This window comes from Triticum urartu, chromosome 4A (genome assembly GCF_056163025.1).
Source record: "Triticum urartu cultivar PI428250 chromosome 4A, HENAU_Tu73, whole genome shotgun sequence".
Lineage (NCBI taxonomy): Eukaryota > Viridiplantae > Streptophyta > Magnoliopsida > Poales > Poaceae > Triticum > Triticum urartu.
The window spans coordinates 73,444,230-73,515,467 of NC_141876.1; the positions used below are offsets into that span (position 1 = coordinate 73,444,230).

The 71,238-nt window shown below is 44.2% G+C and overlaps 6 protein-coding genes and 2 pseudogenes across 6 annotated transcripts in view; 3 read left to right on the forward strand and 5 right to left on the reverse strand.

The window, feature by feature from the left end:
• Positions 1–6,573: 6,573 nt before the first annotated feature.
• LOC125553576 (uncharacterized) lies at positions 6,574–7,137 on the forward strand. Its single transcript, XM_048717344.2, has one exon. The coding sequence runs from the start codon at positions 6,613–6,615 to the stop codon at positions 7,066–7,068; it is 456 nt and encodes a 151-aa protein (XP_048573301.1). The 5' UTR covers positions 6,574–6,612; the 3' UTR covers positions 7,069–7,137.
• Positions 7,138–33,946: 26,809 nt separating this feature from the next.
• Positions 33,947–42,169, reverse strand: LOC125550738 (serine carboxypeptidase-like 19). Its single transcript, XM_048713814.2, has 13 exons — positions 41,788–42,169; positions 41,499–41,644; positions 41,192–41,391; positions 37,604–37,706; positions 37,483–37,520; positions 37,153–37,257; positions 36,950–37,033; positions 36,607–36,759; positions 35,609–35,680; positions 35,393–35,514; positions 35,059–35,172; positions 34,897–34,942; positions 33,947–34,185 (listed from the first exon to the last, which is right to left on the reverse strand). Exons 1-13 carry the CDS (start codon positions 41,973–41,975, stop codon positions 34,102–34,104), a joined length of 1,455 nt encoding a protein of 484 aa, XP_048569771.1. The 5' UTR covers positions 41,976–42,169; the 3' UTR covers positions 33,947–34,101.
• Positions 42,170–42,607: 438 nt separating this feature from the next.
• Positions 42,608–44,530, forward strand: LOC147974841 (uncharacterized). Its single transcript, XM_087520167.1, has 2 exons — positions 42,608–42,940; positions 43,520–44,530. The coding sequence occupies exons 1-2, from the start codon at positions 42,608–42,610 to the stop codon at positions 44,528–44,530; spliced, it is 1,344 nt and encodes a 447-aa protein (XP_087376293.1).
• Positions 44,531–45,389: 859 nt separating this feature from the next.
• Positions 45,390–46,983, reverse strand: LOC125554616 (chaperone protein ClpB1-like; annotated as a pseudogene).
• A 5,773-nt stretch (positions 46,984–52,756) lies between these two features.
• LOC125550736 (C2 and GRAM domain-containing protein At5g50170) lies at positions 52,757–57,669 on the forward strand. The gene is made up of 5 exons (XM_048713811.2): positions 52,757–53,553; positions 55,961–56,157; positions 56,564–56,645; positions 56,727–57,332; positions 57,412–57,669. The coding sequence occupies exons 1-2, from the start codon at positions 53,166–53,168 to the stop codon at positions 56,113–56,115; spliced, it is 543 nt and encodes a 180-aa protein (XP_048569768.2). The 5' UTR covers positions 52,757–53,165; the 3' UTR covers positions 56,116–56,157; positions 56,564–56,645; positions 56,727–57,332; positions 57,412–57,669.
• An 8,026-nt stretch (positions 57,670–65,695) lies between these two features.
• On the reverse strand, positions 65,696–68,299 carry LOC147974842 (chaperone protein ClpB1-like; annotated as a pseudogene).
• A 1,463-nt stretch (positions 68,300–69,762) lies between these two features.
• Positions 69,763–71,238, reverse strand: part of LOC125554617 (chaperone protein ClpB1-like) — a 2,143-nt gene continuing 667 nt past the window's right edge. The window contains exons 2-4 of the mRNA XM_087520168.1: positions 70,998–71,160; positions 70,566–70,898; positions 69,763–70,474 (exon numbers count right to left, since the gene is read on the reverse strand). Coding sequence (XP_087376294.1) covers positions 69,763–70,474; positions 70,566–70,621 — 768 coding nt within the window. The 5' untranslated portion in view covers positions 70,622–70,898; positions 70,998–71,160. The remainder of the gene's footprint in view (positions 70,475–70,565; positions 70,899–70,997; positions 71,161–71,238) is intronic.
• LOC125554615 (chaperone protein ClpB1-like) overlaps positions 70,860–71,238 on the reverse strand; it is a 1,403-nt gene continuing 1,024 nt past the window's right edge. Inside the window, exons 2-3 of the mRNA XM_087520170.1 lie at positions 71,006–71,160; positions 70,860–70,910 (exon numbers count right to left, since the gene is read on the reverse strand). Coding sequence (XP_087376296.1) covers positions 70,860–70,910; positions 71,006–71,160 — 206 coding nt within the window. The remainder of the gene's footprint in view (positions 70,911–71,005; positions 71,161–71,238) is intronic.

The window sequence follows — 71,238 nt, forward strand, 5'->3', positions numbered from 1 at the left end:
GATTCCTTATGATTGTTTTGAGATATAAAGATGATGATATTAGAGTCATGCTAGTGAGTAGTTATGGATTGGTAGAAATACTTGTGTTAAAGTTTGTGATTCTCGTAGCATGCACGTATGGTGAACCGTTATGTGAGGAAGTCGGATCATGATTTATTTATTTATTGTCTTCCTTATGAGTGGCGGTCAGGGACGAGCGATGGTCTTTTCCTACCAATATACCCCCCTAGGAGCATGCATGTAGTACTTTGTTTCGATAGCAAATAGAGTTTTGCAATATGTATGTGAGTTCTTTATGACTAATGTTGAGTCCATGGATTATACGCACTCTCACCCTTCCACCATTGCTAGCCTCTCTAGTACCATGCAACTTTTGCCGGTGCATTACACCCACCATATATCTTCCTCAAAACAGCCACCATACCTACCTATTATGGCATTTCCATAGCCATTCCGAAATATATTGCCATGCAACTTCCACCGTTCCTTTTATTATGACACGCTTCATCATTGTCATATTGCTTTGCATGATCATGTAGTTCACATCGTGTTTGTGGAAAAGCCACCATTCATATTTTTATACATGTCACTCTTGAGTCATTGCACATCCCGGTACATTGCCGGAGGCATTCATATAGAGTCATATATTTGTTCTAGTATCGAGTTGTAATTCTTGAGTTGTAAAGTAAATAAAAGTGTGATGATCATCATTATTAGAGCATTGTCCCATGTGAGGAAAGGATGATGGAGAGACTATGATTCCCCCACAAGTCGGGATGAGACTCCGGACGAAAAAAAAGAAGAAAAAAAGAAGAAAAAAAAGAGTGAAAAAAGAGGCCAAGGGGCACAAAAATGAGAGAAAAGAGAGAAGGGGAAATGCTACTATCCTTTTCACATAGCCATTCCGAGATATATTTTCATGCAACTTCCGCCGTTCCGTTTATTATGACACATACCATCATTGTCATATTGCTTTGCATGATCATGTAGTTGGCATAGTATTTGTGGCTTGGCCACCGTTCATATTTTTTATACATGTCACTCTTGATCATTGCACATCCCGGTACACCGCAGGAGGCATTCATATAGAGTCATATCTTGTTCTAGCACCGAGTTGTAATTATTGAGTTGCAAAGTAAATAAAAGTGTGATGATCATCATTATTAGAGCATTGTCCCATGTGAGGAAAGGATGATGGAGGCCATGATTCCCTCACAACTTAGGATGAGACTCCGGACTTAAAAAAATAGGCCAAAGAGCCCAAACAAAAAATGAGAAAATAAAAAAATGAGAGAAAAAGAGAGAAGGGACAATGCTACTATCCTTTTCCACACTTGTGCTTCAAAGTAGCACCATGATCTTCATGATAGAGAGTCTCCTATGTTGTCACTTTCGTATACTAGTGGGAATTTTTCATTATAGAACTTGGCTTGTATATTCCAATGATGGGCTTCCTCAAATTGCCCTAGGTCTTCGTGAGCAAGCGGGTTGGATGCACACTCACTTAGTTTCTTTTGAGATTTCATACACTTATAGCTCTAGTGCATCCATTGCATGGCAATCCCTACTCACTCACATTGATATCTATTGATGGGCATCTCCATAGCCAGTTGATATGCCTAGTTGATGTGAGACTATCTCCTTCTTTTTGTCTTCTCCACAACCACCATATTCTATTCCACCTATAGTGCTATATCCATGGCTCACGCTCATGTATTGTGTGAAAGTTGAAATTTTTTGAGAACATCAAAAGTATGAAACAATTGCTTGTCTTGTCATCGGGGTTGTGCATGATTTAATACTTTGTGTGATGAAGATGGAGCATATATAGTCAGACTATATGATTTTGTAGGGATAACTTTCTTTGGCCATGTTATTTGAGAAGACATGATTACTTTATTAGTATGCTTGAAGTATTATTGTTTTTATGTCAATATTAAACTTTTGTTTTGAATCTTGTGGATCTAAATATTCATGTCAAAATAAAGAAAATTACATGGATAAATATGTTAGGTAGCATTCTACATCAAAAAAATTGTTTTTATCATTTACCTACCCGAGGACGAGCAGGAATTAAGCTTGGGGATGCTTGATACGTCTCCAACATATCTATAATTGTTTATTGTTACATGCTATTATATTATCTATTTTGGATATTTTATATGCATTAATATGCTATGTTATATTATTTTTGGGATTAACTTATTAACCCAGAGCCTAGTGCTAGTTTCTGTTTTTTCCTTGTTTTTGAGTTTTATAGAAAAGGAATATCAAACGGAGTCCAAACGAAATAAAACTTTACCATGATTTTTCTTTGACCAGAAGACACACGTAGGACTTGGATACCATGGCAGAAGAGTCCCGAGGCGACGGCGAGGGTGCAGGGCACGCCCCAGGGGGGCGCCCCCTGCCTTGTGGGTCCCTCAGAGCTCTCCTAACCCTAATATTCGGCCTATAAATTCCCAAACCACCAGAGGCATCCACGAAAATACTTTTCCGCCGCTGTAACCTTCTGTTCTCGTGAGATCCCATCTTGGGGCCTTTTCCGGCGATCTGCCGGAGGGGGATTCGATCACGGAGGGCATCTACATCAACCCTATTGCGCTTCCGGTGAAGCATGACTAGTTTACCTCAGACCTACAGGTCCATAGCTAGTAGCTGATATGTCTCTAACGTATCTATAATTATTTATTGTTCCATGCTATTATATTATCTGTTTTGAATGTTTTATATGCATTAATATGTTATTTTATATTATTTTTGGGACTAACTTATTAACCTAGAGCCCAGTGCCAGTTTCTATTTTTCCCTTGTTTTTGAGCTTCGCAGAAAAGGAATATCAAACAGAGTCCAAATGGAATAAAACTTTTGCAAAAATTTTTCTTGGACCAGAAGACACCCAGAGGACTTGGAGTGCAAGTCAGAAGATCCATGAGGCAGTGGCAAGGGTGGAGGGTGCGTCCTAGGGGGGCACCCGCTACCTTGTGGGCCCCTCAGTGACTCCATGACCTAGATCTTCGTCCTATATATTTACATATATTCCAAAACCATCAGAAGCATCCACAAAAACACTTCTCCACCGCCACAACCTTCTATTCCCGTGAGATCCCATCTTGGGGCCTTTTCCGGCATCTTGCCGGAGGGGGATTCGATCACGGAGGGCATCTACATCAACTCTATTGCCCTTTCGATGAAGTGTGAGTAGTTTACCACAGACCTACGAGTCCATAGCTAGTAGCTAGATGGCTTCTTCTCTCTCTTTGATTCTCAATACCATGTTCTCCTTGATGTTCTTGGAGATCTATCTGATGTAATCTTCTTTTGCGGTGTGTTTGTCGAGATCCGATGAATTGTGGATTTATGATTAGCTTATCTATGAATATTATTTGAATCTTCTCTGAATTCTTATATGCATGATTTGATATATTTGTATTTCTCTTCGAATTATCAGTTTGGTTTGGCCAACTAGATTGGTTTTTCTTGCAATGGGAGAGGTGCTTAGCTTTGGGTTCAATCTTGCATGATTTCACCCAGTGACAAAGTAGGGGTACCGAGACATGTATTGAATTGTTGCCATTGAGGATAAAAATGTGGGGTTTTCATCATATTGCTTGAATTTATTCCTCTACATCATGGCATCTTACTTAAGGCGTTACTCTGTTCTTTATGAACTTAATACTCTAGATGCAGGCAGGAGTCGGTCGATGTGTGTAGTAATAGTAGTAGATGCAGGAAGGGGTCGGTCTACTTGACACGGACATGATGCCTATATTGCATAATCATTGCCTTGGATATCGTCATAACTTTGCACTTTTCTATCAATTGCTCGATAGTAATTTGTTCACCCACCGTATTATTTGCCTTCAAGAAAGAAGCCTCTAGTGAAACCTATGGCCCCCGGGTCTATTTTCCATCATATTAGTTTTCAATTTACTATTTTTGCAGTCTTTTATTTTCAGATATGTAAACCAAAAATCCAAAAATATTTTATCTTTTGTTTAGTTTTATTTATTTCTATTAGATCTCACCTTTGCAAGTGACCATGAAGGGATTGATAACCCCTTTATCATGTTGGGTGCAAGTGTTTGATTGTTTGTGTAGATGCATCTATTGGGGACTTGCGCGTTTCTCCTACTAGATTGATACCTTGGTTCTTAACTGAGGGAAATACTTATCTCTACTGTGTTGCATCACCATTTCCTCTTCAATGGAAAAAACCAATGCAAGCTCAAGAAGTAGCAGTAGCTAGATGGCTTCTTCTCCCTCTATTATCTTCAATACCATGTTCTCCTCGATGTTCTTGGAGTTCTATCCGATGTAATATTCTTTTGTGGTGTGTTTGTCGAGATCCGATGAATTGTGGATTTATGATCAGATTATCTATGAATATTATTTGAATTTTCTCTGAATTCTTATATGCATGATTTGATATCTTTGTATTTCTCTTCGAATTATCGGTTTGGTTTGGCCAACTAGATTGGTATTTCTTGCAATGGGAGAGGTGCTTAGTTTTGGGTTCAATCTTGCGGTGTCCTCACCCAGTGACATAGTAGGGGTAGCGAGGCACCTATTGTATTGTTTCCATCAAGGATAAAAAGATGGGATTTTCATCATATTGCTTGATTTTATCCCTCTACATCATGTCATCTTACTTAAGGCGTTACTCCGTTCTTTATAAACTTAATACTCTAGATGCATGTTGGATAGCGGTCGATGTGTGGAGTAATAGTAGTAGATGCAGAATCGCTTCGGTCTACTTGACACGGACGTGATGCCTATATGCATAATCATTGCCTTGGATATCGTCATAACTTTGCGCTTTTCTATCAATTGCTCGACAGTAATTTGTTCACCCACCATATTACTTGCCTTCAAGAGAGAAGCCTCTACTGAAACCTATGGCCCCCGAATCTATTTTCCATCATATATATTCAGATCTATAAACCAAAAAACCCAAAATACCTTGCTGCAATTTATTTGTTTTTATTTTGTTTTACGTTTTACTAATCTTTTATCTATCTCTATCAGATCTCACCATTGCAATTGACGGTGAAGGGATTGACAACCCGTTTATCGCGTTGGGTGCAAGTGTTTGATTGTTTGTGCAGGTACATAGATTGGAGACTTGTTTGAACCTCCTACTGGATTGATACCATGGTTCTCTAACTGAGGGAAATAATTATCTCTACTTTATTACATCACCCTTTCCTCCTCAAGGAAAAAACCAACGCAAGCTCAAGATGTAGCATGTAGCGGGCCCTATGAGGGAGGGAGCCCCTCCTCCAAGTCGGCCTCCTCCCCTCCACCTATATATACATATGTATGGAGGGCAGCCCCTCCAAAGACAACTTTGTGGTTATGGCTAAGCAACCACAATGACCATCATGTTGCATGCTATGCTCAATGGATATCGGGTTCACATCCTGGTGGATCGTGAAGCTCCAGCAATTTCATCAGTGAAGACATGGTTTCTAGAGTTCAGTTTCCAACCATTCATGTTGCCACATCTAGTGTGACAATTGATGATGGGTGGACACATGGAAGCTCCAGACTTGTACCAGTTGTGATGAGGTATTGTCAGGGCCACACATTTACTACTGATCTACGCGTGTTGTGACTAGGGTGCTATGACCTCATCTTGGGCTTGGAATGCTTGGTGGGGATTGACTGGCTGAAGGAAGTTACGGATTCAAGAAAATTGGATTTTATTGAAAAGTCCAAAATAACATAAAACAACAACTGACTCTAGACGCCGAGTTAACAGGTTAGTCTAGAAAACTGATAAAATGGGTGCCAAAAAAATACAATTATGACATAAATATAGCATGAAACAAGAAAAATTATAGATACGTTTGAGACGTATCAGAGGCGCATGAGGATGTTGATTAGTAAGTATTCCAACCCTGGTTTGGACATGCATTTTGTAGTAGTGACAAAATGGTGATATGCATACTTTAGGAGTTTTTTATGTTTTAGCTTTCAAGGTTTTTTTTTTAGAATCAGCTTTCAAGGGTTAGCAAGGACAAAATCATTGAGATATTTTAAGCCTTTTGTTTTTAGCTTTTCTAAGTAAATTGTTTGTGTTTGTAGGTATGACAATGCCATCAAAACATGTTATTTCCCTTAAAACACGCAGATAATTAAGGATGATTAATTAGCATATCAATGTTGTTCAAATATGGAGTTCCAATATACTTAGGCATAAATTAATGCTAGTTAATGGTTCCAACTTATTCTAAGTTTTACGGAATTTGTGTTTTCTTGATTTTCTTTCCAATTTATTGGCAGGAAATGAATTTTATGCAATTTTTATACTTTTTAATGGTTTCAAATTGTTGTTCTTCTACTTGATTCGGATAATAACTCAACATTATTTTGGATTCCAATTACAGAAACATATACTTTAGATTATAATTATACATTCGAGATAAACACTACGCATGATGGGATATCTCTCTATGTCTGGTCCATATTTATTGCATTAACATTACACTCCACATTGTAGTCCAGTACTCTACAGGTAGACCTATATATGAGGCTATAGACTGCCTTTAGTCACAATCATCTTCCACATACTTCGAAAAGGATATTAACATATCATAAGTACCAACCATGGCCAAGAACCATAGACTCCTCATCCTCCTTGTGGCTGCCTCTGTTGTGGCCTCTTCAGTCACCGCCACCTCGAGCGCCTCCCCCTCTTCAAGAGCATACGAGCTGCTGGAGAAGTACGGCTTCCCGCGGGGAATCCTCCCGGAGGGTGTTCAAGACTATGCCCTACACCCAGACGGATCCTTTGAGGTCTCCCTCCCCGGCGGCTGTGAGATCAACGTCGGGGGATTCACTCTCCGGTATGAAGGAAATGTGCATGGCAACATCCAGTCCATGTTGATTAACGCGCTAACAGGGGTGAGCGTCAAGGTTGCATTCCAATGGGTTAGCATCAATGCAGTTGAACGGCATGGTGACCAGCTCATCTTCAATGCAGCTGTGATATCAAAATCGTTTCCTGTTAACAACTTCTCCAGGAGCCCGCGCTGCAACCGAATCCCCGCAATTCCAAAGTAGATTAATGGGTTAGCAACAAAACAATTGCTTCTTGATTTTGTTAGATCAACATGCTCAATTGTTACTTGATTCTTGTGGGTTTGTCTATTGTGACTTTTTATGTGTATTTTGCTTCAAAATTGTTATCAATAAAATCACAAATCTTACAGAAGGAGTCCCTTTCTATGAAATCTAGGCATAGTTTATGTTACTCCTGAAAAGGGGTAGCAAATCATGTTCCGGCCCTTCACAAAGAAATCACTGAACCATGGAAATGTATACAACATTTCCCTAAAGGCATTTTCAAGATGGACCCTTAAAACGGACACACTACCCGTCCACGGACCACATCCGAAAGCGTCTGTGGACAGGATACAGGAGCCAACCATCCAACCCTACACCTCAGATGCCCGTCTTTATTAACATAAAAAAGTTAGCATTAACAATTCCGCTAAACAACCTAGCCTAGCCTTCCGCCAAATAGTTGATCATGCACAACAACCTTCTGACAAATAGTTGTTCATGCACAAGGCCTTCCGCCACTTCTCATGCACCTTACGTCATGATCATGCTCATGCTCATGCATGCGCATGCACAATCACATGGATTCTCATGCACAACCTTCCGCCATGTCTTTTAATCCTGCAAAATCACCTTCGCCAAACAAAGCAACATGAAACAACAGCCTTCTGCCAAATCCTGTAAAAAAATGAAACAACATGCAGGAAAAATCATGACTTTTGATTGGTCAAACGGATGTCCGAACACTTGCAAACGTCATGCAGGTTTGCTTCTGGTTTGCGGAATTTTAGACAAGGGGACACGTCCGTGTACATATACACATCCGCGTTGGATGAAAAATGCGTCCACATAGTTCGGTCCGGACTAGGGGCGGGGGCAGGCCCAGGACAAAAATGACCCGGTGTCCACATGTACATCATTTATGCAAAGAAACAGACAAATGCTATACCAAGAAATGACACACTTAGCAAATTAAAATGTCTCGCGATAAAAATGCTTACCAAAATAAAACCTTCCAGTGGAAATACTAGTCAATTTCATAAAGTTTTAAAAAAATAATGCGTAAATACTCCAAACTAGGAAGAGAAAGATGATAAACAAACCTGAAAAATCACTTCCAAAGTTGGAAGATCACAATAATTCAATTCTCAAACAAATGTGTATCACCATAAAATACTAAAAAAATCAAATAAACGTGAATAAGTCTCAAATTTTGTAAAAACACAATAATCCAATATGCAATTGTGATGTCTTTAAGATTTGAAACCCCGGCCATATTTTTTGTCTCTTGGGAAGCAAATTCTCGAGAAAAAGTGACACACACTTGAAAGAGCTTGAGGGTTTGTCTTGCCGTACTTTTTTCACTCTGGGATCTAGGTGAGTGGGTGATACGTCTCAAACGTATCTTTATCTTTTTGGTTATTTCATATTATTATAATATAATCTTTGAATACTTTTTACAGCAATTTTTTTCTGGACTACCTTATTAATTCATTGTCCAATGTCAGTTGTTATTTTCTGCATGTTTTTTACTTTTTAGAAAATCCATATCTACGGAGGTCAAAAAACCCCGGGGATTTAATATGTTTTTTTCTAAGACACCATGATTCTAGAAAGTGCCGGGACCTACTAGGGGGCACGAGGCCTAGTGGCGCGAACGGGGGCCCACCTGTGTGGGCCCCTCTCGTCACAGCCTTATGCACATTCTTTCGCCTATAAATCTCGTAAATTGAGAAACCCTCGGTACTATTTTCTCTGATTTTTTGCGCCTCCGCAAGTTCATGTTCCGAGGAGACCCAATCTGGAGCCCTGTTTCGGCTGCCAGAGGGGGGAATCCAAAATCGGAGCCATCTTCATCAACATTCCTGCCACCATGGACACGTGTGAGTAGTTTCCTTAGGACCTTAGGGTCCATAGCGGTAGTTAGATGGCATCGTCTCTCCTCTGTGATTCAATACAAAGTTTATGTGAGCTGCCTCACATGATCGGGATCCACATGATGTAATCAAAGGTTGAGTTTGTTGGGATGAGATGAATTGTCACTTTATGATCAAAGTATTCATTGAATTATATTCAATCTCTTGAAGTTTCTTTGTTTTATAATTAAACAGCTATGTATGCTTTCCGATCAATTTGTTGTCTCTGGCCAAGATTGATAGGTAGTTCTTCAGATGACATGGTGCACAGTAGTGGGTTCAATCTTGCAGTAAGTTTGATCCCAATGACAATAATGGATTGAACATGTATTGTATTGTTGCCACTAAGTATAAAACAATGATTTATTTATCACACTTAGACGATAATTTTATTGTCTACATTATGTCATCATGCTTATTGCAATGCTTTGTTTGTTACAAACTTAATACTTTGAGATGCATGCTGGATAGCGGTCTTGTGCTGGAGTATAATTGTAGATGCAGTTGGATAATGGTCTACATATCACGGACGTAATGCTTATACAAGATTATGAAGGAAATATGCCCTAGAGGCAATAATAAAGTTATTATTTATTTCCTTATTTCATGATAAATGTTTATTATTCATGCTAGAATTGTATTAACCGGAAACATAATACATGTGTGAATACATAGACAAACAGAGTGTCACTAGTATGCCTCTACTTGACTAGCTCGTTAATCAAAGATGGTTATGTTTCCTAACCATAGACAAATAGTTGTTATTTGATTAACGGGATCACATCATTAGGAGAATGATGTGATTGACTTGACCTATTCCGTTAACTTAGCACTCGATCGTTTAGTATGTTGCTATTGCTTTCTTCATGACTTATACATGTTCCTATGACTATGAGATTATGCAACTCCCGTTTGCCGAATGAACACTTTGTGTGCTACCAAACGTCACAAGTAACTGGGTGATTATAAAGGAGCTCTACAGATGTCTCCAAAGGTACATGTTGGGTTGGCGTATTTCGAGATTATGATTTGTCACTCCGATTGTCGGAGAGGTATCTCTGGGCTCTCTCGGTAATGCACATCACATAAGCCTTGCAAGCATCGCAACTAATGAATTAGTTACGAGATGATGTATTACGGAACGAGTAAAGAGACTTGCCGGTAACGAGATTGAACTAGGTATTGAGATACCGACGATCGAATCTCGGGCAAGTAACATACCGATGACAAAGGGAACAACGTATGTTGTTATGCGGTCTGACCGATAAAGATCTTCGTAGAATATGTAGGAGCCAATATGAGCATCCAGGTTCCGCTATTGGTTATTGACCGGAGACGTGTCTCGGTCATGTCTACATTGTTCTCGAACCCGTAGGGTCCGCACGCTTAAGGTTTCGATGACAGTTATATTATGAGTTTATGAGTTTTGATGTACCGAAGGAGTTCGGAGTCCCAGATGAGATCAGGGACATGACGAGGAGTCTCGAAATGGTCGAGACGTAAAGATCGATATATTGGACGACTATATTCAGACATTGGAAAGGTTCCGAATGGTTCGGGTATTTTTCGAAGTACCGGGGAGTTACGGGAATATGGGGGAAGAAGTATATGGGCCTTTTGGGCTTTAGGGGAGAGGAAGAGGCAGGCCGCGCGCCCCCCATTGACTAGTCTGAATTGGACTAGGGGGAGGGGTTGCGCCCCCTCCTTCCTTCTCTTCCCTCTTCCCCTTCCTTGTCTCCTACTCCTACTACTTGGAAGGACTCCTAGTTGGACTAGGAAAGGGGGAATCCTACTCCCAGTGGGAGTAGGACTCCCCTAGGGCGCGCCATAGAGAGGGCCGGCCCTCCCCTCCTCCACTCCTTTATATACGGGGGCAGGGGGCACCCCATAGACACAACAATTGATCATTGATCTCTTAGCCGTGTGCGGTGCCCCCTTCCACCATAATCCTCGATAATATTGTAGCGGTGCTTAGGCGAAGCCCTGCGACGGTAGAATATCAAGATCGTCACCACGCCGTCGTGCTGACGGAACTCTTCCCCGACACTTTGCTGGATCAGAGTCTGGGGATCGTCATCGAGCTGAACATGTGCTAGAACTCGGAGGTGTTGTAGTTTCGGTGCTTGATCGGTCGGGCCGTGAAGACGTACGACTACATCAACCGCGTTGTGCTAACGCTTCCACTTACGGTCTACGAGGGTACGTAGACAACACTCTCCCCTCTCGTTGCTATGCATCACCATGATCTTGCCTGTGCGTAGGAAATTTTTGAAATTACTACGTTCCCCAACAGTGGCATCCGAGCCTAGGTTTTATGTGTTGATGTTATATGCACGAGTAGAACACAAGTGAGTTGTGGGCGATATAAGTCATACTGCTTACCAGCATGTCATACTTTGGTTCGGCGGTATTGTTGGACGAAGCGGCCCGGACCGACATTACGCGTACGCTTACGCGAGACTGGTTCTACCGACGTGCTTTGCACACAGGTGGCTGGCGGGTGTCAGTTTCTCCAACTTTAGTTGAACCGAGTGTGGCTACGCCCGGTCCTTGCGAAGGTTAAAACAGCACCAACTTGACAAACTATCGGTGTGGTTTTTATGCGTAGGTAAGAACGATTCTTGCTAAGCCCGTAGCAGCCACGTAAAATTTGCAACAACAAAGTAGAGGACGTCTAACTTGTTTTTGCAGGGCATGTTGTGATGTGATATGGTCAAGACGTGATGAGTTATAAGTTTTTGTATAAGATGATCATGTTTTGTTGAAATTGTCGGCAACTGGCAAAAGCCTTATGGTCATCTCTTTATTGCATAAGATGCAAGCGCCAAATAATTGCTTTACTTTATCGCTATGCGATAGCAATAGTTGCAAGAGCAATAGTTGGCGAGACGTCCACGTGACGACACATTGATATAGATCAAGATGATGAAGATCATGGTGTCATGCCGGTGACGATAGAGATCATGACAATACTTTGGAGATGGAGATCAAAGGCGCAAGATGATGATGGCCATATCATGTCACATATTTTGATTGCATATGATGTTTATCTTTTTATACATCTTATTTTTCTTAGTTTGACGGTAGCATTTTAAGATGATCTCTCACTAATTATCAAGAAGTGTTCTCCCTGAGTATGCACCGTTGCGAAAGTTCTTCGTGCTGAGACACCACGTGATGATCGGGTGTGATAGGCTCTACGTTCAAATACAACGGGTGCAAAACAGTTGCACACGCGGAATACTCAGATTATACTTGACGAGCCAAGCATATATAGATATGGCCTCGGAACACGGAGACCGAAAGGTCGAGCATGAATCATATAGTAGATATGATCAACATAGTGATGTTCACCATTGAAACTACTCCATCTCACGTGATGATCGGACATGGTTTAGTTGATTTGGATCACGTGTTCACTTAGAAGATTAGAGGGATGTCTTTCTAAGTGGGAGTTCTTAAGTAATATGATTAATTGAACTTTAATTTATCATGAACTTAGTCCTGGTAGTATTAGCATATCTATGTTGTAGATCAATAGCTCGCGTTTAGCTCCCCTGTTTTATTTTAATATGTTCCTAGAGAAAATTGTGTTGAAAGATATTAGTAGCAATGATGCGGATTGGATCTCTGATCTGAGGTTTATCCTCATTGCTGCACAGAAGAATTATGTCCTTGATGCACCGCTAGGTGACAGACCTATTGCAGGAGCAGATGCATACGTTATGAATGTTTGGCTAGCTCGATATGATGACTACTTGATAGTTTAGTGCACCATGCTTAACGGCTTAGAATCGGGACTTCAAAGACGTTTTGAACGTCATGGACCATATGAGATGTTCCAGGAGTTGAAGTTCATATTTCAAGCAAATACCCGAGTTGAGAGATATGAAGTCTCCAACAAGTTCTATAGCTAAAAGATGGAGGAGAATCGCTCAACTAGTGAGCATGTGCTCAGATTGTCTGGGTACTACAATCGCTTGAATCAAGTGGGAGTTAATTTTCCAGATAAGATAGTGATTGACAGAATTCTCTAGTCACCATCACCAAGTTAGTAGAACTTCATGATGAACTATAATATGCAAGGGATAACAGAAACGATTCCCAAGCTTTTCGTGATGCTGAAATCGACGAAGGTAGAAATCAAGAAAAACATCAAGTGTTGATGGTTGACGAAACCACTAGTTTCAAGAAAAGGGCAAAGGGAAGAAGGAGAACTTCAAGAAGAACGGCAAGCAAGTTGCTGCTCAAGTGAAGAAGCCCAAGTCTGGTCCTAAGCCTGAGACTAAGTGCTTCTACTGCAAAGGGACTGGTCACTGGAAGTAGAACTGCCCCAAGTATTTGGCGGATAAGAAGGATGGCAAAATAAACAAAGGTATATTTGATATATAGATTACTGATGTGTACTTTACTAATGTTCGTAGCAACCCCTCGGTATTTGATACTGGTTCAGATACTAAGGCGTTGTTTGGATAGGCAGAATATAGAGAACGCAATCTCTACAAACCAAGGAAATAGTTTAACAGAATAAAACCTTGTTTGTTCCAACAAATTCATGGATATAGCAAACCAGGATCCCTAAAACCCAGGATTTCAGGTTTATAGAAAAATGAGTATTAGTCATTTTTCCAAAAACACGATTAGCATATACTTACCGTAACTGTTTCTCCCCGAATCCTGGGCACGGCTGCTTTGTACGAAGCATGCACGACCAGCGTCGCTCAGTGACGGCCAACTCTAGCAGCTGTGATTCGATGCCGATGAAGGGAGGTAGGCGCGGCGACCTCGACGTCGAGGGAAGCAGCCGCTGGCGTCCACAGACCACACATGCTCAGTCATGACGGCCTGAGTGGAGGCAAGCAGCGTCGTATATGAGCTGAGGAGCTTGCCAGAAGGGCACGGCTGGCTGCCGTCATAGTAGGCGGCGTAAAGCCTATTCAGGGCCCAGTGGATGCAGCTACCGGTGACGTGGACGTACAGGGCATGCATCCGTCGGCAGCCAACCACCGAAGGAGTCGCCATGAACCTCGTCACGGCTGTCCTGTCACCGTGGGTGGCGTCAAGCCTATGCATGCCGCCAGCGGCGATGAGGGATCACAGATCAAAGGAAGAAGCCTGGCCTAATTAAGGACGGGAATACGAATGGCGGCTAATTGCTATCCAAAGAAGCCACTGGGCCAACTAGATTGCGTTTTTCTAGTCCAAACAAAGTTTTCCACGAGCTGATTATTAACCGAAAAATTAGTAAAACCAGTTTTTACTAAACATCAGCTAGAAACTCGTTTTATATATTCCCGTGGCTAATATCTGCTAGCCAAACAACGCCTAAGAGTAGTAACTCGAAATGGGAGTTGCAGAATGAACAGAGACTAGTTAAGGGTGAAGTGATGATGTGTGTTGGAAGTGGTTCCAAGATTGATATGATCATCATCGCACACTCCCTATACTTTCGGGATTAGTGTTGAACCTAAATAAGTGTTATTTGGTGTTTGCATTGAGCATGAATATGATTTGATCATGTTTATTGCAATACGGTTATTCATTTAAGTAAGAGAATAAATTGTTGTTCTGTTTACATGAATAAAACCTTCTATGATCATACACCCAATGAAAATGGTTCGTTGGATCTCGATTGTAGTGACACACATATTCATAATATTGAAACCAAAAGATGCAAAGTTAATAATGATAGTGCAACTTATTTGTGGCACTGCCATTTAGGTCATATTGGTGTAAAGCGCATGAAGAAACTCCATGCTGATGGGATTTTGGAATCACTTGATTATGAATCACTTGATGCTTGCGAACCATACCTCATGGGCAAGATGACTAAGACTCCGTTCTCCGGAACAATGGAGCGAGCAACTGACTTATTGGAAATAAGACATACTGATGTATGTGATCCGATGAGTGTTAAGGCTCGTGGCGGGTATCATTATTTTCTGACCTTCACAGATGATTTGAGCAGATATGGGTATATCTACTTGATGAAACATAAGTCTGAAACATTTTAAAAGTTCAAAGAATTTCATAGTGAAGTGGAAAATCATCGTGACAAGAAAATAAAGTTTCTACGATCTAATCGCAGAGACGAATATTTGAGTTACGAGTTTGGTCTTCAATTAAAACAATGTGGAATAGTTTCACAAACTCATGCCACCTGGAACACCACAGCATAATGGTGTGTCCGAACGTCATAACCATACTTTATTGGATATAGTGCAATCTATGATGTTTCTTACCGATTTACCACTATCGTTTTGGGGTTATGCATTAGAGACAGCTGCATTCATGTTAAATAGGGCACCATCTAGATCCGTTGAGACGACACTATATGAACTGTGGTTTAACAAGAAACCAAAGTTGTCGTTTCTTAAAATTTGGGGTTGTGATGCTTATGTGAAAAAGTTTCATCCTGATAAGCTCAAACCCAAATCGGAGAAATGTGTCTTCATAGGATACCCAAAGGTGACAGTTGGGTACACCTTCTATCACAGATCCGAAGGCAAGATATTCATTGTTTAGAATGGATCCTTTCTAGAGAAGGAGTTTCTCTCAAAAGAAGTGAGTGGGAGGAAAGTAGAACTTGATGAGGTAACTGTACCTGCTCCCTTATTGGAAAGTAGTTCATCATAGAAAATGGTTTCTGTGACACCTACACCAATTAGTGAGGAAGTTAATGATGATGATCATGAAACTTCAGATCAAGTTATTACTGAACCTCGTAGATCAACCAGAGTAAGATCCGCACCAGAGTGGTACGGTAATCCTGTTCTGGAAATCATGCTACTAGATCATGATGAACCTACGAACTATGAAGAAGCGACGGTGAGCCCAGATTCTGCAAAATGGCTTGAAGCCATGAAATCTGAGATGGGATCCATGTATGAAAACAAAGTATGGACTTTGGTTGACTTGCCCGTTGATCGGCAAGCAATTGAAAATAAATGGATCTTCAAGAGGAAGACGGACGCTGATAGTAGTGTTACTATCTACAAAGCTCGACTTGTCGCAAAAGGTTTTCGACAAGTTCAAGGGATTGACTACGATGAGACCTTCTCACCCGTAGCGATGCTTAAGTCTGTCGGAATCATGTTAGCAATTGCCGCATTTTATGATTATGAAATTTGGCAGATGGATGTCAAAATTGCATTCCTGAATGGATTTCTGGAAGAAGAGTTGTATATGATGCAGCCAGAAGGTTTTGTCGATCCAAAAGGAGCTAACAAAGTGTGTAAGCTCCATCGATCCATTTATGGACTGGTGCAAGCCTCTCGGAGTTGGAATAAATGCTTTGATAGTGTAATCAAAGCATTTGGGTTTGTACAGACTTTTGGAGAAGCCTGTATTTACAAGAAAGTGAGTGGGAGCTCTGTAGCATTTCTGATATTATATGTGGATGACATATTGCTAATCGGAAATGATATAGAATTTCTGGATAGCATAAAATGATACTTGAATAAGAGTTTTTCAATGAAAGACATTGGTGAAGCTGCTTACATATTGGGCATTAAGATCTATAGAGATAGATCAAGACGCTTAATTGGACTTTCACAAAGCACATACCTTGACAAAGTTTTGAAGAAGTTCAAAATGGATCAAGCAAAGAAAGGATTCTTGCCTGTGTTACAAGGTGTGAAGTTGAGCAAGACTCAAAACCCGACCACGGCAGAAGATAGAAAGAGAATGGAAGTCATTCCCTATGCCTCAGCCATATGTTCTATAAAGTATGCCATGCTGTGTACCAGATCTATTGTATACCTTACACTGATTTTGGCAAGGGAGTACAATAGTGATCTAGGAGTAGATCACTGGACAGCGGTCAAAATTATCCTTAGTGGAATAAGGATATGTTTCTCGATTATGGACATGACAAAAAGGTTCGCCGTAAAGGGTTACGTCGATGCAAATTTTGACACTGATCTAGATGACTCTAAGTCTCAATCTGGATACATATTGGAAGTGGGAGCAATTAGCTATAGTAGCTCCGTGCAGAGCATTGTTGACATAGAAATTTGCAAAATACATACGGATCTGAATATGGCAGACCCGTTGACTAAACTTCTCTCATAGGCAAAACATGATCACACCTTAGTACTCCTTGGGTGTTAATCACATAGCGATGTGAACTAGATTATTGACTCTAGTAAACCCTTTGAGTGTTGGTCACATAATGATGTGAACTATTGGTGTTAAATCACATGGCAATGTGAACTAGATTATTGACTCTAGTGCAAGTGAGAGACTGAAGGAAATATGCCCTAGAGGCAATAATAAAGTTATTATTTATTTCCTTATTTCATGATAAATGTTTATTATTCATGCTAGAATTGTATTAACCGGAAACATAATACATGTGTGAATACATAGACAAACAGAGTGTCACTAGTATACCTCTACTTGACTAGCTCGTTAATCAAAGATGGTTATGTTTCCTAACCATAGACAAATAGTTGTTATTTGATTAACGGGATCACATCATTAGGAGAATGATGTGATTGACTTGACCCATTCCGTTAACTTAGCACTCGATCGTTTAGTATGTTGCTATTGCTTTCTTCATGACTTATACATGTTCCTATGACTATGAGATTATGCAACTCCCGTTTGCCGAATGAACACTTTGTGTGCTACCAAACGTCACAAGTAACTGGGTGATTATAAAGGAGCTCTACAGATGTCTCCAAAGGTACATGTTGGGTTGGCGTATTTCGAGATTATGATTTGTCACTCCGATTGTCGGAGAGGTATCTCTGGGCTCTCTCGGTAATGCACATCACATAAGCCTTGCAAGCATCGCAACTAATGAATTAGTTACGAGATGATGTATTACGGAACGAGTAAAGAGACTTGCCGGTAACGAGATTGAACTAGGTATTGAGATACCGACGATCGAATCTCGGGCAAGTAACATACCGATGACAAAGGGAACAACGTATGTTGTTATGCGGTCTGACCGATAAAGATCTTCGTAGAATATGTAGGAGCCAATATGAGCATCCAGGTTCCGCTATTGGTTATTGACCGGAGACGTGTCTCGGTCATGTCTACATTGTTCTCGAACCCGTAGGGTCCGCACGCTTAAGGTTTCGATGACAGTTATATTATGAGTTTATGAGTTTTGATGTACCGAAGGAGTTCGGAGTCCCAGATGAGATCAGGGACATGACGAGGAGTCTCGAAATGGTCGAGACGTAAAGATCGATATATTGGACGACTATATTCAGACATTGGAAAGGTTCCGAATGGTTCGGGTATTTTTCGAAGTACCGGGGAGTTACGGGAATATGGGGGAAGAAGTATATGGGCCTTTTGGGCTTTAGGGGAGAGGAAGAGGCAGGCCGCGCGCCCCCCATTGACTAGTCTGAATTGGACTAGGGGGAGGGGTTGCGCCCCCTCCTTCCTTCTCTTCCCTCTTCCCCTTCCTTGTCTCCTACTCCTACTACTTGGAAGGACTCCTAGTTGGACTAGGAAAGGGGGAATCCTACTCCCAGTGGGAGTAGGACTCCCCTAGGGCGCGCCATAGAGAGGGCCGGCCCTCCCCTCCTCCACTCCTTTATATACGGGGGCAGGGGGCACCCCATAGACACAACAATTGATCATTGATCTCTTAGCCGTGTGCGGTGCCCCCTTCCACCATAATCCTCGATAATATTGTAGCGGTGCTTAGGCGAAGCCCTGCGACGGTAGAATATCAAGATCGTCACCACGCCGTCGTGCTGACGGAACTCTTCCCCGACACTTTGCTGGATCAGAGTCTGGGGATCGTCATCGAGCTGAACATGTGCTAGAACTCGGAGGTGTTGTAGTTTCGGTGCTTGATCGGTCGGGCCGTGAAGACGTACGACTACATCAACCGCGTTGTGCTAACGCTTCCACTTACGGTCTACGAGGGTACGTAGACAACACTCTCCCCTCTCGTTGCTATGCATCACCATGATCTTGCCTGTGCGTAGGAAATTTTTGAAATTACTACGTTCCCCAACAGTGGCATCCGAGCCTAGGTTTTATGTGTTGATGTTATATGCACGAGTAGAACACAAGTGAGTTGTGGGCGATATAAGTCATACTGCTTACCAGCATGTCATACTTTGGTTCGGCGGTATTGTTGGACGAAGCGGCCCGGACCGACATTACGCGTACGCTTACGCGAGACTGGTTCTACCGACGTGCTTTGCACACAGGTGGCTGGCGGGTGTCAGTTTCTCCAACTTTAGTTGAACCGAGTGTGGCTACGCCCGGTCCTTGCGAAGGTTAAAACAGCACCAACTTGACAAACTATCGGTGTGGTTTTTATGCGTAGGTAAGAACGATTCTTGCTAAGCCCGTAGCAGCCACGTAAAATTTGCAACAACAAAGTAGAGGACGTCTAACTTGTTTTTGCAGGGCATGTTGTGATGTGATATGGTCAAGACGTGATGAGTTATAAGTTTTTGTATAAGATGATCATGTTTTGTTGAAATTGTCGGCAACTGGCAAAAGCCTTATGGTCGTCTCTTTATTGCATAAGATGCAAGCGCCAAATAATTGCTTTACTTTATCGCTATGCGATAGCAATAGTTGCAAGAGCAATAGTTGGCGAGACGTCCACGTGACGACACATTGATATAGATCAAGATGATGAAGATCATGGTGTCATGCCGGTGACGATAGAGATCATGACAATACTTTGGAGATGGAGATCAAAGGCGCAAGATGATGATGGCCATATCATGTCACATATTTTGATTGCATATGATGTTTATCTTTTTATACATCTTATTTTTCTTAGTTTGACGGTAGCATTTTAAGATGATCTCTCACTAATTATCAAGAAGTGTTCTCCCTGAGTATGCACCGTTGCGAAAGTTCTTCGTGCTGAGACACCACGTGATGATCGGGTGTGATAGGCTCTACGTTCAAATACAACGGGTGCAAAACAGTTGCACACGCGGAATACTCAGATTATACTTGACGAGCCAAGCATATATAGATATGGCCTCGGAACACGGAGACCGAAAGGTCGAGCATGAATCATATAGTAGATATGATCAACATAGTGATGTTCACCATTGAAACTACTCCATCTCACGTGATGATCGGACATGGTTTAGTTGATTTGGATCACGTGTTCACTTAGAAGATTAGAGGGATGTCTTTCTAAGTGGGAGTTCTTAAGTAATATGATTAATTGAACTTTAATTTATCATGAACTTAGTCCTGGTAGTATTAGCATATCTATGTTGTAGATCAATAGCTCGCGTTTAGCTCCCCTGTTTTATTTTAATATGTTCCTAGAGAAAATTGTGTTGAAAGATATTAGTAGCAATGATGCGGATTGGATCTCTGATCTGAGGTTTATCCTCATTGCTGCACAGAAGAATTATGTCCTTGATGCACCGCTAGGTGACAGACCTATTGCAGGAGCAGATGCATACGTTATGAATGTTTGGCTAGCTCGATATGATGACTACTTGATAGTTTAGTGCACCATGCTTAACGGCTTAGAATCGGGACTTCAAAGACGTTTTGAACGTCATGGACCATATGAGATGTTCCAGGAGTTGAAGTTCATATTTCAAGCAAATACCCGAGTTGAGAGATATGAAGTCTCCAACAAGTTCTATAGCTAAAAGATGGAGGAGAATCGCTCAACTAGTGAGCATGTGCTCAGATTGTCTGGGTACTACAATCGCTTGAATCAAGTGGGAGTTAATTTTCCAGATAAGATAGTGATTGACAGAATTCTCTAGTCACCATCACCAAGTTAGTAGAACTTCATGATGAACTATAATATGCAAGGGATAACAGAAACGATTCCCAAGCTTTTCGTGATGCTGAAATCGACGAAGGTAGAAATCAAGAAAAACATCAAGTGTTGATGGTTGACGAAACCACTAGTTTCAAGAAAAGGGCAAAGGGAAGAAGGAGAACTTCAAGAAGAACGGCAAGCAAGTTGCTGCTCAAGTGAAGAAGCCCAAGTCTGGTCCTAAGCCTGAGACTAAGTGCTTCTACTGCAAAGGGACTGGTCACTGGAAGTAGAACTGCCCCAAGTATTTGGCGGATAAGAAGGATGGCAAAATAAACAAAGGTATATTTGATATACAGATTACTGATGTGTACTTTACTAATGTTCGTAGCAACCCCTCGGTATTTGATACTGGTTCAGATACTAAGGCGTTGTTTGGATAGGCAGAATATAGAGAACGCAATCTCTACAAACCAAGGAAATAGTTTAACAGAATAAAACCTTGTTTGTTCCAACAAATTCATGGATATAGCAAACCAGGATCCCTAAAACCCAGGATTTCAGGTTTATAGAAAAATGAGTATTAGTCATTTTTCCAAAAACACGATTAGCATATACTTACCGTAACTGTTTCTCCCCGAATCCTGGGCACGGCTGCTTTGTACGAAGCATGCACGACCAGCGTCGCTCAGTGACGGCCAACTCTAGCAGCTGTGATTCGATGCCGATGAAGGGAGGTAGGCGCGGCGACCTCGACGTCGAGGGAAGCAGCCGCTGGCGTCCACAGACCACACATGCTCAGTCATGACGGCCTGAGTGGAGGCAAGCAGCGTCGTATATGAGCTGAGGAGCTTGCCAGAAGGGCACGGCTGGCTGCCGTCATAGTAGGCGGCGTAAAGCCTATTCAGGGCCCAGTGGATGCAGCTACCGGTGACGTGGACGTACAGGGCATGCATCCGTCGGCGGCCAACCACCGAAGGAGTCGCCATGAACCTCGTCACGGCTGTCCTGTCACCGTGGGTGGCGTCAAGCCTATGCATGCCGCCAGCGGCGATGAGGGATCACAGATCAAAGGAAGAAGCCTGGCCTAATTAAGGACGGGAATACGAATGGCGGCTAATTGCTATCCAAAGAAGCCACTGGGCCAACTAGATTGCGTTTTTCTAGTCCAAACAAAGTTTTCCACGAGCTGATTATTAACCGAAAAATTAGTAAAACCAGTTTTTACTAAACATCAGCTAGAAACTCGTTTTATATATTCCCGTGGCTAATATCTGCTAGCCAAACAACGCCTAAGAGTAGTAACTCGAAATGGGAGTTGCAGAATGAACAGAGACTAGTTAAGGGTGAAGTGATGATGTGTGTTGGAAGTGGTTCCAAGATTGATATGATCATCATCGCACACTCCCTATACTTTCGGGATTAGTGTTGAACCTAAATAAGTGTTATTTGGTGTTTGCATTGAGCATGAATATGATTTGATCATGTTTATTGCAATACGGTTATTCATTTAAGTAAGAGAATAAATTGTTGTTCTGTTTACATGAATAAAACCTTCTATGATCATACACCCAATGAAAATGGTTCGTTGGATCTCGATTGTAGTGACACACATATTCATAATATTGAAACCAAAAGATGCAAAGTTAATAATGATAGTGCAACTTATTTGTGGCACTGCCATTTAGGTCATATTGGTGTAAAGCGCATGAAGAAACTCCATGCTGATGGGATTTTGGAATCACTTGATTATGAATCACTTGATGCTTGCGAACCATACCTCATGGGCAAGATGACTAAGACTCCGTTCTCCGGAACAATGGAGCGAGCAACTGACTTATTGGAAATAAGACATACTGATGTATGTGATCCGATGAGTGTTAAGGCTCGTGGCGGGTATCATTATTTTCTGACCTTCACAGATGATTTGAGCAGATATGGGTATATCTACTTGATGAAACATAAGTCTGAAACATTTTAAAAGTTCAAAGAATTTCATAGTGAAGTGGAAAATCATCGTGACAAGAAAATAAAGTTTCTACGATCTAATCGCAGAGACGAATATTTGAGTTACGAGTTTGGTCTTCAATTAAAACAATGTGGAATAGTTTCACAAACTCATGCCACCTGGAACACCACAGCATAATGGTGTGTCCGAACGTCATAACCATACTTTATTGGATATAGTGCAATCTATGATGTTTCTTACCGATTTACCACTATCGTTTTGGGGTTATGCATTAGAGACAGCTGCATTCATGTTAAATAGGGCACCATCTAGATCCGTTGAGACGACACTATATGAACTGTGGTTTAACAAGAAACCAAAGTTGTCGTTTCTTAAAATTTGGGGTTGTGATGCTTATGTGAAAAAGTTTCATCCTGATAAGCTCAAACCCAAATCGGAGAAATGTGTCTTCATAGGATACCCAAAGGTGACAGTTGGGTACACCTTCTATCACAGATCCGAAGGCAAGATATTCATTGTTTAGAATGGATCCTTTCTAGAGAAGGAGTTTCTCTCAAAAGAAGTGAGTGGGAGGAAAGTAGAACTTGATGAGGTAACTGTACCTGCTCCCTTATTGGAAAGTAGTTCATCATAGAAAATGGTTTCTGTGACACCTACACCAATTAGTGAGGAAGTTAATGATGATGATCATGAAACTTCAGATCAAGTTATTACTGAACCTCGTAGATCAACCAGAGTAAGATCCGCACCAGAGTGGTACGGTAATCCTGTTCTGGAAATCATGCTACTAGATCATGATGAACCTACGAACTATGAAGAAGCGACGGTGAGCCCAGATTCTGCAAAATGGCTTGAAGCCATGAAATCTGAGATGGGATCCATGTATGAAAACAAAGTATGGACTTTGGTTGACTTGCCCGTTGATCGGCAAGCAATTGAAAATAAATGGATCTTCAAGAGGAAGACGGACGCTGATAGTAGTGTTACTATCTACAAAGCTCGACTTGTCGCAAAAGGTTTTCGACAAGTTCAAGGGATTGACTACGATGAGACCTTCTCACCCGTAGCGATGCTTAAGTCTGTCGGAATCATGTTAGCAATTGCCGCATTTTATGATTATGAAATTTGGCAGATGGATGTCAAAATTGCATTCCTGAATGGATTTCTGGAAGAAGAGTTGTATATGATGCAGCCAGAAGGTTTTGTCGATCCAAAAGGAGCTAACAAAGTGTGTAAGCTCCATCGATCCATTTATGGACTGGTGCAAGCCTCTCGGAGTTGGAATAAATGCTTTGATAGTGTAATCAAAGCATTTGGGTTTGTACAGACTTTTGGAGAAGCCTGTATTTACAAGAAAGTGAGTGGGAGCTCTGTAGCATTTCTGATATTATATGTGGATGACATATTGCTAATCGGAAATGATATAGAATTTCTGGATAGCATAAAATGATACTTGAATAAGAGTTTTTCAATGAAAGACATTGGTGAAGCTGCTTACATATTGGGCATTAAGATCTATAGAGATAGATCAAGACGCTTAATTGGACTTTCACAAAGCACATACCTTGACAAAGTTTTGAAGAAGTTCAAAATGGATCAAGCAAAGAAAGGATTCTTGCCTGTGTTACAAGGTGTGAAGTTGAGCAAGACTCAAAACCCGACCACGGCAGAAGATAGAAAGAGAATGGAAGTCATTCCCTATGCCTCAGCCATATGTTCTATAAAGTATGCCATGCTGTGTACCAGATCTATTGTATACCTTACACTGATTTTGGCAAGGGAGTACAATAGTGATCTAGGAGTAGATCACTGGACAGCGGTCAAAATTATCCTTAGTGGAATAAGGATATGTTTCTCGATTATGGACATGACAAAAAGGTTCGCCGTAAAGGGTTACGTCGATGCAAATTTTGACACTGATCTAGATGACTCTAAGTCTCAATCTGGATACATATTGGAAGTGGGAGCAATTAGCTATAGTAGCTCCGTGCAGAGCATTGTTGACATAGAAATTTGCAAAATACATACGGATCTGAATATGGCAGACCCGTTGACTAAACTTCTCTCATAGGCAAAACATGATCACACCTTAGTACTCCTTGGGTGTTAATCACATAGCGATGTGAACTAGATTATTGACTCTAGTAAACCCTTTGAGTGTTGGTCACATAATGATGTGAACTATTGGTGTTAAATCACATGGCAATGTGAACTAGATTATTGACTCTAGTGCAAGTGAGAGACTGAAGGAAATATGCCCTAGAGGCAATAATAAAGTTATTATTTATTTCCTTATTTCATGATAAATGTTTATTATTCATGCTAGAATTGTATTAACCGGAAACATAATACATGTGTGAATACATAGACAAACAGAGTGTCACTAGTATACCTCTACTTGACTAGCTCGTTAATCAAAGATGGTTATGTTTCCTAACCATAGACAAATAGTTGTTATTTGATTAACGGGATCACATCATTAGGAGAATGATGTGATTGACTTGACCCATTCCGTTAACTTAGCACTCGATCGTTTAGTATGTTGCTATTGCTTTCTTCATGACTTATACATGTTCCTATGACTATGAGATTATGCAACTCCCGTTTGCCGGAGGAACACTTTGTGTGCTACCAAACGTCACAACGTAACTGGGTGATTATAAAGGAGCTGTACAGGTGTCTCCAAAGGTACATGTTGGGTTGGCGTATTTCGAGATTAGGATTTATCACTCTAATTGTCGGAGAGGTATCTCTGGGCCCTCTCGGTAATGCACATCACATAAGCCTTGCAAGCATTACAACTAATGAGTTAGTTGCGAGATGATGTATTATGGAACGAGTAAAGAGACTTGCCGGTAACGAGATTGAACTAGGTATTGAGATACCGACGATCGAATCTCGGGAAAATAACATACCGATGACAAAGGGAACAACGTATGTTGTTATGCGGTCTGACCGATAAAGATCTTCGTAGAATATGTAGGAGCCAATATGAGCATCCAGGTTCCGCTATTGGTTATTGACCGGAGACGTGTCTCGGTCATGTCTACATTGTTCTCGAACCCGTAGGGTCCGCACGCTTAAGGTTTCTATGATAGTTATATTATGAGTTTATGAGTTTTGATGTACCGAAGGAGTTTAGAATCACAGATGAGATCGGGGACATGACGAGGAGTCTCGAAATGGTCGAGACGTAAAGATCGATATATTGGACGACTATATTCGGACATCGAAAAGGTTCTGAATGGTTCGGGTATTTTTCGGAGTACCGGGGAGTTACGGGAATACGGGGGAAGAAGTATATGGGCCTTATTGGGCTTTAGGGGAGAGGAAGAGGCAGGCCGCGCGCGCCCCCCTCCCCCATTGACTAGTCCGAATTGGACTAGGGGGAGGGGCTGCGCCCCCTCCTTCCTTCTCTTCCCTCTTTCCCTTCCTTGTCTCCTACTCCTACTACTTGGAAGGACTCCTAGTTGGACTAGGAAAGGGGGAATCCTACTCCCGGTGGGAGTAGGACTCCCCTAGGGCGTGCCATAGAGAGGGACGGCCCTCCCCTCCTCCACTCCTTTATATACGGGGGCAGGGGGCACCCCATAGACACAACAATTGATCATTGATCTCTTAGCCGTGTGCGGTGCCCCCTTCCACCATAATCCTCGATAATATTGTAGCGATGCTTAGGCGAAGCCCTGCGACGGTAGAACATCAAGAACGTCACCACGCCGTCGTGCTGACGGAACTCTTCCCCGACACTTTGCTGGATCGGAGTCCGGGGATCGTCATCAAGCTGAACGTGTGCTAGAACTCGGAGGTGCCGTAGTTTCGGTGCTTGATCGGTCGGGCCGTGAAGACGTACGACTACATCAACCGTGTTGTGCTAACGCTTCCGCTTCCGGTCTACGAGGGTACGTAGACAACACTCTCCCCTCTCGTTGCTATGCATCACCATGATCTTGCGTGTGCATAGGAAATTTTTGAAATTACTACGTTTCCCAACAGATTATGCTATGAATGATCATTGTCATAAATATAAATATTGCAATTTGATCATTGACCAAGTGTAATTTGCACCACACCACACTTATCTGCTTGGAGACATGCCATTAGTAAACCTATGGCCCGGGGTCTATTTTCCATTATTGAAAACATCAAAAAAAATATTATTCTTTATTGTACCATTTATGTATTTTATCTATCTATCAGTTGCTACCATGTTGTGCAATTTACCCTTGTAATTAGCAGGACAATAAACTTGACAACCTTCTTGAAACATTGGGGGCAATAGTGTTTTGTGTTTTATGAACATTTACACATGACTTTACTCCCTCTAGTTCGATAAACCTTAGTTCTCAAGTCAAGAGAAATACTTATTGCTAGGTTACTTTTCTTTTACAGTTACGGGTTACTCAACCACTCTTACAAGAGAGCAAGTAGTGAAGTAATGCAATAGCCGCACGTCATGATGCTTTTATGGAGAGTAGCGAGGTGGGCGACAAGGAGACGTCGATGACCTTGTGAGGAATCAACTAGGAGGCGAGAACTAGCAGGGCTAGAGGCGAGGCCAATTCCTATTTGGCGCCCGCTACACTTATAGGCAAAAGGGAATGTATCTGGTGCAGCCGCATTTGTGGTGCTGCCGGTGCACCGGATGCCATAGAGTATTTTAAAAGTTCTGAAAAAAAATCTAGCACGTTAACACAACATCAATGTATGATTTCACAAAATTTAGTGTAAAATTTTGAAATATTTTTTGAGATACAAAAATGACAAATTTGACGTCAGTGTGATAACGGGCCAAATCTGAAGCCCAAGTTATGTTATGTACTATTCAGTGTTGAATTTGCCGTTTTCGTTTTTCGAGTTATAATTCAAATTTTGACTTGAAATTTTGTGACAACCTACATTGATATTGTGTGAGTGTGCTAAATTTTTTTCAGAATTTTTTAAACATTTTAAAAGCATGATGTGAGTTCGGTGCACCGGTAGCACCACAAGCTCCCGTGCACCAGATATGTTCCCATAGGCAAAATGACAAATGGCGCACACCCCTAGCATGTACACATGTTTCCTAAGTGAGCCAACTCATCATGGTAGCAGTTTTACACAACAACTCTATTTCTTTCTACGTTTTTTCTCTAGGTGTTTCCATCGGTTATTGTTCGGGTTTCCTTCGTTTTTGTTTTCTTTTTCTGCTCTCTTTTTTATTCTCGTTTAACATTTTTCCGAACTGATGATTGTTTTCACAATCAACTTATTCAGATGCGCGAACGTTTTTCCAAATTCATGAACTTTTTTCAAATCCGTGAGTTTTTTCCCCAAATTTAAGTACTTTTTTCAAATGCATGGTTTCAAATTGATGAACTTTTGTTCAAATCCATGATTTTTTGTCTTCATTAATGAATTTAAAAAAAAATGTGAATTTTTTTCAAATCCGTGATTTTATTTTGCAAAGCATGGATTTTGTTTGCATAATCATGATTTTTCATACATGAACCTTTTCAAATATGTGTATTTTTTCAATTAAGGAGCATTTTTTGAATTTCTGAATTTTTTTAGGTTTCTTTACTCTTTTAAAATTCATGAATATTTTCAAATTTGTGAACTCTTTTCAAATTCGTGAACTATTTTTCAGATTCGCAAAGTTTTTTAAAAAATGGGAAAATTTTCAAAGTAGTGAACTTTTTTAAATTCATGAACTCATGAAGTTTTTTAAAATCCGTAAGGTATTTTCAAATTTACGATTGTATTTCACACTAATGAATATTTTTCAATTGTGTAAACATCTTTTCTTCATATTTCTGAATTTTTGTGAACCGGTAAACAACCTGGTTAATGGTGAATGGCCATGGTCAACAGTCAATGGTGGTGAATGGCCATGGTCAACCAGCGAGCTGGATCGAGCGACCTAAGCGAGATAGAGTTCTGGATAGATTTCTATTTTGCTAAAGTGAATGGTCCTGTGTTGTAGCTACGGGCCGGCCCTTAGGGCATGTACAGTACATAGTCTCAAGGTAATGCCCTATATACCATGTAGGATCGGATATGACGTAAAATAGGTTCGGATAGGGAAACGAGATCCTCTCCAGGAGGCGGATGCTTGAAGAGAAAAAGTGTGATCTGGTGACAAAAGCTGAAAGGTTGAGTAAAAAGTAGAGATGCATGTGTACTAGAGTTTTTATTTTCTATTTCTTAATGAGGCCCACTAATAATAGCTTGCATTGAAAAGAAAAAAATATAAATGCCTCAAATTATTTTTTGTCATGGGGCATATGTATCCATATGCCACCACTGTATATGCCCTTAGCACTCATTTAAAAGAAAAGGACTAGGCCAGCTTCTACTTCGTGTAAACTACTAGGCGTGACCTAGTTGAGGGTACAAGAGCCGGGTTGTATTGGTTTTCCTGAGTTTTTCTATTTTTGTTTTATCTTCCTTCATTTCTTTCTTTGTTTTCACTTTTTTTCTGTTTTTTCTTTTTTATGTTTTATTCAGTTTTCTCTGGTTTTTTAGTTTTCTTTTTTTCCTTAGGTTTTTTATTTTGGTTTTTCATTGTTTCTTTCATTTTTATCGGTTTCCGTACCTTTTTTGTCTTACTTTGTTTCTTTTAGTTTTGTTTCTACATTTTCTTATATGTCAAGTACATTTTTCTAGTACATGTTTAACACTTTTCCAATATAAATTTAACATTTTTAATACAACATCAACATTTTTTCTATACATATTATTCTTTAAGATTTTTCGAATCCTTGATTAAAATTTTCCAAATACAAGATTAAAATTTCTTTTAACACATATTCAACATTTTTTATACATTTTTAAATGCTTGATTAACATTTTTCAAATAAAAGAATAAAAAATTAATACATGGTGAATATTTTTTTCTATACACATTTAATATTTTCCAAATCCTTGATTAACATTTTTGAAATACTAGTTCAACATTTTTTCAAATGCTTGATTAACATTTATATGTGCATGATCAATTTTTCATCATTTTTTAATACATGGTCAAGATTTTTTCTATACACATTTAACATTTTTCAAATGCTTGATTAAAAAAATTCAAATACATGTTCAAAAAATTTCAAATGGTTGATTAACATTTTTTATGTGATCATTTTTTTCATACACATTATTTTTTTGTATAAAATTTTCATATAGACAATAAACATTTTCTCTATATGTATTTAACATTTTTCAGATGCTTGGTCAACATTTTTTCAAATGTTTTTGTAGTGTTTTGTGCAATATATATATATATATATATATATATATATATATATATATATAACCGAAAATCTACAAAAAGGAAAAAAAAAACAAGATTGTGGCATCCCGCGTGTTTGGCCGGCCCATCTCGCTCTCCACTTCAGCGAACATTCCCTAGGTCTCGATAGTGGTGCTCGAAGCGCCGTATAGGAGCGAATCGACTACACAAGCCAGATCAATCAATTTATACCTACTAATAAAGGAAAAAGTATTTCTACCCAGGCTTGGTGTGAAAGGTTGCCGTACTTGTTCGCAATTTTTAGACTTCAAAAGGTATTTTTCACAAACTATTGAAAGCCTTCCGAGAATCGTTGGATCTGAGATCCAACGGCTCCTAGGAGCTCGTATCATGGGAGCATCTAAGGCTCCGTATCACCTGATACTCTCCCATTTCTACCCGTCTATCATAATTTTTTACAGAAAACCTCCTACAGTTTTTGAAACCAACTCGTGATCCTTTTCTAAGTGAGACTAGCTTTTTGGTAGACAACGCCTTGATATTTCGGTTAATCAACTAGTAGTATTGTTTGAAATGATTCCATAAAACTTTTGGTTTTTTGCAGAATCCCCGCCCCACCCCAATGTTTTGGTTAATACCCGTATTCCACCCAGAAAATATTGTTTTTTGCAGATTAATATGCATTTTAACATATTTTTCATAGATTTAAACCCTAACATTAATTTTGACATGTTATATATAGAAATTGATTAGAAAATATGTATAATCTGAATATGATGATGTTACAGGTTAAACATTATTAAGATGTTATTTAGGGTCTAACCTTAATGAATAGTTCGAATGTTTCTTTAAATCATATTTTTCTAAACCCTAACTTCAATTTTAACATGTGATACACAAAATTGATTAAAAAATATATAGAATCTGAATATGATGTTATTTTATCAATTAAATATTTTTAAAATACTCTCTAGGGGCAAATTTAATCAATAGTGCACGATCATTCTTTCTTTCGTGCCGTAGCAAATCCGGGTTGAAAATGAACATGTTTATAAAACCAGATTGCAGGCAAGAAAACCATCTATAATTAGCTTTACATATTTGAAATAACCCATTCCACATATTCAAGAAAATCATTTTCTTTCATATGAATGACATCAGCTTTTTTGAAAAGAGTGAAAAAAACACATGTTTCACAGTGTTATGATTTCACTCGTATAAGAAAACACTCAATTAAAAAAATCAGTTACTTAAATGATTTCATTTATTTTAGAACACCATTTCACTCATAAGAAAAAGATTTCCACTCCTTTAAAAATGATTTCACTCATTTCAAGCACCAATTTCACTCATTCAAAAAAAATCACTCATTTTAAAACCTAGTTTCACTAATTCCAAAAAAAATGATATCACCCATTTCAATAACATATTTCACTAGAACATGTGTTGATTGTTGAAATTTAAAAGAAAAAACAATTTCACACACTAAAATAGATTGAGTGAACACGTGGATTGAAAGATTGAAATTCATATGTGTATGTAAATTATCCAAGATTAATCTTGTTCTAAACGTCTTGACGTTAGGAGTTCAAATATATAAAATTCAAACTGAATCATAGTTAAGAAGGTAAGAATGATTTTTTTAGCACAATACAGATGCTCATACATACACACATACCCACCCCTATGAACACCTTCAAGAGACTGAACCGGCACATCATCTTGAGATTAACGAGGTCGCCACATATGCCTTCCTAGTCGACGGGAACGTCTCCTCCCATCAAACGCACATCATCGGAATGTCTGAAATTAATCCAGAAATAATGCGAGCAACAGTTTTATGTTCAGGACTTATACTCTGATGGGTTAAGGATATCATTGTCCTCCAAATCATTCGATCACAGGTTTGTTCGTAGAAGATATTAATGATTGAAATTGTCAAATAGCACATAATAAATTTGTTAGAACGGTGTTGCAAAGACCGAACTCCATGAAGCTCTTTTCAAACAGTTTCAGAAAATTTCAACTTTTTTTTCTACAAATACATACACATATTCTTCAAGTATGTATAAAATTTTACCGACTAATTTGATTATTTGCATGCTACACAAAAATTACAAATATCTGCCCAAATATAACAAAGAAAATTCCATTTTAATATGAGTATGTCTTTTTTTTTTGTACATCACATGCGAATATATATATGGGGTGACGCTATACTAAGCGAGAGCGCAAACCTCTTATTCTACGCGCCGGTCACTAATTGCTCACAAAGCGCGCCGCTCAACCGTGCACTCCCACTTGTGCCTTAATCATCCGAGGGTAAAAAATAATAGCAAATATAGTAATGGATTTAATTTCATTACCACTCCCATGCACTCAACCGCCGTCTCGTGGCTCCACTCTAATCATATGAGGGTAAAACCATATAGGAAATATCGTAACGGATTTAATTTATGTTACCACTCCCGCGCTCTCACACCCGTCCCGTGGTTCTCGTTCCCTGATCATGTGAGGGTAAAAAAGTACAAAATATAGTAATTGTTTTACTTTCCATTATTGCTGCCATGCAGCCCACCTCCATTACATGGCTTTGTTCACTAATCATGGGAGGGTAAAGAGGAATAGCAAATATAGTAACGTATTCAAGTTCCATTACCAGTTCATTACTAGCTTCCTCTTGGTTACCATCGAGGGGCCATGCGAACTAGATCCCTTACCATGTTATATTAGCCCATTTACTATACCACGCCAAGTACTAGCTATTCACTCGTAGTAAAATCCCTTGCAAACACAATAATGAAATAAAAATGGTTACCTGATGGATGTACGAGGGGTAAAAGTTATGTGGAACATAGTAAAAGAGGAAAAAGAATTACCTCTCTCACTACTAGTAAAAGAGCCATCCAAAAAAAATTTGTATTATTATTTTCTAATGAATACAAGATGGTAATTGTGTTATGATGTTGGTCTGGGCCAAATACAATTAATTTGGAGTATCCAATAAATGTAGCAATCTGTAGTAATAAACCTTGTAATATGCAAGAGTATGTAGTCTTGTAAATCAAACTAATTTACGTCGCAGTGCTAATTGTTATTAAAAATATGAGTTTAATACTAGTAATTACTTACCTCACAAAAACAAAATACTCCCTCCGTCCGGGTGTATAAGTCATTCGCGTAGTTCTAGGTCATCGATTTAAGGAATTAAATATGTGTTATATGTCATGAAAAATATACCACTAGATTTCCACACGGATGTAGTTTCTAAATATATATTTTTTGTCACATATAATACATATTTAGATAGTTAAATTATCGACCTAGAACTACGCGAATAACTTATACACCGGGACGGAGGTAGTACTAGCAATTATTTTTTGCTAACTACTACAAATGCTCCATTTACTGTTCACATGAACGCATACCATAGTAACGCATCGTGTCTGCATTATTATAATTGGACCAGTATTACCACTAATTTTGACACGGACTAATGAATCATGTTTGTATTTCTATAATTAGACGTTTCTATCTTTTGTGACACGGAGCGGAGGGCACGCTAGTAATGCATCATAATTGTATTACTATGACTAGACCCAACTTTACCATCAACTGGTGGAGTGGCTGGATCGATTAGCCAAACCGGTTTACTTGGAGTTGGAGCAGGGGCACGCTCGCACGTTGGACCAGCGCGCAGAATAAGAAGTGTGCGCTCGGGCTCACTTTAGCAGTCCTCTCTCTCTCTCTCTCTCTCTCTCTCTCTCTCTATATATATATATATATATATATATATATATATTATATATATACATGAAATTTTGTACATGTATACTACAAATATATGTATACATGTATACTTTTTCAGATTTTTTGAAGGTGTAGAAAAAGTATTTTTGCTGGAAGAAAATAAAGAGCTCAATGGAATTCGGCCTCTGCAGGCACTTTTCGCATATTTTCACTACCCTTGCCGCTAGAATCTGGCTTCCGGTCAATCATAATTCCGTGGAGCCATGGCATGAAGCACCAGGATCGTGGAGTATAGCACTAACAATCTTTCTTGTGTTTGGCGGTTGCCACGAGTAGTTCATATATGCAATATACTCTACATCGTACTGTAGAAGAATTAACATCCTGGCACGATTCCTTTTATCCAAACATCAGGTTACAGGCATGTGGCAATCAGGCACATTAATCATAGCGACTCATGGGAAACCCAACGCGCGAACATAGCGAGGCATCTCTCTGGTTCGAACTCTGGTGCAGTGTGTCCGCCGTTCTATATTAAGAAAGTGGGTTAGGAGAGAGGTGTTAAAACAAACAAACAAACAAACAAATTCATATTTAGAAGTTACAGAAAATTTTAAAATTATCCCTCATGTACATGTAGTATGATCTACATCATGGTCTGCGGAAGTACCCTTTTTTTGGCAATCTATAATAGTGAATACTAGTACAACTATTATAGACCCACATATTGGTCTTTTCTTTTTGTATCCCTCAAATAAGCATACTTTTCTGTGAAATTTACATGTACTTAGTGGGAGTATATATATTTGTCGGAAAAGTTTTAATTTTCTTTAAACTTGAAAAGTTTAAATGTGTTCTTTGATTTCTATTTTTAGAAACAGGCTCCAAAGACATGGGCTCATTTAGCAATACTGGATTACTAATTTACTATACAATATTACCATTTACTACATGCTTAGTTGACGGAGCAAGGAACGGGGCAGGACCCATGCCAAACACTAGCTACAGCAAAGGAAGAAACAAAGCCTCACGACGGGCAGACTGGGGCTTGTCTCCCCCATTGTGGCATTAGAGGAATAGAGGTACAGTTCTTATGTTTTCAATGATATTCGAATTAGGATGGCAAGAAAGGAAGTCTTGAACGGTCCAATGACAATTCTTAATCCATATGGAAATAATTTTGTATATGTCAAACTCATGCGGTCTCAGAAACGGAAGGCAGAGATATACATCATGTTACCTTTACCGTAGCAAACGTCAGGTTATTTCTGTATGTTATGGTGAATCTGCAGACATTATATTTCAAATAAGTACACTTATCCAAAGCAATCTATATACTAGAATATAATACAACACCAATCATGGAACAATATTATACAACTTATCATATATAAGTTCTCACCCTGCGGACTGTCCATCTAGATGCCAGGCCCTCCATTCATCCACAATGGGGAAATTCAGTGATCGCACCCAAGACTGGGTACCCAGAAACGGTATAACAGAATCATGGTCTCCACTGAACAACAAAGATAGATGAGCTTATAAACCAAGTGGTCAGCTTGGTAAGCTATCAACAAAATTTTGCAATCAAAGATAGATGAGCTTATAACATGACAACTTGGAAAATCAGAGATGGAAATAAGAGCATCTCTTATTCTTTTTATGTAGCCTTCAGTTCAGCAAAACTGTGCCTGCCACAAGTAATATAAAGCAAACATTTATTATAAGATGTTTACCTATATACCAGTGCACGATAACCTTTTAACGTCATATTACGATGATACTTTATTGTGCTCTTGATGTCCAAAGAATAAGGTAGATCTCGTTCATGGCACCTCACCCATTCGTCCTTGCTCCCCTAATTAAATGGTATATAGAGTCAAACCAGAAAGGTAAAAAAAATGTAAATACCAAGATTAAATTTCTTCCCGAGGAGAAAATTATTAGCTTACCTTCTTGATCGCAAGGGCTTTCCTAGTGAGGTTGTTGTTAGCCCAAAAATATGATAGGTAATTACCATATGTCTGTAGATGGAAAAAAATGAACCTGATTTGAAAATAACTTTTGATGATGTAACAACATATTATACTTTTTTCGGACAAAGGGTGGATTTTATCGACTCAGAATGAAGCATCAAGATGATACAAACACAATGAGTACACATCCGGCCTCTGCATAGTTAGGATGCACACAGCCAATAACACACACACACACACAAACACACCAGCAAATAACAAAGTTATATAAGACCAAAGCTATGCGTAGGCGAGGGGGGGAAAAGCGATCAGATCCACGATCTTATACTTGCACCTAAGTAGATAACAACCGATAGATTTGCACATGTGTAGTGTAGTGAGAACATGAACATATCATAGCCGATGCATCTTTATAGTTGCACCTAAATATATCACAACATACTTTTGGTATTATATCTAAATATAATCCTTCCATAGATCTAGTGTGTTCTTATTTCTAATGGACAACAATCGACCAATGTTCATAACTGTACCTAAACATCACAGGACCATGGATATGGCAGACTTTGAATATTAATGTTTGACAAAGATATTCATAACCTTACACCTCATATACAGACTAATACAAACAATTGTCGTTTTCTATCAGTGTCAGAAAACGTCTTATATTATGAGACAGAGGGAGTACAACTTTAGTTCCTTGTAATAATTTGATATCATATACGACCAAACCGGTGGCTCAGTACAAATGACCGATAGTACTCCAAAAATACAAAGTTTAATTCTCTGTAATTATACCACATACTTATCACCAGCTAACACCACATACAAACTACCGACCAGATGGGTCACTTATAAACTTTAATGCAACATTTGATCTAAGAATCCGTTCGAATGGAACATCTGGTAATAATCAGGTCTTCATACAATTAATAAAAAAAAAGTCTTCGTACACTTAATTCAGGTTGACTTACTTGGCAACCCATTGAAGGACGAGGAGGTGGATGCTTAAGTACTCCTACTTCCTCCTTTAGGATCTTTCTTTCTGTACTCCCGTCGTTTGGTCCGGAAGACGCATAGACACACTTTTTATACAAAATGTGTGGATGTGAAATTTCATTCCACAGCTGCAGTGAAACGTCAATTAGTTGGTTGAAAGGAACATATTAATATGTCAACCAGAACCATATAGTAAGTTATTATACAGAGTCCAACACTGGGGAATGGCATACTCGAGACAGGGTATTTGTATCATTAATTTTCACTTGATTTGTATACAAAAGAAGAGGGAGAAAGTTCAAGTGGTTATATCCTTACTTGGTTGGACCTGTCCAAAACTTGAGCGCAGAGCGCATTCTTGGGGTTGCTATAATCTTCCCCTTGGCAGTGCTCCATTATCAACTAAAGATCAATCACATGCAACCACATGGAGACATAATTAACTAACCTCTTATGGGCGGAAGCAAACTACAGATCCGTAGGTGAGTGATAAGGTGTTGGAGGCATGTCTAATTAATCACCTCATACAACTGATCTGAAATTATGCCCATTCCATGAAGATATGGCACTCTTGATCCATAATCGATGTTGTATTCACCAGTAGCCGGGTTGCCGACCAGATAGCCCTGGTCAATTTTTTTATGACAAATACAAACTGTGTTCAGGTTGGGATTATGCAGCTAAAGTTGTTCGTGATATTTTCTAGATAAATGGAATATATTAATATTAAGAAGATCTTAATTACACCCGACCTCTGCATGAACACAATGTCAAAGAGCTAGTCAAGACATCAAGAATGCAAACAGCCAAATTATTACATAAGGAAATTACGCGGTGTGAATTTAGAGCACCTTAAGATTAATTAACGGCCTCACTCCAGCTTCAATATCTGAAAACAACATAGTAGTGTTCAAGTATGAATAAACATCTATCTTGCCAAAGGACCTTAAACAACTCACCAGTGCAACATACCTTCCGAGATCTTCTGTGCAAGAAATGGAACGATCTTTCCACCGGATGAGTCTCCTCCGACGTAGAAAGGATTTGAGAGGCAATCAGGATGCTCGGTGAACCACTGATTAAGAAGATAAACACAAAATTGTAACTAATCAATCAATTTAATCTATGTCCTCTGTCCTCTTGGAGTAAAAAATGTTCTTTGTCCTCTTTTTATGTATCCCTTGGGCAAATAGCAATATACTAGAAGGGTTGGGCGCGCTTTGCTGCGCCGTTAATGTTGTTGGGTTTCTTAAAAACATTACTCATTTTGTTTCAAAATATAAGATGTACTCCCTCCGTTCCTAAATATTTGTCTTTTTAGATATTTCAAATGGACTATCACATACGGATGTATATAGACATATTTTAGAGTATAGATTCGCTCATTTTGCTTCGTATGTAGTCACTTGTTGAAATCTCTAAAAAGACAAATATTTAGGAACGGAGGGAGTATTACATTTTTTTAAAGGCAAACCTTTTTAAGTTTGATCAAATGTGTAGAGTAATATATCAAAATTCATAATATCAAATCGGTATAATTAGATTCATCATGAAATGAATTTCTATATTTTTTGTTTAATATTGTGGATATTGACATTTTTGGCTCTGAACTTGGTCAAAGTTAAAGGAATTTGACTTTCCAAAAAATAATAGTGTTTTTTATATAGTTTGATGATTTGGTGAGCCTTTCTTGATGTGATTCTGTGTTATCCGCTAAGAAACCCATATTTATGTGGGAAATTCCTGCGTCGGTAGCTGCATGTACTATATTGGTGCTACAGTATCATTTTTATAGCCGGTTGCTGCTGATTGATTTGAAAAATGATTGGCTCCATAATTGAATACCTCAATCGAATTGAATAGCTTCAAAATTAGGGAACAATGCTGACTTAAAATAATTGAATGGGATAGCTCCTTGAGCAGTTGTTGACCCAGTCAAAACTGAGTTACTCAATTTAAATTGAAGACCTCAATTAATTGTGAGGTCTTAAAAATTTAAGAAGCATAGTGTATAGTATAAAGGAATTGAATGAGAGAGCTTTAAGAAATTGTTGACCCGACCAAAATCGGGTAACCCAATTTTAATTGGAGACCTCAATTGATTGTGAGTCCTTTAAAATTAGGAAGCTTAGTGTTATAGAGGATTTTCAAACAAAATGCCCTTTTCTCCCTATAGTTATTTGGGGCGCTTACTTTGCCCCATATTTTGGTTCGAATCACTTAATAACCCCTGGAAAAGAAGTTGAGGTCTACAAAACCTCTTAACCAAAGATTGTTGCTGACATGTCCGCGTTTGCATGAATAAGTGCCAAATAGCAGGGATTAGAATTGCGAATCAATATATAATCATTGAAAGAGGTCTCTATATATATGAGCGTTTGTGTCTGTACTGTGTTAAAATAAAGGCAGGAATTAGAATTGTCGTGTGCCCACGTGGGACGTGGCTTGGTTTACGAAAACGGATCCGGCTTGACTGCTCCCTCTCCATACTTCCATCTGTGCTCCCACCTCATCCTACGACTGTCTTTTTTTCTTTTTCTTTTCTAATCTAATTATCTCCCTTCCTGATTTTAAGTGGGTGGGGCCGGGCTTTATTTTGTTCCAATCAAATCAAGCCACGTATGCGGGAGCACGAATGGGCGCACAAGCGGGGAGCAGGCAAGTCTCGTCCTACGAAAACAGGCCATCTGTGCCACGTGAGTACATCGACGGGCATATTATGGGCCATTAGTGGACCCTTCCAAACAGTTAAACAGGCCTACTTAGGCTGGTTGTAATAGGGAGTATCATATAGTAGTATCATGCATATGATACTAGTGTATGATACTACCTCTAATGCATAGTATCATATATTAGTATCATGTAGTACTCTATGTATTGCCATGCATGACACAAAGTACTATAGCATTTATTATGATACGGTATCATAATATGATACTTCATCATCTCTTTCTTCATTTAATGCTACGACACCTCATCAAAATTGCCTAGTTAGCATACATGATACTAACTATGATACTACCATTACAATCAGCCTCATGATTTTTAGGGGGGCAGGGCCCCTCCCTTCCCCTTGATCCAATCAAGGATTGACAAGTCAAAACCAAGCACGTAAAACCACCATCGACGACGTCGCCTGCCGGTTTTTGATGTTTGTGCTCCCGGTCGTCTGCTTCCTCGCGTCTCGCATCCGTCTACCAAAGATGTTCCCCGCCACCACCGACGACGGCGAATCTGACGACCTCGCCCTATTACTACAACGCGACGTCATGTCCTATTACTCCACTCTGCCAGCCGCCGTCCATGTCGATGTGTTCCCTACGTTTGCTTCTGAAATGCGTTGTGGTGAACCGTGTTTTAGACGCGGCCCGCGGCGATGAACAAGGCTCTTAGGCGGGGCAGATTTGGGGATTTCTCTCTCAAGCAAGCTTTTATGTGGGGATTTCTCTCTCAGGCAAGCTTTTATGTAATTGAAGCCAGGATGGGAGTTTAAAGCAACTTCAATGGAACAACCCATTTCGTCCGCCGCCGTTCGTTTGGGTCGGCGCGGACAGAAAAGTCGGCCCAACACGCCGACCCAAACGGATGCACGTTTGCGTGGCGTCCGCCTGCCGATCCATTTCTGGCCCATTTTTAAGCCGGATTTGCATCGGCATAGACACAAGACGGATGCGCGCGCTCGTCCTCTTCCCTCCCCGGGCCCGCTGGTCGGTGGCACATTGGCCTCTTCCCATCGAACAACACACCCTCGCCCGCCTCCTTCGTTGCTGACGCCGCCGACCATTTTTTCTATAGATAAAGGATATCTAGATAGTTCTAGTATAGACATATAAAAGGAAAGATCAACTACTCGTCGTCACCCGACTCCGACTCGGTAATGTCCTCCTCTGACGTCTGAATGTAGGCGTCAACATACCGCTCATCTTCGGAGTTTCAGGACGACGCTTCTCCTAGCTTCATGTTCAATTGAGCGGCCTGCTTACGCGAACGCTTGTCCTCCCGATAGACGGTTCGCTCCGTCCTCCTTTGCTTGTAGAACTAGCGCGAACCAGATCTCGAAGGAGAAGCCGCTTCGCGGACTCCGTGAAAATCCAAAGCGCCCAGGCGACGAGGCTAGTGAGAGGGGAGGCGAGGCGAGTGGGCGGCAGACAGAGTGTGGAGGGAGCGCCTTCTTAACGCGCGCCGTGGCGCGCCAAAATCAGTGCGCGTTAGACCGATTTTGCCCCGCCCGCGCGCTGGAGCGTTAAAACCAGGGCCATGACATGGGCGCTGGCATGATCTATGGCTGCGGGCCTTTTTTTTTTAACTGAGCGCGGAGATGAAATGGGTCGGCGCGTTGGGCGCGCTGCCAACCCAAATGCAAAACTGAACGGACGCCGGATGGGCGGCCGACCCAAACAGACAAATGCGCCGTCCATTTGGGTCGGCTTGTTGGAGTTGCTCTTATCATTATCACTAGACACGAACCCATTTTATAGAACCGAGGCAGACCAACTTGCCGGAGCCGGAGAAGAAACTAGGATTCCGTGGAAGGAAAATGGACCGTTTTCCTTTGCGTACCTTGGTGAGAAACTTTTTGAGCTGCAGAGAAGAAGAGATTTCTCCAACATCATAGCCCCTTGGGTCCCGGGAGAAGGAGAACCCGGCGCCGACCGGTGAGTCCACGAACAGAATACTGGCAACTTTGGTCCATGCGTAGGGATGGTACCGCAGCCGTGGTATGGTGCCATTGTAGGGTTCTCCGACTAATTTCAACGGGCCTAGTACAAATGAAGTTGACTTTACTCAACCAAAACTCAGCAATCAGGCAGCTAGATCTAGAAGTGCCAGCCAAGACAGAAATAGTAAAGTCGGCTAGATCACTGACCTATCTCGAACAGCAGCGCGCTGAGGACGCTGCAGCGGTCGCCGCCGGTGATCCAGACGATGACCGGATCGCTCCGTGGGTCGCCCTCCGACTCGATGAAGTAGTAGAACAGCTCCGCGCCGTTCTGCTCGTCCACGGTCACGTACCTGCCATGGACAAGGAGCTTGTAAACGAGTGCACTTGCAGTGCAGGAGCGTCCGAGAACGTGCGTGCCTGACCGAGGAAGAACTTTGCTGGACCAGCCGTATGTTGCCCGGAAGTGTAGCATTTTTGACCGAGGAATACGTACCCGGTCTCGAGCCGGAAGGGGAGGGGTCCGTCGAAGCCTGGAAGGCTGGCGACGAGCGTCGGAGCCGCCTCGGCGGCGAGGAAGCGACAGCGGCGTGGCAGAGCGGAGAAGAAGCAGAGGAGGAAGATGAGCCGCCGCAGGGGGAGGAGGGCCATCGCCATGAGGGGCAAAGACACTTGCGCCTCCATGGTTTCCCGATGAAATTGAAACCTTGCTTGCTCGTTTCCCGATGAAATTGAAACCTTGCTTGCTCCCCCTGGCTGTTCGGGCCTCCGTCGGTTGCTCCAGCTGATCGCTGGCCGCTGAATTCCTTTAATACTGAGTAATAGTTAAAGTCTGGCAGCAGATCTACATCACGGATGAGATACAGACGTTGCGCGCCGCGTGGACCTCGTCCGTCTTTTCCAGCGTTATCCATGCGCGAGAGAGACAGCACGTCGTAGTACGCCTCCGCCCCCCGACACGCTGAGACGACGACACACACCCGGCCGGAGCAAACAGCACGTGCCGTCTTCTTGTGGACTGGGTACTACGTTCCTCAAAGCGGCGACGCCTGGCTTGTTCCGCCGTGGAGCAGGGCATGGTCCATGGTGTGTACGTGCCAGGACAAAGGACCCTTCACGATGAGTGGAGTACAGCCACATCAAATTTGTTGAAAGAGGCGTTCACGATGAGTGAAGTACAGCCACGTCCAAAAATATGTGCAGCTTGGGAATCAAATTCAGGACAACCAATCAAATTCAGTCGACTTCTCCTGCCTAAGTCTGAGGCGGCCCGGTCCCCCTCTGACTTTCTACCGATCTCCCTGCAAAACTGTATCATGAAGGCGGCTCTCTGCACTCGCCTTCAGCGGCACATCCACTCCCTGGTGGACCCGGACCAGACAGGCTTCATTCCCGGGAAGCGCATTTCCGAAAACATCGTCTACACTGCCGACTCTGTCAACTGGTCGAGCCTCCTCCTGATCTTGTCCACACGTGGGTTTAGTGACCGCTGGTATGATTGGATCCAGGCCATATTGTCCACTGGCCATACGTCTGTCCTTCTCAACAACACTCCGAGGGACTGGATCCTTTGCCGCAATGGCCTTCGCCAAGGCGACGCCCTTTCTTCCTATCTTTTTATCATCGTGGCCGACGTTTTGCAGCGCATGGTCCGAGCGGCCAGTGCCGATGGCCATCTGTCGCACCCCATCGATCCCACCATCCCTTGTCTCGTCCTTAAGTACGCTGACGACACCCTTATCCTTTGTCGTGCGGACGTCCCCTCTGTTACGCATCTCAAAAGCATTCTCGACGCTTTCGCCTATGCGACCGGGCTTGTGATCAATTTCCACAAGTCCGGGTTTGTTCCCATGCATTGCACCCCCGAGTTGTCGGCAGAGTTGGCCTCCATCTTAGGGTGCCCCATCTCTTCTTTCCCCCAACCTTACCTAGGGCTACCCTTGTCCCCGCTCAAGCTTCCTACCTCCGCCTATGACCCCCTCATCAAATCATTCGACCGCTATCTGTCGGGTTGGCGAGCTCTCCTGCTCTCGTCGGGTGGTCGACTGGTTCTTTGCAACGCTGTCCTTAATAATCTTCCAACCTACTTTATGTGTTCTTATTTGCTGCCCTCTGGAGTGATAGAGCAGATTGATCATAGGCACCGTTCCTTCTTTTGGACCGGCAAGGATACTTGCTCCGGGGCTCGCTGTTTAATTGCTTGGGACAAAGTGTGTGTTGATGTGCAGGAAGGTGGCTTCGGCATCCGGGATCTTCGACGACAAAACATGTGCCTCCTTCTTCATTTTGTGGACGTTCTTCACCGCCCCGACTGCCCACCATGGAAGAGGTGGTTCCTCAGCAACCTCCGCGGCGACATTGGCGACACATGCTCGACGCCATCGTTCCTTCAGGCGATCATCCAGGATGCTCTGCCTATCTACAGGAGCATTACTCGGGTGTGTCTAGGGGATGGGCGCACCACTTCTTTCTGGCAGGACAGGTGGCTTCCCGGCGGTGCACTCTGCTTCGTCTTCGAGGCGCTCTTCTCCCACTCGACGCGGCCCAACGAGACGGTTGCTGGGGTCGTTGAGTCCGGCCTTGCTCTCCAGCCGAGGCTGTCCGCAGTGGCGGCCGCCCAGCTCGGCTCCATACGGGAGCTCCTTCACTCCGTGCGTCTGGTGGACGTGCACGACCGCCGGGTCATGGCCTGGGGGCGAGACCTCTCGTTCAGCTCGCGGGCGGCGTTCTGCGTCCTGTCACTGCACGGCATCCGAGATCAGGACTCCATCGACCTCTGGGGCTCCCGACTCCCCAACAAGATCAAGATCTTTGCTCGGCTTCTTCTCGGCAATCGGCTTAGCACGCGCGCTAATCTGTTTGCCAAGAATTGTGCTCCATCACCTGTATGTGCCTCGTGCCATGACGACGAAACAGCGGACCACCTCTTCGCCTCCTGCCCGCAGGAGGCTCATGTCTGGGCGCGTCTCGACATGGGTCCTTTCCTCTCCGTGGCGGATATTGTTTCCAGGCAACCCCGGGCACCGCTGGATGCTGCTGCTTGGCGGGCTGGCCTCTACATCCTCCTTTGGCATGTGTGGAAGGCTCGAAACGATGTGGTGTTCAACTCCATCGTTTGTGAGTCCAAGGACGTTCTCCGGCGTGCGGCCGATGACACGCTACTTTGGGCGCGGCGTTTCGAGGACGCTGTGCGCGACCAACTTCTCCTGTTCCGCTCCCTCCTCATTGCGGCTTCCTAGCCCCCCTGTTTTTTCACTTTTCTCTTTATCTTGTTGTTTTTTATCTCCTCGATGAAAAACACTGTATGACGGCCTCGTCTTTTCGGGTAATATAACAACCGGTGGGGCACAATGCCCCCCCGTCATTCTCGGAAAGAAAATTCAGTCGACCGATTCAAAGTTTTTCTATGATCATTATAATCATTAATCACTATGCATCCAATGGGTACTTCTTATTGAAGATAAAATCCAGATTTGCATGTTTTTATACTAAAACATCTGATAGTAGATTTATATTTTTCTAATAATTATAATCCATAAATATACATTATCAATATTTTATGTTTCCCAAGTTAACTATCTATCATGTGAACAAGCAAGATTCTTGGTAACTGGCTTTTAGTATTCTAAACGCTTTTATATTAGTTTATGGAGAAAGTATCTACTATGAGTAGATATATTCATTTCTCCCACAAATAAATGTATTTAAAATATGTGTAAATACATCTATTTTTTTGACAAGTATTTTCAGATGAAGGGAGTATTCAATTTCTTTGTCTGTTCGAGCATTCATCACCCTTTAAATCATTTTTGTGCTGTGTGTTTTAGTTCCTTGCCATGACAACATGTTCAGGGTGTATTCTCATTGTAACGCACGGGTAATCTTCTAAGTAAAGTACAAAGCATAGTCGACACAAAAGCGACACCCAGGGTAGCGAAATCAATCTCCATGGAAAATTACTTTTAAAAAAATAATCTCCAGGGAAAATGGACCACAATCCACTTCGGGTTGACTGTAAATGGCAAAATTATCCAGCAAAAATATTCGGTGATTCTGTAGACTTTAAACTGTAACACATAGTTCACCCAAAAACACGGGTCCAGCTCAAATCCAAAGAATCAAACAGTTCTGTTCTGTCCGAAATGGAAAACACTTCACTCGTCTTCGTCATCATCGATCACGAACAGATGCTTCGTCGGGGGCCTCTTCCTCTTCTTTGTCGGAGAGGACGACGGGTCGTCGTTCTCCTTGGAACTCTGCTTGTCCAGGGCAAACACCAGGTCCTTCCTCTCCTCATCGGCATCGACGGACACGTAGCAGTCGTCGTCCACCTCCTCCTGCACACCATCTTGGATATCCTAGTCATAACGTTCTTCTGCAGGCAGTGTCTGATCGGCCTCGCGCCGTACATCTGCACCTGGTCGCTGGACCGCGAGAGGATCACGTCGAGGGCCGCGTCCGTGACGTCGAGGCCGATGCCCTTCTCCACGAGGCGCGCGGCGATGCCTCTGAGCTGCATCCTCGCCACCCTCCGCAGCTGCTCGCCGGAGAGCGGGCGGAAGATCACCATCTCGCTCAGCCGGTTGATGAGCTCGGGGCGGAAGTGCCTCTGCACATCGGCGATGACACGCTTGTGGGTGGCTTCAATGTCCTTTGTTGGCTGCGTGGGCGAGGAGGTGGTGCGCCCTGAGGTTGGAGGTCATGATGATGATGATGTTGGTGAAGTCGATGGTACGACCCTACCCGTCGGTGACGCACCCGTCGTCGAGGATCTGGAGGAAGACATCGAGCACGGAGGCGTCGGCCTTCTCCACCTCATCTAGGTGGACCACGTTGTACAGTCGCTGCCGCACCAGCTCCGTCAGCTGCCCGCCCTTCTCGTACCCATACGACCTACAAACGCATATGCCAGATCATCCATATGTAATCGTAGATTGCGTGTAGTGTACCAAAGAAAGAAGATGTATATAATACGTACGCACCCGGGAGATGTGCCAATGAGGCGAGTGGCGGAGTTGCTGCCCATGTACTCGGACATGTCGATGCGGACAAGCAGCTTCTCATTACCGAAGAGCTGCTCTGCGAGGGCCTTGGCGAGCTCCGTCTTGCCGACGCTAGTGGGGCCGAGGAAGAGGAACAATCCTGACGGCTGGTTTGGCTCCCCGAGTCCAGATCGCGAGCACACCGTGGCCTCGGCAACAACGTTCACCGCCTCATCCTGGTCGATGACGCGCCGGCAGCTCCAGTAGCATTGACCAACGCGCATGTCTTTGCATGGATTTTATGTTACAAAAGTAGAGGTTGTGATTGCATATGGGGCATTTGAGATGTGGACGGGCGATGTCCGTGGACGCATCCAGATGCGTCCGTGGACGTATAGGAGTCCAGATTTGCCAAACTCCAGTTGTATATGCTTTTAAGCAATTGTTCCGCCACTTTTGCTGGTTGTATTGATGTACCCAAGACATTCTCTCGCCTATTGTAATCTATAACATGTATAATGTTAGTTCATTAAGGGAAATTGGCCTCCTGGTGCGCAGAGCATCCCGAATTAATGACTCATTTGAGAAGTACCATAGTGGTTGTCGTGGTATTCTCACGGGGGGCTTGCGAGTCGACAGATGCCACAAGGGCTTAGTGTGAGGGTAAGACTGTTGTTGATAGGACCGGGAGCGGGTATGCGAGTAGCACGCTCTAGTTTACCCAGTTTCGGAGCTCTCCGTAGAGATAATACTCCTACTGCTGCATGTCTGAGTGTATCTGATATATCTGGTACAGAGTCGCTCCTAGAGCTGTATCTGAGATCAGTGCCATAGGCATCTGGCTTTGTGTATGCCTATATGAGGCATGCTAGTGGCCGGCCATGCTCATGGCCGTGAGCATGTGTGCTCATGTGGATGGATGGATGGATGGATAGCTAGCTTGCGTGCTAGCTTGTGTGTGTGCGTGAGAGTCCATGTGTGTCTCCTCCCGGATGAATGGATGGATGCTCATATATATAGTGTGGCTAGCTTATCATCTAAGCTAAGTGGTGGCATGTGCAAGGCATGGTGGGGTGTCATGCTTGTCCCCTGCGTCACTTCATAAATAGTGCCAGGGGACAAGTGACACTATACATGATAACTGAGATGACGCGTGAATAGTGCTTGGGTACATCCGTCTCGTCGGTGTCGGGTCGGGCTGCAGTCGGCAGCCGGCTGGTTGGCGCAGTCGGCAGCCGGCAGGCAGACTGAGGGGCTTTGCTAGCCCCGATGTCTTGAAATATCGTCTTGCCGTCTTCGGGGTATCCGTGTCCAATTACTCCGACAGTAGCCCCCAAGCCTCCGGGCAATTTGGCAAAGTTGAGCGGAGGTTTTTTGGCAAATGTTCATGGAAATGATCATAAAAAAGGACAAAGTTAGTCCACGCAAATATATCATATGCTTGCTTTTAGTATTGCAAGTTTTATGCGGAGGGTGCCGACTCGGTTTCGTCCGAGCCCCCTTCAATCTTTTTCATGTTCCCTCCACTTTTTGTCTTGTGCTCTTGCTTGCCGGACAACCGCTCTGCAGTCTGTGGCTGAGAGTGGGCCGCGAAGTGGAGTGTACAGTACTCAGAGTCTAGGAGCAGATTCAACCGAGTAGATACTTGTAAAGGAAAACGGCCGGGTCGCCCGAACCGTTTTTCTTCCCGGACGTTTTTCACGTGGGTGGCCTCCAGCATTCACCCTTGCTAGCCGGACAGCCGCTCTACGGTCTGTGACTAAGAGTGAGCCTTTGGTACCGCGCACGGTACTAAGCCGTCTGCGGGAACTAACGTCTCAGGCCAAGCGGCCAGCCCCCGGGCTAACTCTGGTTGGCGCCGGGGCGAACAGTGATGCTACTGTAATAAAATGCGGAGATAGCCCCCGAGCATCGCTCGTGGTTATCCATGCTTGCGTGGTGCAAAAATATGCGGGCGAGGAGCTCACATTGATTTTGGTGTAGTCGCGGTCGTCGAAAACAGTCGGCGCGACTCGGCGCTCGCGGAGCGCGTCGGCGCACCCGCTGGGTGTAGCCTTCGAGCCCCGGGGTGCTCGAAGGGGGGTCCCGGCCGGTCAGGCTCGACCGGCCAGGCGGCGAGGCGTCTTGCAACGCCCTTTATTCTTCTCTTCTGCCGGCTACTGGGAGCTGGACAAAACTTTTCTCTTGTCTGCAATCTTCGCGGGGGCGCGCCAGCGCACCCGCTGGGTGTAGCCCCCGAGATTCGGGCCGACTGCTGAGCAGTCGGGCCGGATCTCCCGGCAACTACTTTGTCTTTTTCTTTGCGGGGGCGCGTCAGCGCACCCGCTGGGTGTAGCCCCCGAGATTCGGGCCGACTGCTGAGCAGTCGGGCCGGATCTCCCGGCAACTACTTTGTCTTCTTCTTCGCGGGGGCGCGTCAGCGCACCCGCTGAGTGTAGCCCCCGAGATTCGGGCCGACTGCTGTGCAGTCGGGCCGGATCTCCCGGCAACTACTTTGTCTTCTTTCACGGGGGCGCGTCGGCGCACCCGCTGGGTGTAGCCCCCGAGATTCGGGCCGGCTGCTGAGCAGTTGGGTCGGATCTCCCGGCAACTACTTTGTCTTCCTCTTTTTATCTGCCCGTACAGCCGGACGGACTCTTCTTCTTCTGCTTCGTTTCTCAGACGCCCACTTTTTTCTCTCTCTCTCTTTCTTTTTTATAGCACCCGGCCAGACGAGCAGCCATCCCACTTTTTCCAGCCGGCCACTACGCAATCGGCCTCTTCTTTTTCTTTTTTCTTTTTGTTTCCAGCTGGCCCCTTTTTTTTTCTCCAGCAGAGGCAGTCGGCCGAAGGCACTCGAGGCGCGGGGAGCCGGTGAGGGTGCACGTGGCTTCCCAGAGTGCGTCAGTCGGCCGAAGCAGCAAGCCGGCGAGGCGAGCTCGTCCACCACGGAGTCGGCGCGAGCCGGCACACGCAGAACTGCGCAAGCCTGACGCACGCGCGGGGGGAGCAGGCGGAGCTGGCGCCCGGATGCCGGCCGACGCGGCTGGGGAGCAAGAGGGCGGAGCCGGAGACGACCGGGTCGTCCGGGTGGTGGAGCAGGCGGTCAGAGCAACGAGCCGGCATGGGTGCGGGGAGGAGGCGGACCCGACACATGAAGCCGGTCGCCGGCTGGAGCGGCAAGCCGGCGGGAGTAGAGGCCGGATGCGGCTGGAGCAGGGTGGAGTCGGAGCGAGGCGCGGGCGCAGCCGAACCCAGCGCGACGCGTGGAGTCGGACGGGGCGCGGGCGGACGTGCGGGAGCCAGCCCGGACGGGCCGGAGGCCACGTGGACGCGGCCACGCGCGGAGCCCGGAAGCCGGACGAAGCGGCGCCGCGGGCGAACGTAGGAGGCCGAGTGGGAGCCGGCCGGCGCGGGAGGACGGAGTGAGGCGCGGCGTAGCAGGAGCCGGCCCTCGTAGTTGGAGGAGCGACGACGGCCGGGTGCTGGTGCTGGGACACAGTGTGATTGGTGGAGAGCAGCAGCGGGCAGGGAGCCTCGGATGGCTCCATCGCAGGAGTCGAGGGTGACGTGCACTCCGGAGCAGCACCAGAGGGGTCAGCCGCCGGCAGGCGGGCGCTGCACGACGGGGGAGCGCGGCTGCAGCCGGTGGCCGGGACGGAGGCGCGCAAGCCATGCAGAGGAGGTGCTTGGCGGTGGGGCTACCAGCGGAGAAGACGCGTGGCGATGTGGTCTGAGTAGTGTCCAGGCAGTGTATGGGGATTGTCTTGGTAGTATTTGTGTAGTGTATGGCCAATGGTTTGACTGTTTGACTTAGCAGCTAGCTAGCTTGTATAGACGATATATGAAGAAGCAAACGCGTGCTTCGGCCGGAGCAAGGCACAATGCAGAGGGGAGTAGACGCGAGCGACGCAGCACGACACGCACGAACGCGACCGACCGAAGTGAGGCAACGTGCGCGTGGCGTGTGCGCGGACGGACGGCCGGCGTCGCAACGGTGGTGATGACGAAGGTGGAGAGGCCGACGACGAGGATGCGCCGCCCCGCACGGTCGCTCCGGGGGCGGGTCGAAGTCGAGCCCCCGAGCGCTACCGGAGAGATAGCGCGACGCCGCGGCGGTGATGGCGAAGATGGTCCCGCCCGGACTGCGAAACCAGCAGCAGCGTGGTAGCGTAGTAGTAGTACCGCCCCACGGTGGGCGCCAACTATCGTGGTATTCTCACGGGGGGCTTGCGAGTCGACAGATGCCACAAGGGCTTAGTGTGAGGGTAAGACTGCTGCTGATAGGACCGGGAGCGGGTATGCGAGTAGCATGCTCTAGTTTACCCAGCTTCGGAGCTCTCCGTAGAGATGATACTCCTACTGCTGCATGTCAGAGTGTATCTGATATATCTGGTACAGAGTCGCTCCTAGAGCTGTATCTGAGATCAGTGCCATAGGCATCTGGCTTTGTGTATGCCTATATGAGGCATGCTAGTGGCCGGCCATGCTCATGGCCGTGAGCATGTGTGCTCATGTGGATGGATGGATGGATAGCTTGCTTGCTTGCTAGCTTGTGTGTGTGCGTGAGAGTCCATGTGTGTCTCCTCCCGGATGGATGGATGGATGCTCATATATATAGTGTGGCTAGCTTATCATCTAAGCTAAGTGGTGGCATGGGCAAGGCATGGTGGGGTGTCATGCTTGTCCCCTGCGTCACTTCATAAATAGTGACAAGGGACAAGTGACACTATACATGATGACTGAGATGACGCGTGAATAGTGCTCGGGTACATCCGTCTCGTCGGTGTCTTGTCGGTGTCGGGTCGGGCTGCAGTCGGCAGCCGGCTGGTTGGCGCAGTCGGCAGCCGGCTGGTTGGCGCAGTCGGCAGCCGGCAGGCAGACTGTGGGGCTTTGCTAGCCCCGATGTTTTGAAATATCGTCTTGCCGTCTTCGGGGTATCTGTGTCCAATTACTCCGACAGTGGTGTTGAGGCACTGTAGCCTCTGAATTGTACTATAGCGATTTCGATATTATAGTATCATGAGGTACGTTATCGGTTCAAAAATAAAAGTTTACATTTGAAAAAAAAATCACGAATTGGAAAATCTGATAAATTTGAAAAAAGTTCATGAATTTTAGTAATTGTTCATGAATTTGAAAAAAAGATTGTGAAAAATGAAAAGAAATACGTGAATTTCGAAAAAAAATATCATAAAATTCAAAAATTGTTCATGAATTTGTGGAAAGTTCACAGATTTGAAAAAAAACTTCACAGATTTTCAAATTCATTAATTTGAGAAAACCAGGGCCTCGACAACGACGTTCACCGCCTCGTCCTGGTCGATGACGCGCCAGCAGCTCCAGTAGCATCTGATGACCAACATGCATGTTTTTACATAGATTTTATGTTTCAAAAGTAGAGGTTGTTGTTGCATATGGGCATTTGAGATGCGGACGGGCGATGTCCGTGGGCGCATCGAGATGCGTATGTGGGCTCCGGATTTGCCAAAGTCCAGTTGTATATGCTTTTAAGCAATTGTTCTGCCACTTTGCTGGTTGTATTGTTGTGCTCCAGGCAGCTCCTAACATTTGATACCCAAGACATTCTCTCGTCTATTGTAATCTATAACATGTATTATGTGTTGGAAATATGAGCAAATTACTACGAGATTTAATTCGAATAAACAGAAGATAAATCATGACCACATCAGTAGAGATTAAACTAATCATGCGAACTAGCATAGCAGATGATCATATCACATCTAGGGCACATACTAGAAACATGAATTCTACCACGATCTCGAACAGGAAGGATAGAATCACATACGGTGCAGCACCGCCGGCGTTGACGTTGTCGCCCATGTCGTCGAGGATGAGGTTGCTGAGGTCAGGGAAGAAGTCGTCGTTCGCGAAGTCGTCGCTGCCAGCAGTCGCGCGAGTGCGCTCCTCAAAAACTTGATCGCCCCTCTCCCGTACAGGATCACAAGAGGCGGGGTTCCGGAGGCCTGCTGTCCCTTCTCGCGGTGCACGCCGGAAGGAGGGATGGAGAAGACTTGCTTGGCGGCGCAATGATCTGGAACGGTGATGAGAAACCATACGAAGCGGCGACGTCTAGGGTAGACGTCTGCCTGACTATATAGTGTGGGCCGGGTAGGTCGTGGGAGTAAACCCCACGTCCGAGTCGTCACGATCCAAAAGAATCGGAAACGGTTCAGTAATTAACGCGTCCGTTAATTATTAATTAATGACTCATTAATTTTCCCATGCAGCAAAAATATAGACAACGTGCATAGCTCTGTCCTCGGCTTGGCTCAATCCCGCAACCCGCGGCGCGGCGAGCGAGGAGGAGGAGCGCGCGTGTAGGTCTCCTCTTCTCATGCTGATACAAATGGTAGAAGAGCTCACCTTATAAAGAGGTGCAACTCTCTCTCAATTTTCGGGGTGGGACTAAACTTTAGCCTCACTCACTCCACTCACATGTGTGCATGAATGGGCCAAAAGAATTTTAAAATTTTAGTTAGGCTTTGGGCCAAAGGCCTACTTGCAAAATTCCAACATCATGTTCCTTCATTAAGGAAAATTGGCCTCCTCTTGCACAGATCATCCCGAATTACCCACTCATTTGAGAAGTACCATAGTGGTGTTGAGGCACTGTAGCCTCTGAAATGTACGTACTATAGCAATTTCAGGCCTCGACACGGACCGCCCCGCACTCAAACCCCCGCGTGTCGGGCCTCCCCTGCCGCCGCGTGCCCGTGCCCCGTCCCACGTCACGGCACCACCCCGAAATCCAAATGACAACTACCCTCCCCGTCGGCTTCCAACTACTCCTCCCATTACAGCTTCTGATTTGATCGATCTTACCGCTTCCATCCATTCCACCAGCGATCAGAGTGTAGACTAGGCTCTCCACAGCAGCGGCAACGCCACCATGCGGCTGTACGTGTGCGTGCTCGAGGCCCGCGACCTCCCGGCGCCGCTGGACGGGGGCGGCGAAGGATTTTACGAGAGGGTGAAGGTGGGGAGGGAGCGGGCGCGGACGCGGGCGGTGGAGCTGGCGGGCCCGGGCGGCGCGGCGGCGTGGAACGAGGAGTTCGCGTTCGCGGTGAGGGAGGAGGAGGACGAGGTGGTCGAGGTCCAGGTGGCGCGGCGCCGGGAGGAGGGGGCCAGGAGGGAGGTGCTGGGCAGGGACAAGCTGCCGCTGCCGCCCGCGCAGGCCGCCTCCGCCGCCAGCGGGAGGCACTCGGTGCCGCCCACCTGGTTCACGCTGCACCCCAAGCACCGCCGGAAGGGCCGCGCCGCCGATGCCGCGGACTGCGGTGCGTGCTGCACCCATTTTCTGCTAAACCTTTTTTTTGCGTGCTGTAATTTCGGTAAATTCCTCCTCCAAATGGTCGGTGCGCGAAGCTACCCGTATTGTCTACCCTTGCCAAATGCCGCACGCAAGCTAGCGCGATTAGCATGCTCTTACGGAATAGAAAGTCAGTGCCTGTCATCGTAAGTCACTCGAAAGTATCACCACCTCGAGCGTACCGGCGACGTCTCTCTCACGGATGAGACATGAGAGAGACGGGCGGCATGTGTAGTGGTGATAGAGTAATCACGCACTAAGCCCAGCTCCTCGAGGCCCGATCGCGAGCGCACCACGGCCTTGGCAACCACGTTCACCGCCTCATCCTGGTCCGATGACGCGTCGGCAACTCCAGTAGCATGTGATGACCAACGCGCATGTCTTTGCATGGATTTTATGTTTCAAAAATAGAGATTGTGGTTCCATACGGGGCATTTGAGATGCGGACGACGACCGGGTGATGTCCATGGGCGCATCCAGATGCGTCCGTAGACGTATAGGAGTCCGGATTTGCCAAACTCCAGTTGTATATGCTTTTAAGCAATTGTTCTGCCACTTTGCTGGTTGTATTGTTGTGCTCCCGGCAGCTCCTAACATTTGATACCCAAGACATTGGTTCGAAAATAAAAGTTCCTCATTTGTAAAAAAAATCATGAATTGGAAAGGTTGGTAAATTTGAAAAAAGTTCATGAATTTTAGTAATTGTTCATGAATTTGAAAAAAAAAAGCTTGTGAAAAATGAAAAAATACGTGAATTTAAAAAAAATCACAAAATTCAAAAAATGTTCACGAATTTGTGGAAAGCTCACAGATTTGAAAAAAACTTCACGGATTTTAAAATTCATTAATTTGAGAAAAAATAATGAATTTAAAAAAGTTCATAAATAATTTAACAAATCATTAACTTCAAATATTAGCGAATTTTTAAAAGGTTCATGGATTTTAAAATTGGTCATGAAAATAAAAAACAAATCTGAAATTTGAAAAATGTTTCAATTTCCAAAAAGTTCATGAATTTTGAAAAAGTTGACAACTTTCAAAAGCTCGTAATTTGAAAAAGTTTACTGTAATGTAAAATGTTCACAATTTGAAAAGAAGTTTACAGACTTGAAAAACTTCAAGAATTTATAAAACAAAATCCCTAATTTGCAAAAATAAATGAATTTGTAAAAAGTTCACGCATTTTTAAAAGAAAGAAAAATAAAAAGGAAACAGAAAAAGGAAAAATAAAACAAAATAAAATAAAATAAAGTAAAAACCATGCCAGGAAAAACTGTAAGAAAAATCTACCAAAAAACACTGAAAAAAACTTACGATGGGCGGGCCTAATTGTCACGTAGTGTTAGGAGCGGTGTGCGCCAGGTAGCGAAATTTTCTGAACTGGTGCTTAAGGCGCTAAATAGGATCAAAATCAGCAGCAGCTGTCTTTTCGTCAAAATAATGAAAACAAAATATAGACCACAAGTCCACAACCCAATCCAAGTTGACTGTAAATGACAAAATTATATCTAGCAAAATTATTGGTTGATTCTGTAGCCTTTTAAAGTGCATAGATAAGAAATGCAACACAATGACCCAAAAACACATTTATGTCATCTCATATGCCAACTCAATGAATGCTGAATAGAAAGCATGGATGCTAACTTTTTTCAGTCATTAAAGCGAACGGTGCGTCTATCTATAGCACAGACTGACCAAGAGATTCACTGACCAGCAAAGCAGGGCTACCCTCGAAGTCATCCAGTGTCCAGATTTTCCCTGTCAGGGGCTCCGGGAGCTGCACAGTCAGCAGCAAGAAACCATGAGGAACAACACGGCAGCTACATGTGGCTTCAATCTTGATTAGAACATGGGCTAGAAATTACTAAAAAGCAAGAGCGACCTCGAATTGGGGTGCGCGGAAGCCCACGGAGACGCCGGTGGACTCCAACCTGGCTGCGCGCACCCGGAGACGCGTACTGCGGCGGCCTCCCCTGCTCGCCGCCGGCGAGATAAGGGACCGATACGCACGGACCTGGTGGGCGAGAGCCTGGCATGGGCGGGAAGAGGACGGCGGGGAGGAGGAAAGCAGCAAGGCGCGCGCTCCGGCAGCGCACGCGGCGACCAGGGACATGGCGCGTTCTGCTCGGGTAAAATCACTGTTCTGACCTTGTCAGCGTTTATAGTCACAAACTGAACTCGACAAGAAAGTATTTCGCGATTTGACCCTTTTAAAAACGCCAGGGTCCGCGGCGTTTCCATCCAACATAGAAATGTCGAGCAAGCTAGTGTTTCAAGCCAACACGCAAACGCCGAGGCGGCTAGCGTTTCTGACCTGGTCCACAGTGAGTCTGAACCCGCTGTTTTCGCTGACGTGGCACGCTTGAAACGCCAAGGTCCTTGGCGTTTCTGGCCAGGATTAAGTAACGCGCGCGGGCCGCGGGGGCCTAACCCAGCCCACTCCTCCGGTCGAGCAGTTCCTTCTCGACGACGAACTGGCGGCCGCCCCTCCCTCTTCTTCACCAAATCTTCCCCAGATCTGCTATTTTGATCATCAAAACAAGGAGATCGGAGCATCCCCGAGTTGCTTGAGGTATTCTCCTCCCAATCCTCCATTTATTTTCAGTCAAGATTGGCTATTGTAGATGTATTTTTTCAAACATGGTGGAACCCTAAGATGAGTTAGTAGTGATTTGTTTGATGAATATTTTGGTTACATTATGTTTAGAAAGAAGACATATACTCCTTGTGTTTAAGTATTCTTAGTTAACTTGTTTATTATTGGATTTAGAGAGAGATCATTTTTTTGGATTAGGTTGAGCCTATTATTTGTTAATAATTAGTTGTGATAGATTCTTTAGGATAAAATAGGTTGAAAAGAATTGGTGTTGGTAATGTATCATTGGGATAATTTGTAGTAGTTCTCACACGATTTTGTATATGATGCGGTCATAATTTTAAGCATATATTATAACAAATCCATTGACCTTATTTTGTAGGATGTTTGAGCCCGATAAATATCCCGGCCTTGATGATTATTACGAGGAGAAGCATCGTGCTGTGCTAGTGAAAAGAGGGGAGGTAATTATGTATCTACATTGTTGATTCTCATATTGTGAGTAGTTTAGAGAAGTATATAAATTGTGCGTGTGTTATTTGTAGGTTCCTCCAGTACTTCGTTTGAGAGGCCACAACCCACGTGAGTCCTTGAGGTATGACCGTCGCTACGAGCCTTATTTTAGAAGAATGGATCTTCTCTAGTTTGTGCTCAACTTTAAAGGCACACCACCATGGCTGAACTCGACGGCCATTACCGCCCTTACGGACCGTTGGAGACCGGAGACGCACTCTTTTCACCTTGCTCTTGGTGAGATGACCGTTACTTTGGAGGATATTGCGATGATCTCCGGTCTTCCGATCGAGGGCAGGGCTCTTACCGGGAAGGTGAGGTCTGAGGGGTGGCGACAAAGGGTTGCAGGTTTGGTTGGTGTTGAACCTCCCCCGTGGATTCATGAAACAAATAAGGATCCTAGGCCATCTGGTGTTTTGTTCTCGTGGCTACAAGAACATTTTTACGAGTGCCCAGAGAATGCCAGTCCGGCTGTTGTGGAGAGGTACGCCAGGGCTTACTTATGGAATCTTTTGACCCAAGTGGTGTTTCCTGACGGCACGGGAGACACAGCCTCGTGGATGTTCTTGGACCCTCTTCGTAACTGGGATGTCAAGTGGAGTTGGGGGTCAGCGGCACTAGCCTTCTTGTACCGTCAGGTAATGATAATTTGATGCATTCTCATTATATGAAAGAAATTTTTTCCTGTGGTTGTTTAATGTGTGTACAAATGTGCAGTTGGACGAAGCATGTATGAGGAGTAAGCCGAAATCTTGTCTTGGTGGTTTTGTTTGGGCCCTACAGATTTGGATGTGGGAGCGTATCCCTGTGGGTCGTAACTTCACCATTGCTCCGGAACAACCTTGGGAGTGGCCTTTTGACGGGGATGAGGAGCGATATCCCACTATCGCATACACTTGGGCTAATGTCCAAGTGTCGAGTATCGCCGTCATGGGGCGGTATAAGGCATACATAAGCGAGCTTGACATGCTTACTTACAACCAGGTAATTATCAAATCCCTTGCCATCATTACAGATTTTTTTGTTGTGCATGAGCTAGTGACATATTGTGATGTAGGTTAACTGGAGGCCGTACATGGTACTTAGGCAATTCCCTTTAAGCAATATGTGCCTTCGTGACCAACATCTTTGGCGTGTGCGTTGCCCCATGATATGTTTTTTTGCGGTGGAGTGGCATCTTCCACATCGTGTTTCGAAGCAATTTGGAGTACAACAACGTACCTTGCCGGAGTATGTTGAGACAAGTGTGGTGCTACATAGGTGAGAGTTTCTTGTACCATATGTTGATCAATGTGTAACCACGGAAAAATGAAAATGATGCCGATACTTCTCATGCTTTGTAGGACGAGCCGGCAACACAACAAGAATGTCATTAATTGGGAGGATCACCATCTTATGTGGGTAGACATGTGGAATGCTCAGAGGAATGCCCGAGTTGAAGATGATCACACACCTGACAATGACGAGGGGGCATATTTAAGGCATTTGGAGTGGCTTCGCAAAGTGTACAGAGTTATCCTGAAGGGTGCTTGGACTCGTGCCGATTGCTTGGAAGTAATGCCAAGTGAGGCTGCCGATGGTGCATTCAACAACTCTATTAGGGAGACCATTGGAGCGCACCTAGATTATGGCCCTCTGCATGACCGAGTGGTATGTCTTTTTGTCTCTTTTTTGAACATGTGACATTTCTTCATGAGTGGTGTGTCACTTAAGTTTTATTCAGGGCACGGAGCTATGGAGATGTATCAATGATAGTAATGTGGTGCTTGGCCGCGCACCTGGTAGAGAAATAGACGTTCTCGTTAGGAGTACTCTACAGGTTAGAGGCCCTCTTAATATGAACATGTGTCATGTGAACTATTTTTGCATATTTACATGTCAATGTCTTTGCCTCTGCAGAAGGTTGTGAATCATTGCCGAACACTAGCCGCTTTACTTTCTTGCCATGGCGGTTCATCCACGGATGTGCGTGCACGTGCTCAGTATAGAATGGATGTGCTGTCTTCCGCTCGTCCATCTTCGAGCCAAGCACGCGCTTCTTCCGCTCGTCCATCTTCCAGCCGAGCAGGTGCTTCTTCGAGCCGATCACGGATTGATGAACAGGAAGATGAAGAGGAGGAGACAGACTACGATGCGGATCCCGACTATATGGAGCTTGCGGCTTCGCAGATGGAAGATGCTCCACCGCCAACTCAACCTTCTCAGCCTTCTGAAGAAGCACGCCGAGTTAGCTCAAGAACCATCCGACGTCCTGGATGGCAGAACACTCCAGAGGGCTACGTCAACAGGGGGAAGATGGCTGCAAAAAGAGGCAAGAAGTGAAGTGATGACTAATGCGAACTTGTTAGTTCTATATGTGGTGAACTAGAAATGGAGTGAGCGTTTCAGATGGAGCAAACTTGTTAGTTCTATATGTGATGAACTTCTTATGTTTTATGTCTGATGGACTTCTTAGTTCTATGTTAGCAAGACTTGGTAATTATTATGTAAGCTGGATCATGTTAAGTTCGTTGCCAAAAAATATGTCTCATTGCTATACTGTTGCTGTACTTGGCATTATATTGTGAAAACTGTTGTTGTACCTTTGCTATCTGTGATGGAATGGACATGGGCAGCCGGGTTTGCTGTGTTCTGCATAACAGGGAAGAAACGCCAAGGACAATGGCGTTTAACTGTGGCTTGGAAACACCAAGGACAATGGCGTTTCAGGTGTGAGCGGCAACGTTTCGTGAATATGGCCCAATCAGCCTCTGTCTTAAAGAAACGCCAACCCACGGAGGGCGTTTTGTTGTAGGGTGGAAACGCCAAGGACATTGGCGTTTCTAGGGTGAGCGGCAATGTTTAGTGAACATGTCCCAGTCAGCCTCTGTCTTAAAGAAACGCCAACCTACGGAGGGCGTTTTGTTGTAGGGTGGAAACACCAAAGACATTGGTGTTTCTGGGGTGAGCGGCAACGTTTAGTGAACATGTCCTGGCCAGCCTCTGTCTTCCAGAAACGCCAAGCCAGGCAGAGCGTTTCGTTGTAGGGTGAAAACGCCAGGGCAGTTGGCGTTTCGGGTGTACATAGAAACGTTCATTTGTTTGGCGTTGCTGTCATAACAGGGTGTCAAAACAAACTCCAAAGCCTTTTGTGGAGTAAACATAGAGGAGTCCAAAGCAATTGTGACATCACATAAAGGAGTATACATAGAGAAGTCCAAAGCAATTGTAACTTCACATAGTTCAACACATAAAGGAGTCCACATAAAGGAGTACACATAGAGGAGTCCAAAGCAATTTAGAGTACACATAGTTCACCACATAAAGGAGTCTAGGCAACAAGAAGGTTCAAGATGAAATGCACACGAAGGTCCAAAGCATGGCACAGTTCACATCATTGCTCTATTGTGTAGAGCAAGGCCCCTTTCCCTTCTTCTTCTTCCTCTCTTCTTCTTCTTCTTCCTCCTCCCTTTTCCTTATGAGGTGAGCCTCCTTGACCACCCTCTCCATAAATATCTGATTCTCCCTCTCTTTTTTTCATCTGCAATTGCCCAAAGCTTCAAGGTTTTTTCTACAAAATCCTTTTGACACTTTTTCTGTGCCTCCTCACATTTCCTCACCAACGCTTGCTCCCTAGCATACATCACATTTCTCGCTCTCTCTAATTCTTTCCTCTTCTTCTCAAGTTCCTCTTCCTTCTTCTTCTTTAGCTTGGCTGCATCCTCCTCTCTAAGCTTCTTCGCAGCCTTCTCCCACCATCCCGCCATCTCACCTTCGCCATCCTCAAGCCCCTTCATTGTTGCCTTGTTGGGTTGAGAAGCCGCCATACCTATGAAAAATTGCAAGACATTAGTTAGTAAGGACAAAAACAACATGAAAGTAATATTGGGAGACATGAAAATAATTATGAAATGTAGCCACGTACGGAAATGGTCCATCTAGGTATCCAAACATTCCTCTAGCATTACCACGGCCTCTACCCATGAAACCTCATCTACCACCACCCGAACCTCTACCCCTACCACGAGCACCATCACCGGTAATTCGTCCTCGACCATGACCACCCCTGGATCCTCGGCCACCACCGAAACCTCGGCCACCGGAACCTCGTCCACCACCAAGGCCACCACCGGAACCTCGGCCACCACTAAGGCCACCACCGGAACCTCGGCCACCACCAAGTCCATCACCGGAACCTCGGCCACCACCGGAACCTCGGCCACCACCAAGGCCATCACCGGAACCTCGGCTACCACTTGAAGAAGCATTGTGCCCTTTTGAAGTTTTGTTTGTTTTGCAAGTCCTTTTGTTGTGTGCCGTTTCATTGCAACCACCGCATTGGTTCCTATCACGTGGCTCCATGAAATGTCCACTACCAAATTCTCTGGTGCTCATGAGGTCATCCATATCATTCCTGTATCGCTTTGTTCTCCTTCTACCCTTGGGTTGTACCATCATCTCCGGATCGGGCCTAATATTAGGACCGTGATACTCTGGCCACTGCGATGCGTCTAGAAAAGGGTGGAATCTAGACGCCCATGTTAACTTATGAGTTTGCAAATTGAATTCATGCAACCTCACAACTACTCCATCGGAGATATCCACATTCCTGATGCGGGCCGCCGACATCATGTGTGAGCATGGCCAGTGGTACTTACTAGGCCGCTCACAAGTGCAATGTCTTGTCCTAAGAGCCACCGTAAATGAGCGAGCACCATATGATTGTCCATCTCTAGTTGTCCCACTTGGCTCATTCACTTGGTATTTCATTTCTACATTATCGAAACAAGTGACTCGCTGGATGGCTGACTTGTCTCTCTGAAACTCCAGCCACTCGGCAACCTTCTTCGGATAAATTTCATTGGGAGGCTTCTCACTATCAGCAATCAACTTGTCGATTTTGTCGGAGTGCTTCAAAAAATACTCATTCAGCTTGTAAAAGGTATATTCCGCTATTGCCGTCACCGGCAACTGACGTGCACCCTTCAAGACAAAGTTGAAGCACTCAACTAGATTGCTTGTCATGTCACCATATCTCATGCCTCCTTCGTCACATGCCCGTGACCACTTGTGTCTCTCATCAATATTCCTTTCTAAGAAATCTTTCCCACCTTCATTTGCCTTCTCATAGATTTTGTTCAAGCGTGTCGTGAATGACTTAACGGAGAAGGCTACACATGCGGAGTTAAGATCCTTGCAAAGATCCTTGTTCTTACAAGCCCTGTAAAAGTTTGCAACGAAGTGCCTCATACACCATCGGTGGTGAAGCCTCGCATGACCTGGAATATGAATATCCACGGCCTTCAATATGCCTTGGTGCCGATCGGATATGATGCATACCTCCCTATTCGGAGGAATGACTGTGCTCCTAACAAGTCTCATGAACCATTCCCAGTTGTCTTGGTTCTCCACGGAGACCAAAGAAAATGCCACAGGCAACACCTGATCGTTAGCATCATGTGCCATTGCTATCATGAGTGTGCCCTTGTATTTCCCTGTCAAGAATGTCCCATCTATAGACAAAACCGGTCGACAATGCTCAAAAGCTGCAATGCATGGGCCAAACGTCCAAAAGGCACGACGGAACACTCCTTCAATATCTTGGACATAGTGGTACATTCCTGGGTTTCTGTACGACATCGCTCCCAGCAACCTGGGTAGCATGTTGTAAGCCTCTTCCCATCCATCATACAACATTCTGAGAGCGACTTGCTTGGCCTTCCATGTCTTTCCGTACTTGACCTTATATCCGAATTTATCTTCAATCCAACTCATCAACAACTTCACTTTAATGGTTGGATCCTCGTCTATATGTTCCTGGTATTTATAACCAATGAATTCTGATGTTAGTTGACGGCGTGTCTTCCGTGCTTCTACGGTCGGCGGTGTGCATTGGTGAGTGGCTTTGCAACTAGTTATCTTCCACCAACCATCTTTCATGAGTCTTCCATTGACTTTCCATTTGCATCTTTCTACCTCACATTTCACGGTGTATCGCTTATTGCAGTCCAAGTGAACAACTATGAAAGGCCTGTGGTGTTTGACAGCATACCCACACAACCACATCCTGAATTCTAGCATGTGCTCGAACATCAAACCTTTCCTCACGTATGACATCGAAATCACGTCGGGTGTACTACTTGGGAACTGTCTAGCCTCAATTGTCTTGCTCATGCCACCGTCGACTATAGCCTTATCTGCAAGGCTAACATCACAAAACAAGGGAACATTGTGATCCCTACCGGTGATTTTTGTGTACCACTCTGCTTCTTTCGCAGTCAAGCCATCCTCGTCCAACTCATTCACCGGGCCTTCATCATCCGAGTCATCCACACAAGCACGCTAATAGATAATGTCAGGATCCATGTCCTGATGCCTTACTTCAGCCTCTACATCACCAACAATGTTGTGGTGCCTCTCATACTCTTCGTCGGAGTCATCGCCATCATCTTTCATCGGTGCACTACCTCCGAACTCATATTGGGGATACTCATTGGCTTCCGCTTCAACTTTATACTCAACAATAGGCGGCACACTACTAACCGGGTTCACATCATCTACTAAGGTTTGGTTCAAGTCAACATGAAAGAGAGGAGCCTTGACCACCTTACTTGCAAAGACTTCGAGTGACTTGACTTCTGAGGATGCAACAACCTCCTTATATGCAGCCCAATGCAAATTGGACTTGATAGGCATTGTCTTCATTCGACACTTGTGTGCCGACCCAACATCATATCTTCCTACTAATTCAACTTGATCACTTGCATCCATCCACTTTAATCTTATCCGTGTTTCTTCCACAACCTCTTCATAACTAGGGGTCTTAAGAAATATCAACACTTCCTCATACTTGTCAACAATATCCACACTCATGAATGCCTCTTTGTCAACATAGTGAATATTCACAATCTTATCCATCTAAAAAAATGGTAACATAAGTATAAGAAATGTACAATGCTAAATATACCACATTGCTAACAAAACACCTAACCCTAACCCTAAATCTTAACATTGGCCATAACCCTAACCCTAAATCTTAACATTAGCCATAACCCACAATAAGGTATGCTCAACAACATCAAAATGCAACACTATTGGAACAACAATACTCAAAACATCACATTATAGATCCATGCTCAAAACTAGGGTTAGGAACAACAAGAACAAATCAATCCAAATGGACAAATCCAACCAATACAAATTTGTGAGATGAAGGAGGTTACCTCAACGAACGGAAATGACACCGGATCCACGGACCAACCCAATCGATTTGCAAGGATTTGTGAGGGGCTAAGTGAGGGACACAAAGGGGGAAAAGGGCAAGAGCTCGGGATAGGCCAATGGGGGAGAAGAGAGTGAGTGGTGAGTGGTGGGTGAAAGCCCCACGACCACCTAAAATATCTGCACCAGAAACGCCACTGATTATGGCGTTTCCAGAAACGCTAGCTGGGTCGGCGTTTCCAGCCTGCCACGTCAGCAGCCAACGCGTCCTCGGCCTGGCAGTGGGCCAGGGCAGAAACGCTAGCTTGCTCGGCGTTTCTATGTTGGGTGGAAACGCCGCGGACCCTGGCGTTTCTAAAAGGGTCAAATCGCGAAATACTTTCTCGTCGAGTTCAGTTTGTGACTATAAACGCTGACAAGGTCAGAACAGTGATTTCGCCCGCTCTGCTCCTCCTTCCGTTCTCTGCTGCTGCTATGCACCTGTGTGGCTGCCACTGTCCGAAATCCTGGCTATTTTGTTCGGCGTATCTCCCCATTCCGTAGATGTGCTAACACCCCTTTGGTTCATAGGATAGAAATTTTATAGGAATAGAAAAATCATAGGAAGTGAGATGACATGCATGTCAATTCCTATAGAGAAAGAGATGTCATTTGCGGAGGGTAACGAAGACGAGCGGAGATACGGCAACAGAGATGAGCACGGCTGCCTGGCCAGGCCAGGAGGAGGATAGTTAGGGGTGGAAACGGATCGGACAGTGCTCTTACCATTTCCATTTTCATATTTTCAAAATGAATACGAATCCAAATACGGATGTTCTCGGATCCGGATGCGGTTCGGATATTATTCGAATACGGATACGTACCGGATATTTTCTTGATTCAGAACGGATACGAATAATATCAACATATTGCTTAAGTAAATTATAGTCGATAGCTATGTGACCTAAAATAATCAACTTGTGACATACAATAAGTCAATGATAAATAGGTTTATGAATAAATACTATTGTAATGCATAATAATTTATAAGTTTAATCATATAAAGAGTAAAATTTGACAACTTATTTGGCTTTTATGTTGGATAATTGGAATATTGGGCCTAGAATTTTTAAAAATACCTCCCATAATCTTATTCGGATGCGGATATATCCACTTCCATATCCATATTTGTGTCAAAATCTCCTACCATATTTTATTTGTATTTGTTTAATAAATTCGGATACGGATAATTTCCATTTTCATTTTGGTTCGGATGCGGATGTTTCGGATACGAATAAGCATTTTCTCGAATATGAATATCGGATATTTCGGATTATCCGCTACCACTTTCCACCCCTAAGGAGAGTCCACGCGCCTTGGTGATCTCCTCGTCATCATGTACCACGTGGCAAAAGGAACATCCAGCCATCTTTTGTAAACCACTTGAACCGCCAGTTACCGTACCACTGATACTAAAACAACCATCACTCACACTTATTTAAGACCTTTAAACCTGTGACCACCTAGACCTACAGCAGGAACTAAAAGACTGAATTACAAAAAATAACCCTCTATCCTTCTTAAAACCTTGGGGCATGAACACTTATTTCCACCCAGCTATGGCCTTCCTCACAACTCAAAGCATAAGAATATTGGACCCACTCATGCACCTTCACCCCTCTTATGCATGACAGGACGTGCGGGTGTGTTTTGGCCAACGGGGAAGTAAGGGTACTTTCTACCATTGTGTATGGGGAAAAGGGATACGTGTTGGCTAGCTATGCTTTCGCTAACATATGTTCTGCCCGAAATGGAAAGTACTTCACTCGTCTTTGTCATCATCAATCACGACCAGATGCTTCGCCGGGGGCCTCTTTCTTTTCTTGGTCGAAGAGGACAACGGGCCGTCGTTCTCCTTGGAACTTTACTTGTCCACGGCAAACACCAGGTCCTTCTTCTCCTCATCGGCGCCGTCGGACACGTAGCAGTCGTTGTCCACCTCCTCCTGCACCACCATCTTAGATAGGTCATGACGTTCTTCTGCGGGCAGCATTTGACTAGCCTCATGTCGTACATCTGCACCTGGTCGCTGGACCGCGAGAGGATCACGTCGAGGGCCGCGTCCGTGATGTCGAGGCCGATGCCCTTCTAGGCGAGGCGCGCTGCGATGCCTTTGAGCCGCATCCTCGCCACCCTCTGCAGCTGCTCGCCAGAGAGCGGGCGGAAGAGCACCGTCTCGCTCAGCCGGTTGATGAGCTCGGGGCGGAAGTGCCTCTGCCCGTCGGTGATCACGCGCTTGCGGGTGGCTGTTGGGAAACATAGTAATTTTAAAAAAAAATCCTATTCACACGCAGGATCATGGTGATGCATAGCAACGAGAGGGGAGAGTGTTGTCCACGTACCCTCGTAGACCGAAAGCGAAAGCGTTAGCTCAACACGGTTGATGTAGTCGTACGTCTTCACGATCTGACTGATCCAAGTACCGAACGTACGGCACCTCTGAGTTCAGCACATGTCCAGCTCGATGACGTCCCGCGAACTCCGATCCAGCAGAGCTTCACGGGAGAGTTTTGTCAGCACGACGGCGTGATGACGATGATGGCGCAGGGCTTCGCCTAAGCACCGCTACGATATGACCGAGGTGGAATATGGTGGAGGAGGGCACCGCACATGGCTGGAATAGATCAACAGATCAACTTGTGTGTCTATGGGGTACCCCCTGGCCACGTATATAAAGGAGTGGAGGAGGAGGAGAGGACCGGCCCCTATGGCGCGCCCTGGAGGAGTCCTACTCCCACTGGGAGTAGGATTCCTCTCCTTCCAAGTAGTAGGAGTAGGAGACAAGGAAGGGGAAGAGGGAAGAGAAGGAAGGAGGGGGCGCCGCCCCTCCCCCTAGTCCAATTCGGACTAGTCATTGGGGGGGGGGCTGCCTCTCTCTCTCCCCTAAAGCCCAATAAGGCCCATATACTTCTTCCCCCGTATTCCCGTAACTCCTCGGTACTCCGAAAAATACCTGAACCACTCGGAACCTTTCCGATGTCCGAATATAGTCGTCCAATATATCGATCTTTACGTCTCGACCATTTTGAGACTCCTCGTCATGTCCCCGATCTCATCCGGGACTCCGAACTACCTTCGGTACATCAAAACACATAAACTCATAATACAAATCGCCATCGAACGTTAAGCGTGCGGACCCTACGGGTTCGAGAACTATGTATACATGACCGAGACACATCTTCGGTCAATAAACAATAGCGGAACCTGGATGCTCATATTGGCTCCCACATATTCTACGAAGATCTTTATCGGTCAAACCGCATAACAACATACGTTGTTCCCTTTGTCATCGGTATGTTACTTGCCCGAGATTCGATCGTCGGTATCTCAATACCTAGTTCAATCTCGTGACCGGCAAGTCTCTTTACTCGTTCCGTAATGCATCATCCCGTAACTAACTCATTAGTCACATTGTTTGCAAGGCTTATAGTGATGTGCATTACCGAGAGGGCCCAGAGATACCTCTCCGACAATCGGAGTGACAAATCCTAATCTCGAAATACGCCAACTCAACAAGTACCTTCGGAGACACCTGTAGAGCACCTTTATAATCACCCAGTTATATTGTGACGTTTGGTAGCACACAAAGTGTTCCTCTGGTAAACGGGGGTTGCATAATCTCATAGTCATAGGAACATGTATAAGTCATGAAGAAAGCAATAGCAACATACTAAACGATCAAGTGCTAAGCTAACGGAATGAGTCAAGTCAATCACATCATTCTCCTAATGATGGGATCCCGTTTATCAAATGACAACTCATGTCTATGGCTAGGAAACTTAACCATCTTTGATCAACGAGCTAGTCAAGTAGAGGCATAGTAGTGACACTCTGTTTTGTCTATGTATTCACACATGTATTATATTTCCGGTTAATACAATTCAAGCATGAATAATAAAAATTTATCATGAAATAAGGAAATAAATAATAACTTTATTATTGTCTCTAGGGCATATTTCCTTCAGTGGCTTCCATGTCCTTGCTGGCTGCGCGGGCGAGGAGGTGGTGCGCCCCGATGTTGGAGGTCATGATGATGATGGTGTTGGTGAAATCGACGGTGTGGCCCTGCCCGTCGGTAACGCGCTCGTCGTCAAGGATCTGGAGGAAGACGTTGAGCATGGAGGCGTCGGCCTTCTCCACCTCATCCAGGAGGACCACACTGTACGGTCACCGCCGCACCAGCTCCGTCAGCTGCCCGCCCATCTCGTACCCATACGACCTACAAACAAACGCAGACGCCATCATCCATATGTAACCGTAGATTGCGTGTACTATACCAAAGAAAGAAGCTGTATATAATATGTACGTACCCAGGAGATGCGCCGATGAGGCGAGTGACGGAGCTGCTGCCCATGTACTCGGACATGTCGATGCAGACGAGCAGCTTCTCATTGCCGAAGAGCTGCTCGGCGAGGGCCTTGGCGAGCTTCGTCTTGACGACGCCGGTGGGGCCGAGGAAGAGGAACGATCCTGACGGCTGGTTTGGCTCCTCGAGGCTCGATCGCGAGTGCACCACAGCCTTGGCAACCACGTTCACCGCCTCATCTTGGTCGATGACGCGTTAGCAGCTCCAGTAGCATGTGATGACCAACGCGCATGTCTTTGCATGGATTTTATGTTTCAAGAGTAGAGGTTGTGGTTAAATATGGGGCATTTGAGATGCGGACGGGCGATGTCCATGGGCGCATCCAGATGCGCCCGTGGACGTATAGGAGTCCGGATTTGCCAAACTCCAGTTGTATATGCTTTTAAGCAATTGTTCTGCCACTTTGCTGGTTGTATTGTTGTGCTCCAGGCAGCTCATAACATTTGATACCCAAGACATTGGTTCGAAAATAAAAGTTCCTCATTTGTAAAAAAATCATGAATTGGAAAGGTTGGTAAATTTGAAAAAAGTTCATGAATTTTAGTAATTGTTCATGAATTTGAAAAAAAGCTTGTGAAAAATGAAAAAATACGTGAATTTCAAAAAAAATCACAAAATTAAAAAAAATGTTCACGAATTTGTGGAAAGCTCACAGATTTGAAAAAAACTTCACGGATTTTGAAATTCTTTAATTTGAGAAAAAATAATGAATTTTAAAAAATTCATAAATTATTTAACAAATCATTAACTTCAAATATTAGCGAATTTTTAAAAGGTTCATGGATTTTAAAATTGGTCATGAAAATGAAGAACAAATCTGAAATTTAAAAAATGTTTCAATTTCCAAAAAGTTCATGAATTTTGAAAAAGTTGACGACTTTCAAAAGCTCGTAATTTGAAAAAGTTTACTGTAATGTAAAATGTTCACAATTTGAAAAGAAGTTAGCAGACTTGAAAAACTTCAAGAATTTATAAAAAAAATCCCTAATTTGCAAAAGGAAATGAATTTGTAAAAAGTTCGCGCATTTTTAAAAGAAAGAAAAATAAAAAGGAAACAGAAAAAGGAAAAATAAAACAAAATAAATAAAAAGAAAATAAAGTAAAGTAAAAACCATGCCAGGAAAAACCGCAAGAAAAAACTACCAAAAAACACTGAAAAAAACTTACGATGGGCGGGCCTAATTGTCACGTAGTGTTAGGAGCGGTGTGCGCCAGGTAGCAAAATTTTCTGAACTGGTGCTTAAGGCGCTAAATAGGATCAAAATCAGCAGCAGCTGTCTTTTCGTCAAAATAATGAAAACAAAATATAGACCACAAGTCCACAACCCAATCCAAGTTGACTGTAAATGACAAAATTATATCTAGCAAAATTATTGGTTGATTCTGTAGCCTTTTAAAGTGCATAGATAAGAAACGCAACACAATAACCCAAAAACACAGGTCTGGCTGAAACGAAAAACACTTCACTCGTCTTCGTCATCATCAATCACGACTAGATGCTTCGCCGGGGGCCTCTTCCTCTTCTTGGTGGAAGAGGATGACGCGTCGTCGTTCTCGTTGGAACTCTGCTTGTCCACGGCAAACACCAGGTCCTTCTTCTCCTCATCGGCGTCGACAGACACGTAGCAGTCGTCGTTCACCTCCTCCCGCACCACCATCTTGGATATCCTGGCGTTCTTCTGCAGGCAGCGTTTGATCGGCCTCGCGCCGTACATCTGCACCTGGTCGGTGGACCGCGAGAGGCTCACGTCCAGGGCCGCGTCCGTGACGTCGAGGCCGATGCCCTTCTCGGCGAGGCGCGCGGCAATGCCTTTGAGCTGCATCCTCGCCACCCTCCGCAGCTGCTCGCCGGAGAGCGGGCGGAAGATCACCATCTCGCTCAGCCGGTTGATGAGCTCGGGGCGGAAGTGCCTCCGCACGTCGGCGATCACACGCTTGCGGGTGGCTTCCATGTCCTTTGTGGCTGCGCGGGCGAGGAGGTGGTGCGCCCCGAGGTTGGAGGTCATGATGATGATGGTGTTGGTGAACTCGATGGTGCGGCCGTGCCCGTCGGTGACGCGCCCGTCGTCGAGCACGGCGGCGTCGGCCTTCTCCACCTCATCCAGGAGGACCACACTGTAGGGGCGCTGCCGCACCGGCTCCGTCAGCTGCCCACCCTTCTCGTACCCATACGACCTACAAACGCAGATGCCAGATCATCCACATGTAACCGTAGATTGCGTGTAGTGTACCAAAGAAAAAAGCTGTACAAAAAACACGTACATACCCAGGAGATGCGCCGATGAGGCGAGTGACGGAGCTGCTGCCCATGTACTTGGACATGTCGATGCGGACAAGCAGCTTCTCATTGCCGAAGAGCTGCTCGGCGAGGGCCTTGGCGAGCTCCGTCTTGCCGACGCCGGTGGGGCCGAGGAAGAGGAAGGATCCTGACGGCTGGTTTGGCTCCCCGAGGCCCGATCGCGAGCGCACCACGGCTTCGGCGACGACGTTCACCGCCTCGTCCTGGTCGATCACGCGCCGGTGCAGCCGCTTCGGCAGCTCCAGTAGCCGCTTCCTCTCGTCAGTCCCGAGACTGGTCACTGGGATTCCTGTCCATTAATTTGCTCACGGTCTGCTCCCGAGAATTTCAGATGGTTTGATATGACACCGGAGTGCAAATTTCAATCGGATGGAAATGGATGGGTACTTCATCATATATCTTATTACCTGAGCTATATGGTCCGGTCCGACGTTTTCGTCCTTGGGCGCCAAGGGCTTGTCGCCGTCGCCTGTGGCTTGCTTCTTCCGGCGATCCATCACCAGCCTCGCCGTCGCGCACGCCTCATCAACAAGATCGATCGCCTTGTCCGGGAAATGCCGTGCTGAGACAGATAGAAAATCAAGCGTTGAATTCGGGATGAAGTTTCGCATGCCATTATTTGTTTGTTTGGATAGTCAAT

Bases quoted from the DNA above. Each gene is read 5' to 3' on its own strand.
- LOC125553576 (XM_048717344.2), top strand. From the start codon at position 6,613: ATGGCCAAGAACCATAGACTCCTCATCCTCCTTGTGGCTGCCTCTGTT.
- LOC125550738 (XM_048713814.2), bottom strand. From the start codon at position 41,975: ATGGAGGCGCAAGTGTCTTTGCCCCTCATGGCGATGGCCCTCCTCCCC. The intron at 37,258-37,482 runs GTGCTCTAAATT...AAAATTGACCAG, and splicing joins GGCCGTTAATTAATCTTAAG to GGCTATCTGGTCGGCAACCC. The intron at 35,681-36,606 runs GTAAGTCAACCT...TTCCATCTACAG, and splicing joins GTCCTTCAATGGGTTGCCAA to ACATATGGTAATTACCTATC.
- LOC147974841 (XM_087520167.1), top strand. From the start codon at position 42,608: ATGAAGGCGGCTCTCTGCACTCGCCTTCAGCGGCACATCCACTCCCTG. The intron at 42,941-43,519 runs GTCCGAGCGGCC...GTTGATGTGCAG, and splicing joins CCGACGTTTTGCAGCGCATG to GAAGGTGGCTTCGGCATCCG.
- LOC125550736 (XM_048713811.2), top strand. From the start codon at position 53,166: ATGCGGCTGTACGTGTGCGTGCTCGAGGCCCGCGACCTCCCGGCGCCG. The intron at 53,554-55,960 runs GTGCGTGCTGCA...TGAAACGCCAAG, and splicing joins CGCCGATGCCGCGGACTGCG to GTCCTTGGCGTTTCTGGCCA.